At 57.5% G+C, this 60948-nt stretch overlaps 1 protein-coding gene across 1 annotated transcript; it reads right to left on the bottom strand.

Annotated features, from left to right (window-relative positions):
• Positions 1 to 6506: 6506 nt before the first annotated feature.
• WNT3A (Wnt family member 3A) lies at positions 6507 to 49910 on the bottom strand. The gene is made up of 4 exons (XM_045886106.1): positions 49840 to 49910; positions 35336 to 35577; positions 12726 to 12991; positions 6507 to 6986 (listed from the first exon to the last, which is right to left on the bottom strand). The coding sequence occupies exons 1-4, from the start codon at positions 49908 to 49910 to the stop codon at positions 6507 to 6509; spliced, it is 1059 nt and encodes a 352-aa protein (XP_045742062.1).
• Between the last annotated feature and the right edge of the window lie 11038 nt (positions 49911 to 60948).

The raw sequence follows: 60948 nt of genomic DNA, 5'->3' as shown, positions 1-60948 counted from the left end.
GTCCCCGCCAGCCAGTGCCTCCCTCCAGCCGGCATGTTTGGGTGGACGAGTCCTGGCCCTCGCACCGTAAACACCAATTTGCAGGGCCCCGAGAGGCAAATGACTGTTTACTCTGTGCTCCAGAGACTCAAATAAAAAAGGGAGAGAGAGGGAGACGTGATCGAGGTGCCGGCCTAGAGCTAAACGTCAATTAGCACCTCCGACTCGCTCCTGTCCTAGCTGCCAGGCGGGCGGTGGCGGCTCCCCGGCGGGGGCCCTCCCAGGGCTGCCCCGGTGCCCTGGGCACCCCACCTGGTCCTGGTGCTGCAGAGATGGACGCTCAGGGGCCTGGAACAGGAAGCAGGAGCCATAGAAACCACAGCCCACGGCCACCTCCTCCTGGAAGGCCTCCCGGGTGACCCAGAAGGCAGGGAAGGGGCCATCACCGCTCAACCCTCCAGGGCCAAGGTCACCAGGCGAGGTGAGGGGCAGGGCAGGTGGGAGTGTCATCTGTCATCTGCTCCCCATCCCCCCACCTTAGGGGGGGACAGGGAGGAAGGAAATGGGGTGGCCTCTCCTTCATAAACTCACACTGGGGAGAGTGGCCTCGTCCAGCACGCCTCACTTTACCCATTGCTGCCTGTGAACACAAGGGCTGGGATGGGAGGGACACCATCCCGTTCTCCCCCAGCCGTGGACAGTGCCCTCGGTTGTCAGATGCAGTCCACACTGAGCGTACCCGGTCAGGGGACAGCACCCGGGTTTGGGCAGAGGCCACGGAGCTTCCAGAGAGGAAGGTGCTGACCGCCAGGCCGAGACTCAGATTGCCCTGTCCTTGGGGTGGCATGAGGGTTTCATGAAGGGAGATGGGGTTTCAACAGTGAGACAGATGGCAAGAGGGCTGAGCAGGTCAGGGAGGGCCTCGGGCTTGGGGTGGGGGGACGAAGGTGTAGGGGAGGGCAGAGGGAGTGGGGTCACTCCAGGCTAACCCGCCAGACCCTAAAATGGACTGTTTTTCATTCCAGACCCCAGGGCAGGGCCCTGTCCCCAGACAAAACCTCAGGGCAGGGCCGTGCCCCCCAGACCAGACCCCAGAGCAGGGTCATGATCCCCCATCCAGAACCCAGGGCAGAATCATGATACCTAGTCCAGACCCCAGGGCAGAGCTATGCCTCTCAGACCAGACCCCAGGGCAGGGCCAGGGTCCCCAGACCAGACCCCAGGGCAGGGCCAGGATCCCCAGACCAGACCCCAGTACAGGGCCAGGGTCCCCAGACCAGATCCCAGGGCAGGGCCAGGATCCCCAGACCAGACCCCAGGGCAGGGTCATGATCCCCACAGCAGACCCCAGGGGAGGGTGATGATCCCCAGACCAGACCCCAGCGCAGGGCCATGCCCCCCAGACCAGACCCCAGGGCAGAGTCCTGATCCTCAGATCAGACCCCAGGGCAGGACCAGGATCCCCAGACCAGACCCCAGGGCAGGCAGGATCCCCAGACCAGACCCCAGGGCAGGGCCAGGATCCCCAGACCAGACCCAGGGCAGGGTCACAGTCCCCAGACCAGACCCCAGGGCAGGGTCACAGTCCCCAGACCAGACCCCAGCTCGGGGCCATGCCCCCCAGACAAGGGGCAAAGACCCGGCCAGTGGGGCCCTGAAGCTCATCCAGTCCAGGCTCTGATGCCGGGCTGGGCGTCATCACCATGCAGGGCCTGGGGACAGGGTATGTGGGTGGGGGGTGGGCTTAGCCCCTGGTGCCGGGCTTGGGGACCCAGAGCTGGCCCTGCACCTGCTGCCCTGGGGGTTCCAGCCCTGGGACCTTCTGGCCTAGCACAGGATGAGGAGCTGGCTGGATTGTCCCTGAAGGGAGGAGACTGAGGCCCCAGGACCCAGAAAGTGGGAGTCTGGGGGCGGGAGAGCTGGTGGGACTCAGAGGAGGGGGCCAGCCACACCCCTTCCAGGACTTCAAAGCTGCTGGCCTGGGAGTGTGAGATCTGCAGGGGGCTGAGCCAAGGGGGGCCTGGCGGGGTGAGGCCCCACGACCTCCGGGCCTTTAATATGGTTATTCCTCTCCTGTCTCAACTACCTGCGAACAGGCCCACCGGGCCCATTTCCTCCCCCTCCAGGGCAGCGGGAGGGGCTGTAAACTCCCTGGAGAGGCGGAGGGGCCAGGCCAGGCTGCCCTGCTCTGCCTTCTGAGTGGGGGGCTGGGACGGGCTGCAGAGGGGGCTCTGGATGGAATATCCCGCGGCAGCAAAAGCCAGGAGCAGAGAGGCCGTGGGGAGACCCCACTTTTGCACTGGGGGAAAACTGAGGCCAGCTAGCTGGCCCCTCATTCACTCAGGCTCTTTCCAGCCCCCCTGACCCATACGCCAGGCCTGCGCGTGGCCCCATCCTGGCCCCGTTCTGGTGGGGTTCTGCCTCTGTCCGTCCTGCAGCCATGGAGGGCTGAGACCATCTCCACGGTGGTCTTGCTCCCAAGCCCCCAGGGGGCCTCATGCCCAGCACCCAGAGGCCGGAGCCTGACATGCTGCGTGTTCTCAGGCCAGCACCTGGCCCTCTCTGGGCCCCTGTGACACAGAGGTATGGGGGCCAGGTGGGCTGAACCCACCTCTGGTGGACTCCCCAGGGTGACCCATCTGCTCCCCTTGCAGGCTCTGCCCCTGCGTCCTCCCTCCTGACCTCCCACCCCACCCACCTCTCCAGCCCTTTCATCTGTGGAGCCCCCAGCACCTGGTTCTCAGCAGGTGCCAATTACGGTGGCTGCGGCCTGGGCCCTGACTCAGACGTGCTGTAGGCTGTGCTGTGTGCCGTGGACCGAGTCCAGCGGTGGCTGGGTAGGGCGCCCACCAGCCCTACCTCCAGGGCCTGAGCCTGTTGCAGTGCGTCTGGTCCAGCTTTGCAGCCCAGGATGGCCTGAGGGCTGCGTTGCGAGCTCCCCAACCGGACTCACCGCCTGGAGGAGATTGGCTGCCCACACTCCTGCCTCGGCCTTGGCTCCGTGCACTTAATCACCGGCTCCTTCTTTATAGAGCATCTGCCCACAGCCCACCTGGTTGAGCTGACCCCCGGGGGCCCAGCAGGGAATCCCCAGGGGTCAGCTACAGCACCAGAGCAGGGGGTGACCCAGCCGGGAATGGGCCTGGTGGGAGAGCAACCCGCATGAGGCCATGGCCTTGGGGGGGATGTGGGAGAGTCAGCCATGACTTGGGGTGTGCTGGGAGGGGTACCCTTCCTGCCCTGGGTCTGCGCCCCCTTGTCCGGGACCCCCGTCCAGACCCCCCATCCAGGCAGCTGCGGCTTTCTTGTCTGCAGAGGGTGGTTCTTCCTCCCTGTGCTCTTAGGGAGACCATAGGGCCCTGACGCCCGCTGCTGAGCTGGCTGCACCGGGCTTCTCTCCCTGGTGAGGCCTCCTCCTGCCAGTCCCCGGCCCCCTCCCTTCCAGCAAATGGCCCCTGCAGGGTGGGGGCTGGACCTTCAGCCGTCAGCTTCCTGGTTATCTCCCTCCCATCCCCCATGTATCCCAGCCTGTCCCACCACCCCTGACTCCTCAGCTTCTTCCCTCCCTGTAGGTTGGTCTGGCTGGATATCAGGGCAGGGCACAGAGGTGGGGCACAGAAGGGCAGAGAGAAGGACAGGGACCCTGCACCTGGCTTGGAGAGGTGAAGGTGTGGCCTCGGCGGCCTCAGTTTCCAGAGGCTCCACTCAACCCTGTACACCCCACATACCCCGAGTTAGGGTGGATGTGGGCGATAGCCATGGAGGGGCCATGGGAGGCTCCAGCCAGCAGGATGCCTTGCCTGTCCTGGGGCTCTCCCTGCCTGGCCTGGAAATGCAGGTGGTGGGCTCCCAAAGGCAGGGCCAGCCCATCCCCAGGCGGAGGTCCTGAGCATGGTGCTGGGATGCAGCCCACCATACGCTTAGAGGCTGCCGACCCCTGCCAAGCCATGCACACTGGAGGTACATGCTACCGCAGGGTTGGCTCTGGCCCCTGGCCTGAGATGGACAAGAACAGGTAGGAGCCCCTGGGAGATCTTGGCACTCTACCAGCGAGGGATGTCCCTGTGGCCTTCATGTTGGATTCCCACCACATGCGCTGTGACTTCTAAGCTGGCCTTGGCTGGAGGCAGGAGGAGAAAAGCACCCTGATCTCCAGGCCCTGTCTGGGCTGGCGAGCCTTGGGCTGAGGGGGTGTCTCTTGCCTCCCAGCTAGGCCAGACTCTTGGAAAGCCCTGTGCTGGGCCACGATGGGGACCCCATCTCTTTTCCTTGGTGGCCCTCCCTCTTCCCCTGGACTTCCGGCCTCTGGAGGCCACAGCAGAGGCCCCGGGGGTCCTCCCGTCTTGGCCTGTGGACATCTCTGCTCCCAGAGGGCCACCACCAATCCAGGCCCTGCGCCTCACCAACCCACTGCCGAAAATCCAGTACAATCCAGTCTTGTGTCGTTGTTTCTTTTTGTTTCTTTTTTGTTTGTTTGTTCTTTACTTTCCCCCAATTGTTTGAAACTCACAAGCTATGACCAAAATAATTTCTTTCCTAGAAAGAAAAGGAAAACAACAACAGCACATTGTTTGTCTAGCTCCAGTGTATGGTGGATATAGCAGCGTTGGAAATAAAATTAAAACCACAAACGCAAAAATCAAGGCAGAGGGAGGTCACGTCCCCACAGGCGTGCAGGTCATCGTGCCGCACCGTCCCCTCCCCCTGCCTGAGTGTGGGCCCTCGGGGCCAGGGGCTGGGGGACATTTCACAGTGGCAGAGGCTGGGCAAGGAGAGGTCTCCGCGTGGCAGCATCCAGTGGGAAGTCCCTGTGGGCACTGGCCCAGGGCCCAGCAGCAACCTCGTGTTCCACGGCGGGGTGGACGAGTCAGACGGAGACGAGGAGCCGCCAGCCAGGGGCTCCAGGATGCACAGAGCGCGCAGCAGCAGGGCCTGGGGTCAGTCCTGGCCATGGGGGCTGGCAGGGAGACCACCCCTCCAGGGGCTGTGGGGCCTCTGCCCGCAGCGTGGGTGGGGACTCCCCCTCCCCAAGCCTCCCCAACAACCCAACCCAGATCAAAGTGAGCCTCCAAGGCAGGGTATGGTGCTGGGCAGGGCCCGGGCAGCAGTTCAGGCCAGTTGCTTGGGCAGCCTTGGGGTCTGAGCCCCCTTCCCGCCTTCCCCCTAGGAGGGGCTGTGGCCCAGAGGGGGACAGGCTGGGGCGGGAACTGGAGGAGGCTGGGCTCCTCTCCTGTGGATGGGAGAGGTGAGGCCAGGGAGGAGGGCAGGCCAGGGGCCAGTAGAGGTCCCTGCTGGTCAAGCCAAGAGCGGGGCCTGGCTGGGGCCTGGGCGACAGTAAGACCGGTCCCTGGGAAGATGGCCCAGGGGGTCTGAGGCCCAGGGCAGAGCCAGGCCTCAGGGTCCAGGCCCCTCTGCTGCTGGGCTCCATGTCCTCTCCCCAGGCAGAACTGGTTCCTGGGGTTCGGCAGGGTAAGGACTGGCTGTGCGGTAGGGTTCCGCGTTGGAGCTCTGGCAGATGCCAGGCTGAGGGAGGGGTGCCACCAGGCCTCCAGGCCCCTGAACTCTTCCGGAGCACTGGACTTGGAGGCTGGACCGCAGGGCCCAGGGCAAGGGGTGGGAGGAGCTGCCAGCCCGCGGGGTCTCCACGGCTAGCTCCCCCACGACTAGTTCCCCCACGACCTGCGCTCCACACAGACGAAGCGGGGCGGGGGGGAGGTAGGGAGGGCCCTTACAGATGCACTGCTGGGGAGGAGGACGGCAGCAGGGAGCCCCGCCCCCAGAGAGGACCCCTCCCCACCCGGAAGCCCCACCCACGGAACCCAGCCCATCCAGGGAGGAACCCCATCCAGGGGTCCCCGTCCTGGAGCCCCGCCCCCGCCTTTCTAGGGAGAAGTCCACCCCCATCCAGGAGCCCCACTCGGAGGCCCGCCCCCAGAGGGGAGCCCCGCCCATCCAGGCAGGAAATCAGCGCTTGTCGGGCGGACTCCGGCCCATCTGGGAGCCCCAGTTGGGGCCCCGCTCCCGTCGGGAATAGCCCCGCCCCGTCCAGGGAGGAGCCCCGCCCCTGTCAGGAGGAGCCCCGCCCCCGCCCAGGGAGGAACCCCGGCCCCGTCCAGGGAGGAGCCCCGCCCCCCAGTCCAGGGAGGAGCCCCGCCCCCGTCCAGGGAGGAGCTCCGCCCCCCCGTCCAGGGAGGAGCCCCGGCCCCGTCCAGGGAGGAGCCCCGGCCCTGTCGGGAGGAGCCCCGCTCCCCAGTCCAGGGAGGAGCCCCGCCCCCCAGTCCAAGGAGGAGCCCGCCCCCGTCCAGGGAGGAGCCCCGCCCCCCAGTCCAGGGAGGAGCCCCGCCCCCGTCCAGGGAGGAGCCTCGCCCCCGTCCAGGGAGGAGCCCCGCCCCCCGTCCAGGGAGGAGCCCCGCCCCCCGTCCAGGGAGGAGCCCCGCCCCCGTCCAGGGAGGAGCCCCGCCCCCGTCCAGGGAAGTGCCCCGGCCCCGTCCAGGGAAGTGCCCCGGCCCGGCCCGCGGCGGCGCGCGCTACTTGCAGGTGTGCACGTCGTAGACGCGCGCGCACTCCTGACAGCTCACGTAACAGCACCAGTGGAAGACGCAGTGGCACTTCTCCCGGCGCCGCTCGGTGCGCGCGTTGTGGCCGCGGCCGCAGCATAGCAGGTCGCAGCCGTCGATGCCGTGAGAACTCACGTTGCACGTGCGGTCGCGGGTGCCGAACGAGCCGGTCTCGGGGTTGGGCTCGCAGAAGTTGGGCGAGGCCTCGTAGTACACCAGGTCGCGCTCCGTGGGCACCTTGAAGTAGGTGTAGCGCGGCCGCAGGGTCTCCACCCAGCCGCGCGACTCGCGGTGCTTCTCCACCACCATCTCCGAGGCGCTGTCATACTTGTCCTTGAGCAGGTCGCCGATGGCGCGGAAGTCGGGCTGCGACCACCAGCACGTCTTCACCTCGCAGCTGCCGGACAGCCCGTGGCACTTGCACTTGAGATGCATGTGGCTGGCGATGGCCTGCAGGAGCGCGCCGAGGGGCGTCAGGGCGGGCCCTAAGCACCCCCTTCCCGGGTTTGGTTCGTCTGCGCGGGGGCCCGTGTCCCCACCCCCCCGGGGTGTGCTCCTTGCCTGCGGCCCCCAGCCCCATGAGCTCCTGGGGAGCCCAACGCAACCTGTCTCCTCCATAGAGGCCCTTCTCCGGGTTCCCGGCGCCGCCTCCGGTGCAGGGCAGGTGCCAGCGCAGGTTCGCACCCTGGCAGACCCAAGATCCCTGGAGGGCAGGGCTGGGAGCCTCACCTCTCTCCGGGCTGGGTCTATTTGTCTATTTCTACAGCCTTTATGACTGAGCGAGGGAGGGAAGGCACAGTAACAGTAACTGACGGTCTGGTCCGGGCATGCGGGAGGGAGGACATGAATGCTGACCTGGGGAGCCTAAGACGCAGCCCAGAGGACGTGTACATGGCGGCAAGTCTGGGGGCTGACCTGAGCGCACCTAATGGAGGAGGCTTGAGCAGAGCACCTTCAGGGCCCAGGAAGCTGGGTTTATGGGGCTGGAAGGCAATTCCAAGAGGAGGGAGGTAGTGTGGGGGGACAAGGCTGGGGGACTTTGGTATCCTGAAGGCCAAAAGCCACAGGGCCTGGCCGAGGAATGGGTTTTTTCCCTTCTCTCTTTGAGGGAAGGGATGGGGTTGGGGGCGAAGGGGCGTGTGTGACTCAATCCGACTGTCTATGGTTGCACTGACCACCGTGGTGGACACCTACCACCATGAGCCCTGGAGATGTGGCTGGTCCAAAGTGCACTGTGCTGAATGCTGGCTCGCACAGAGTCCCCAGACTTCATGCAAGAAGAGGGTGTAAACTATCTCCTTCACTGGTTTAGTATTGATGGTGACCATTACTGCAATGATAACATGTTGGGTGATATATCTACCTTAGTAACACTGGTAAAACTAATGTCACCTGTTTCCTTTTTAAATGTGGCTACCAGAGCATTTTCAGCTACGGACGCGAGTCCCATTATACCCCTATTGGTCAGTGTGAGGTGGGCTCTGTGTCCAGATGCTGCGTCTTCCCTGCCCCCTTCTCCTGCTGTGTCTTCTACACTTCCCTCTCACACTGGCCCTTTCCTGGGGCATCAGTAATGACTGCATCCCTCCCCCAGTTAATTTCTGTCTCATCTCCATGTTCTTCTCTTTTCCAGAGGAGAGACCTCTTCAGTGTCTTTAGGTTTGCTTTTATCAGAGATGTATCTGCATATACTTTAGAGTCTGAGAGTTCTTGAGACTCGCTCCCACACCCACACGGCACCTTCCCGACCAGCCAAGGCAACACTGTGCCTCTTGCATCTCTAACAGAATGTTTGTCTTGCTGCCTCTTGAGCGTTGGGGGCTCCAGCAATGTCTCCCCTCTCACCACGGAGGGTGGGAAATCAGCTCTTTACCATCACCCCACCACTGCAATGCACACCTGCCCAGCGCCCTCCACCCTAAAAACGGAAGCATAATCCAGTCAGATCAATATTCAGCACTGGCTGTATTGGAACTATATTAAATGTCATACCCAGCCGAGCCCTGTGATAGGGTATGATTCCTTTTCCTTTCCTACAAAACTTTGTTGTTGCTGTTTTTAGTGTACTTATTACAGATTCAGACTCAAACTTTCCCTGAATTGTCTAAATATCCTCTTTGAGATGTCCAAACACACCTCGTATTCTAAGATTTCAGCTTCTTGGAGACATCTTTTTCAGAGGGTGTCTAGAAGATTTTGTGAAATGTGCATGCCCAAAATCACATCTTCTCTACTTAGAAAGTGGACAAGATGGTTTAGCTGGGTATAAAATGCTGGGCTTAGAATCTTATTTCCCTTCAGAACTCTGATAGCGCCTCTCCATTTTTATTCCAGCTCCCATTGTTCTTCTTGGGAACTCTGATGCCATTGTGATTCCTGATCCTTTGCATGAAACCCACGGTGTGGAGGGCTCCTCCGTGTCGTAGGCTGTGAATTTCATGGTGATAGGTCTTGATATGGGTCTCCTCTCTCATGTGCTAGAGTCACTTCCTGGGTCTGTTTGGTCTGAAACTTGTGATCCTCAGTCCTGGGAACCCTCCTGCCTTCTTTGCCGATTCCTCTTCATGTTCGTCATTGTCTCTCTTGGACACATCCTCCATGTTCTCCATTCTTTTCCTATTTTCCATCTCTTTTTCTTTTTTCTTCTACTTCGTAGAAGGGTGTCTCAAGTATCTGCTAACCTTTGTGCTGGGAGTTTGGTTTCTGCTATTCTACTTTTAGTCTCTAGCAGCTTTTTTTTCCCTCTCTGAATGTTCTTTTAATTTAACATCCTATTCCGCTTTTATGGAAAGAGTATTTTATCTCTCTGGGGATAGTGGCAGGTTTTTTTCTTTGTTTTCAGTCATTTAAAATTTTTTAAAGTAATCTCTATGCCCAATGTGGGGCTTAAACTCATGACCCTCAGTCACGCACTCTACCAACTGAGCCAGCCAGGTGCCTGGAATAGTGGCAGTTTTTGAAGTTTTCATCTCTCTTTACAATGTCTCTCTCCTACCAGTTTTGTTTTTGTTTGTTTTGGTCTTCACCTTCACACCTTGGGTGTGAGAGACCTTCCTCAGGTGTCCTGTGATCCTTGGCTGTCTGCTCATATTTAAAAGGAGGACACTACACATCGTGTTGGAAGCTCATGTGCTTGGTGAGGGCTTACCAGCATGGGCCCTCACTGTACAGTGACCTGGCTCCGTTATTTCATGGGGGAACCCCAGTCCGTATGCTTGAGTCTCTTCTTGGGTTGGTCCAATCCCCAGGGGAGAATCTTCCATTCTCCTGCCTAGAGGGTCATCAAGATTCACTGTGGGATACAGAGACTAGGAAGAGAAAGGCATGTGTAGATGGAGACTACTTTCACTTGGGAAGCCTCACCTTCACCCAGACTGTCCTTGGTGTCCCTCAGTGCAGACACACTGTGCTTTGCCCTTCCTGGAGAACACACCTCCTGACTTCTGCCATGGTAAAGGGGTGGGGGTGGGGGCTTGCCTGGATGGAAGGAGTTGGACAGAAGAACTGGTGGGTTATAAACTGCTTTTAAAGTAGATTATGGGGGCACCTGGGTGGCTCAGTCATTAAGCATCTGCCTTCGGCTCAGGTCATGATCCCAGGGTCCTGGGATTGAGCCCCACATCGGGCTTCTGGCTCAGTAGGAAGCCTGCTTCTCCCTCTCGCACTCCCTCTGCTTGTGTTCCTGCTCTTGCTATCTCTCTCTCTCAGTCAAATAAATAAATAAAGTCTTAAAAAAAAACAACAACAAAGTAGATTATCAACCCGTCTTCCCATTTTTAGCCCCATTATTTATCTCTACTTTTCAAGACACCCAATACTAGTAAGTCCTGGGTTGGTTCTCAGAGTTCTCCTCTACCGGTTTAAGATTCTACTTTCTCCTAAGACCCAAGTATTCATGGATCTGCTTCTTAGTCTGAAACTTTTGCTGTTACTGTTAGCCCCTGGTTTCCATGTGGTCAGGAGTGTTCATTCATTCAACATTCATTCACTGTCATTTTAGTGAGGTTCCGGGGAGTACAGAGGGATGCTTATGTTTTGGCATTCCTCATAGACCCTTCAGTTCTATAACGGCTATGTGATTCTTTCCCAAGTATATTCTATATTTTTATAGTTTCCAGTTCCCCTCTGAGACATTCAGACTCGCGTTTTGGCTTTATAAACCTAAGTAAGCATATTTCTTTTTTCACAATCTGTGTCTCATAATTCCAGTATCTGGAGTACCTGCAGACTCGTTTCTGTGGTTTTTGCCGATGATCACTCATTGTGTCACCAGCTCATGTGACAGGTTATCCTTTGATTATGTGCTGGATGCTGTGTTTGAAAAATTATTTGTAGAAACATTTTTTGACCTTGAATAAGGTGATCATCCTCCAAAGAGGATTCGCCTGCTTTTTCCAGGTGTGTGGGAAAACCAGCAATTTGGGATCACCATAATCTGTTCTCAGATCTTGAGATTTTTCGAGCCTGCACATGTGAGCAAGGGCTGGTCTACTTCTGGTTTTCCTTTACTCCTCAGGGTCCCAGCCTAAACTGAGGAGAATTTTCTAGAGATAACACCCTTGGTGAGCCCCTTAGCTCTGGGAGGCTGCCGGAAGTGCAGCTCAGTGTATGCACTCTGTCCAGATCAGGACAAAAGCTGCCTTGGGTACTGGGCTCAGGACTCTGCCTTCTCCTGGTCCTTGAGCTGCTAATTCCTCACCAGATGAGGTTACTTCTTTTACACTTAAACTAACTTTATGGGAGCATAATATACATACAAATAGTATATATGTTATAAATGCAAAACCTGACAAAATTTCACAAATTGCCACCACTGAACACCAGCTCCCCAGAAACCCCCATTACGTTCTCTTCCAGCTGTGCAGAGTCTCCTATTCAGCCTCCTATACCCTTTGTCGGTATCTTTTTATGAACAGAAGTTCTTTACTTTAATGCAGTCCACATTATGGCTACATGTTTCTTTCATTGTAAGTGCTTTTTGGTCCTGTTTAGGAAACCTTTGCCTACTCCAAGGTCACAGAAATGTTCTATGTTTTCTTCCTAACGTGTTTCTTTGTTTGTTTAACCTTTTCCATTTGGGTTCGTAATTGACCTTATATGTGGTGTGAGGTAGGGGTCAAGGTTGGTTTGTTGTTTTCTTCCCACTATATTGTTATCCAATTGACTGGGCACCCTTTATTGAAGGGACTATTTCTTGTCTGCATTGCACTGTCCTCCCTGGGATAAGTCAGGTGGTGGTAAACAGGTGGGCACCCTATGCTTTTAACAGGACACTTCTCCCATTTCGTCCTGTATTTGTACCTGTCTCGGGCAGGAAGATGAGTCAGTCACCTTGTCTTCTGTCGTTGGCCGTCCAACGCCTCAGTCCCCTGCGATCCCCTGGTTCCAAGGCCAGGGCCACCTTTGTGCGGCTGAATCTACGGGAGCTCTCTGGGTCCCACAAGTGGTCTGTGCTCCATTGGCTCCCCATGACCTTCAGACCCAGTCCTTCCAGCTTGGTCCCCGTGTCTCTTCTTCCTCTGCCCTCCCCATGCTATTCTACTGGGTGACCTCATTGGCAGTCGTACGCTTTGGGCTCCTCCAAGGCTCCCAGCTTCCCTCCACCTAGATAACTGTGTTACTTTGCATGCGCTCCTTTCCGCACCGCTGCAGGCAGAAGGCTTTTTTTGAGATGCCAGCCCAGGGTGTGGCTTCTCCGAGGTGCCCACGTCAACTTGTGTGTGCTTTTCCTTTTCACAAAATGTCGCACGCTGTGCTGTAGGGCCTCACTGTCCTCCTCCCTGGACATGCAGGCCTTTCTGCCATCCTGCCACCCTGTAGGGATGCCCTTGACCCTTGTGCAGCCACTGGGCTGGGCTGTTTCAGACAGCCCTGGGCGGTAGGTGAGCACATACCCTCCTGGCCACCAGAGATAGCCCTCCCACGGTACTCCCGCCAAGCCACACCCTTCAGGGAACCAGGCCTCACATCCTGTTCAGAAAGCTTCTATTTGCCCAGGACCCTCAGGACTGTGGTCAGAGGGTGCACCCCCCAGGCCCCACAGGGCCGCGGTGAGATGGCCCCCCACTGCACCCGCAGGATGCAGGGGGCCTGGGTGGACGGCTCCCTGTGCACCTGAGAGCACGCAGGGCCGTGCACCCCGAGTACACTCCCCACTCCACGCACCCCAGCCAAGAGCCACCAACATACCTGGCGACCGGCCTCATTGTTGTGGCGGTTCATCGCGGAGCGGGCGTCTGGCCGGTTCTCCCGCGCGTCTGCAAACTCTCGAGACACCATGCCGCCAAACTCGATGTCCTCGCTGCAGCCACCCCACTTCCAGCCCTCGCCCGGGGAGCCCTGGTGGCGGCTGCTGCAGCCACAGATGGCCGCGGAGCCCTCGGCACACGAGCGTGTCACGGCGAAGGCCACCCCGGCAGAGGCAATGGCGTGCACAAAGGCGGACTCCCGGGTGGCTGTGGAGAGAGGCGACTGGTTTGGCAGGACCTGGCAGCGGCTGGGGTGGTGGAGCCTGGCCCGGGGCATCGCGGCCCCTGGCTGGGCTGGACCTGCGCCCCTGGGATGGGCGTGGGTCCCAAACTCAGTCCCCGGAGTGGCCAGGCAGGGCTGTGGAGGAGAGGGGTGCAGAAGACCCAAGGAGGAGGCCGAATATCAGGAGAAAGTACTTGGAGGGCCAACCAGCCCAAGGAGCAGCTCTGGACATCACTCCCCATGAGGAGCCGCAGGGACCCCTGCAATCCGAGGGTCAGATCCTAGCCAGTGCTGGCGGGATGGGCGGAATCGGACCCCCGAACGCTACTGGGGGCAAGGAAATTGGTGCTGCCCCTTGCAAAGTGGTTTGACAGCTTCTTAAAACTGGACACCCACCATGTGACCAGGCCATTCAGCTAGGTATGTGCCCGGGAGGAAACTCAGGTGCTCGCACGGACCAGGAAGCAAATGTCATGGCTACTTTATCTGTAACAGCCCCGGTCTGGAGGCTCCCAGACGTCCATGAACAGGTCAACGGATAAAAATCTGCGGCCTGAAATAAGTCAGTCCTGGGGATGTGATGCTGCTAACCCATCTGTTCTGTGTGTTTGAAAGGTTGCTAAGAGAATAGGTCTTCACAAGAAAAACAACTGTAGCTGTGAGGGTATTAACCAGACTGACTGTGGTGATCATTTTGCAATGCATACATATATTGAATCGGTATGTCGTACACCTGAAACCAATGTTATGTGTCAGCTACAGCTCACGGAAAAAGCAAAATGGAATTCTGTCTAGCAGTAACGGAATAAATGGCATGGGTGAATCTCAAATCATCTGCCGAGAAAAGGCAGACAAAAACAAAACCTCCTTCGTGGGCCCCAACAGCCCAGGGTGGAGACCCCCCTACCCAGATGTCCACGCCGAAAGCTTCCGACAGCCTAACGGCCTGTTTGGGTGGCAGCTCCTGCCCCACACACCGTCCCCCTGCGCCTCTCATTCTGCCTGCACACTTTCCCCTCCCCCGCCCCAACTCCAGGAAGGGTCACCCCTCCTGGGACCTGCCCAAGACCAGTGCACACTTTGCCCTGTGATGGACCCTGCTCTCGGGCCTGGAGACTCTGAGGGCCTCCAGCATCCAGGTTGCTGCTGACCCTGGGGGCTGGTTCGGAGGCTGCCCAGGCCCCCAAAGGCAGGGGGGGAAACTGAGTCTGGGGAAGTGGTTTTGCAGAAGGGCAGAGGAGGAGGGCTGGAGCTTGGGAAGGAGCTGGTGAGACTGACCAGGAGTGGACAGAGGCATGTGGGAGGCGTTGAGGGAGGCCCAGAAGCACAGGGCGTGAGGGGGCTTTGCAGAGGCTCGATCCCCAGCCAGGCTTCCTCAGACTACATGAGGGCACCGTGCCTCCTGGGTCTGTGCAAGCCTTGCAGTGAGGGTTGGCAGCAGTGATCCCCTGCAGTGGACGGTGAGGGCAGGGGGCCACTCTGTGTGAGCCGGTGGAACTCCCTCATTCCTCCTCAAGCGCGTACGGAGCACCTGCTCTTTGCCAGGTTCTGTGGGAGGGAGCGTGATGGCCTCATGGAGCGAATGGGCTGATTAGCAGGAATTTAAAAACTGAGGTGAAAACCATGGGCTTTGGAGCTCGGCGGGCCTGGGGCTGAACCTAGGCTGGGTGTCTGCTGTGGTTGTGAGGTGGTCCCGGCAGCTCACCTTTCCTGGGCTGGCAGGAGGGAGAAGGGAGCAGGAGAGACATGATGATGGGCCCGACCAGGCCTTCCATGCCGGGCATGGGGTGGGTGCCCTGCATGTCCCCACAGTCCTCCTGGGCAGCAGGCCTGCACAGTGCTGGGGCTCCCAATGGCTTCCATCATGAGGTGTGGCTGCCTCCCCACCCACATCAGTGCCCAGGGGGCTTTTGTCTTGGGATAGGGATGAGCGGGGGGGCTTCATCCTGGGGGGCGAGCAGAGGCCACAGGCAGAGGCTGTGGGCTGCTCCCCACGCTTCCCCAAGCTTGCATGCCCCAAAGCCCAGGCAGGTAGAGGCAAGGGAACGGCGAGACGGGTTCCAGCCAGCAGCATGCACACACTCAGACTCACTCAACACACGACAGACCTGTCACTGAAAAACGCACATTGACCATCTCATGCCTCCCCCCCAACCCCCAGGCCTTCCCGTGAGTCCAGCCCTCAGCATCTGTCACCTGCACCATCAGAGGCTCCTGGAGGGAACCCCCACCCCCAGCCTCCAGCTTCCCCTCACCCACTCACATGCACACACACACTCACAAACACACATGCACATATGTGCACACACAAACATGCATGCACACACAAACACATGTGCACATGAACACATGCACACACTCACATATGCGAACATATGCACACGTGTGTGCACACAAACATGCATGCACACACAAACACGTGCACATATGTGAACACATGCACACATGTGTGCACACAGAAACACACACGTATGCACACACAAGCATGCATGCACACACAAACACATGCGCACACGAACACATGCACACATTCACAGATGTGAACACATGCACACACAAACACATGCACACATGTGAACACACGCACACGTGTGTGCACACAAACATGCATGGCACACAAACGTGCGCACACAGAAACACACGCACACGTGTGCACACACAAACATGCATGCACACACAAACACACGCACACGTGCACACATGTGAACACATGCACACGTGTGTGCACACAAACATGCATGGCACACAAACATGTGCACACAGAAACACACGCACACGTGTGCACACACAAACATGCATGCACACACAAACGCATGTGCACACGAACACATGCACACACATATGCGAACACACGCACACGTGTGTGCACACAAACATGCATGCACACACAAACATATGTGCACACAGAAACACACGCACACGTGTGCACACACAAACACATGTGCACATGAACACATGCGCACACGAACACATGCACACACTCACATATGCGAACACATGCACACGTGTGTGCACACAAACACATGCACACACGCACACGTGTGTGCACACAAACATGCATGGCACACAAACATGTGCGCACACAGAAACACAGCACACCCACAAACATGCATGCACACACACATGCACATATGTGAACACATGCACACGTGTGTGCACACCAACACGCATGGCACACAAACGTGTGCACACAGAAACACATGCACAGATGTGCACACACAAACATGCACGTATGCAAACACATGTGCACACACAAACACAATACACTTGTGTGCACACACACAAACACACACGCAGATACATGCACACACAGGCTGAAGGCACAGCCCTTTGTTTCATGCCCTGCCTGGTCCCGGACATAACTCTTGGGGTATGTCTTGCTTGACCTGCACACAGGCCTGCCCCACCTGCTGCCCTCCCAGCTTTGGAGCTGCTCCCTGGCCTCCAGCCACACTCAGCCCTGTCCTCCCCTAGGGCGATTTCTGCTGTTCCCCTAGCATGTGCACCTGCCATTTCCCCTGTCTGCTCTTTAGGCCGGGGTCCAGGCCGCACTGTCTGGGTGTGGTCAGTGCCTGGCCTGGGAAGGCCTCGCGTCCGTCCACTCCTGATTCATTCCCTCCCCGGCCTGGAAGCTCCCTGAGGCGGGGACTGTGTCGTGTTCATCTTTCGTTTCCAGGGGCCCTGGGCTGGGACAGGGAGGCCCAGCAGGATCTGAGCCCGGGGGCTGGCGCTCCATCCCTCCCCACTCAGCAAACTTCACTGTCCCCTTTCCCAAAGGCCAGCCAGTCAGCCGCTCCCCCCAATGCTGGACGCCCTTGCCTCGCTTTGCTTCTGTAACATGATGCATCGGGCAGGCGTGGAGCTGCCTTCTGAGGGTCGAAGGCCTCCGTGAATAAATGCCAGTGTGCCCTGAACATGGACCGCTTGTCCTTCTGTCCCTCCCTCCAGCAGAGCCACGCCTTTACTTTGTCTTCCCAAGAGAATGTTCTTCTCTGAGGGTGGGCTTGGCTCCTTGCTTGCTCGCCCCGCCAGAGCCCCGGCTTGCGGCCTCCCCTGCACTCTGTATGGGGGCCTGCAGGCTCCTGGGGCAGGCCGTATGTCCTGGGCACTCCAGGAACCCAGGGCCTCTCCCCGCTGCACCCTCTGGCTGCTTCCAGCTGGCCGAGGCCCCTGGTGGCCCTTCTCCAGGCCCTGAGTGCCCGACCCTGGCCCAGAGGGCCAGAACCACTCATTGTGGAGGAGACTGAGATAAGGGGAGAGCCGGCAAGCCTAGGGCCTTGTCCCTTCCCCGAACAAGGGCTTGGCTGCTTATCAGGCTCAGGCAGACAGGCCAGGCCACCAGACACACTCAAGGGGAAGGACGTGCTCGGGGCGGGGGGGGGTCCCCCTTGAACTTGGAGGAGGAACTCAGTCCTGCCCTGCTCTGTCACCAGCTGGCTGTGTGACCCTGCCCAGGCCTTCCTCCCCGTGGGCCTCAATCTCCCTTTCTGCCCCGCGAGGAAAGGGCTCATCACACACGAAGTCCTGAAGGCTGAGGACACCTTATAGCCTGCCTTCAACTTGCTCCAAAGGAAAAGACGCCTCTGAGGAGCGTGAGGTGGTTTGCTCTGGCAAAGACCGCCTGCTTAAAATGGAAAATGCGGCCTCCACGCAGTTGCAGATGCCTGTCCCGCCCCACCTTGCCCAAGCGGTCAGGGCTGTGGGCACCCCAGTGGGCTGGCGGGGGGCACCCATGGAGGCCTTCTCACCAAAGAATCAGGAAACATCAGACAAACCCAAAAGGCCTGCTCGAGCTCCTCCTAGTCTCGAGGGCATGGAGGGCAAGGGCCAGGCAGACCTAGGATGGGATCTGGACAGGCAGAAAAACAGGTGAAATCTGGGTAAAGCCTGGAGCTAAGTTAACACTGATGGATCTTTGTTCTGATGGATGCAGCTGGATTTGTGGGTTGTCAGCCCTGGGGGAGGTCTGGGAGGGGAATATAGACTCTGGGCACCATTCCTGCGATGCTTCCGTATGTCTACAATTCTTTCTAAAGAAAACATGAAAACACATGCTGAGGCCGTGCAGAAGGAAGACTAGCAGTGTGTCCAGGTGACACCCCACAGTAGTGGGGCTTCTGATCCAGGGGTCTGTGGGCAGGCTTCACTGTGAGCAGGAATCAAGGGCATGCCGGAAAACTTGTGGGGTGTGTGTGTGTGTTTGGACAGAGAACCCACTGCTTTTATCAGATTTCCACAGGGGTTTGAAACAAGAAGGTCACGGTCTGACTAGCTGGGGCAGCCTCAGGCTTTGCAGGAGGTGGGACAGGGCTCCCCTGAGGCCGTGGGTGGGGAGGGCACAGTGAGGACTCAGACCAGGGTCTGGAGCCCTGGCAGCCGCCCCAGTCACGGCGAGGTTTTTAGGCACCGACAGCAGCTTTGTCAGAGGTTCCTGCTTCTGTTGACACAACAGAGGCAGCTAGGGTGTGGGAGGCGAGCCATCCCACCGTGGGAAGGGAATCACGTCCTTGGAATGAGATTGGAAACACCTCTGTCACCGTCACCAGCAATGGGCTCTGGCAGGTCAAGGGAGGAGGAGGGCACACGGGCCCCTGGAATAGAGTTGGCCCAAGGCTTTGGAGCTGCTCAGGCCTGCCCTGCTAGCCCCGCGGTGCTTCTTCACACCCGTGAGGTGGGCTTTGCCTCCCTGGGTCTCAGCACTCCAGAACTGGACTGATCTTGTTTCCAGACTTGGATGTCACAGGCCTGTCAAGTACCAGAGATCATTTGAGGACAGAACTAGGACTGCCAGGTGTTGTCACTTTTCCGTGAGAGGATAAGACATATGGAAAATGACTGTCACAATTTCAGAATTGAGGTCGGGGTGGGGAAAAGGAAGAAGAGAGGGAATGTAGTGACAAAGTTGTTCTGTGAGTTAAGCATCCTCCCTGGGGAAGGTCATCTTTGCTAGAAACTTGATGTTGTTTCATTACCAATTATTTATTGAGTTCTTTTTTTTTTAATTTTTTTTTAAGATTTTATTTATTTATTTATTTATTTCAGAGAGAGAGAGCACATGAGAGGGAGGAGGGTCAGAGGCAGAAGCAGGCTCCCTGCCGAGCAGGGAGCCCGATGCGGGACTCGATCCCGGGACTCCAGGATCATGACCTGAGCCGAAGGCAGTCGCTTAACCAACTGAGCCACCCAGGCGCCCTATTTATTGAGTTCTTGTGAAGTATCAATGATCTATCCCCCCTTCCATTCATCTACCATCCTTTCATTTATCCTTTTATCTGTCCATCCACCAACCATTTATCCATCTACCATCTATTTACCCATCCATTCATCCATGTCCCCACGCACCCATCCATCCATCCATCCACCATCCATTTGCCCATCCACCATCCATTTATCCATCTACCCATCCATTTATCCATCTACCCATCCATCCATCCACCATCCATTTATCCATGCACAGTCCATTTATCCATCCACCATCCATTTATCCATCTACCATCTACTTATCATTTATCCACTCACCATCCATTTATCCATCCATCCATCCACCATCCATTTGCCCATCCACCATCCATTTATCCATCTACCATCTATTTATCCATTTATCCACTCACCACCCATTTATCCATCCATCCATCCACCATCCATTTGTCCATCCACCATCCATTTATCCATCTACCCATGCATCCATCCACCACCCTTTTATCCACTCACGGTCCATTTATCCATCCATCCATCCATCCATCTATCCATCCATTCATCCAGGATCTGAGAGTCTATAAAGAGCTAAACCCTAGGCTCAGAACTAGGAATATGAGGTGAGTAAAATATAAGGTGCCCATTTTCAAGAACGAAGGTAAGAAATCTGCAAGAAAATGGATTGCCGCTCTATCTGGTGAAATTTCTAACAATCCAGGTTTTCAAAATTTGAATGAACTACCCATCCAATTGTTAATTAAGGAGACGAAAGAATCCCTGCACTGGAAAGGAGGAGGATGAACTAGGGAAATCCTGCCTTTAGTGAGAGGCTCTGCTGTTGTGGATCAAGTTCTTGGCTTTGAGCTGTGCTAAGTCACCTGCCTTACAGTTCATGAGAGATAGAATAAGGGAAATAATGACACACAATGAAGCTTGGCAACTTGAACTCTGGGGCAAGATTGGGATGGATGAATGGGTAGATGAGTGGGTGGGTGAGTTGCTGGCTGGCTGATTGGGTGGGTGGGTAGATGGATGGATCTGTAGATGGGTGGATACATGGATGGATGGATGGATGGATGCTGGGTACTGGGTAGATGGGTATGTGGATGGATGGATGGATGGATGGATGGATGGATGGATGGAGGGAGGGATGGATGGATGGAGGGATGGAGGGATGGATGGATGGGTGGGTGGGTGGATGAGTGGATGATGGATGGTGGATAGATGAATGTGTAGATGAATGGATGGATGTGTGGATGGGTGGATGGATGGGTGGATGGATGGATGGATGGATGGATGGGTAGATGGGTAGATGGACGGTAGATGGATGGGTGGATGGATTTATGGATGGGTGGATGGACAATGGATGGATGGGTGGATGGGTGGATGGATTTATGGATGGGTGCATGGACAATGGATGGATGGGTGGATGGGTGGATGGACAATGGATGGATGGGTGGATGGATGGATGGATTTATGGATGGATGGATGGTAGATGGATGGGTGGATGGATGGATGGATTTATGGATGGATGGATGGTAGATGGATGGGTGGATGGATGGATGGATGGATGGATTTATGGATGGGTGGATGGATGGACGGATGGATGGGTGGATGGATGGATGGGTGGATGGATGGGTGGATGGGTGGATGGGTGGATGGATGGGTGGATGGGTGGATGGATGGATGGGTGGATGGATGGATTTATGGATGGGTGGATGGACAGTAGACGGATGGGTGGATGGATGGATGGGTGGATGGATGGATTTATGGTTGGGTGGATGGACAGTAGATGGATGGGTGGATAGATGGATGGGTGGATGGATGGGTGGATGGATGGATTTATGGATGGATGGATGGATGGTAGATGGATGCGTGGATGGATGGATGGATTTATGGATGGGTGAATGGACAATGGATGGATTTATGGATGGGTGGATGGACGGTAGATGGATGGATGGGTGGATAGACAACGGATGGGTGGATGGATGGATGGATGGATGGATGGGTGGATGGGTAGATGGATGGTAGATGGATGGGTGGATGGATGGGTGGATGGATTTATGGATGGGTGGATGGACAATGGATGGATGGGTGGATGGGTGGATGGATTTATGGATGGGTGGATGGATGGATGGATGGTAGATGGATGCGTGGATGGATGGATGGATTTATGGATGGGTGAATGGACGATGGATGGATTTATGGATGGGTGGATGGACGGTAGATGGATGGATGGGTGGATAGACAATGGATGGGTGGATGGATGGATGGATGGATGGGTGGATGGGTAGATGGACGGTAGATGGATGGGTGGATGGATGGGTGGATGGATTTTTGGATGGGTGGATGGACAATGGATGGATGGGTGGATGGGTGGATGGATTTATGGATGGGTGGATGGACGATGGATGGATTTATGGATGAGTGGATGGACGGTAGATGGATGGGTGGATGGATGGATGGGTGGACGGATGGATGGATGGTGGATGGATGGATGAGTAACGTCTGGGGCAGCTGAGGGAGTCCTGTGTGGTGAGAGCTGGGTGTCTGGCATAGGGCAGGGAGAGCAGCCCCACAGTGTCCCTCAGAGCTAGGCTAGTGGAACCTAATGTGTCACCCATGAGATGGGCTTTGCAGTAACTTTGCCTCCTTGGGTTTCAGAACTTTAAAATTAGAGGGATCTTAACAAATTCTTGTTTCCAGATTCGAATTTCACAGGCTTGTGAAGTACCAGAGATCATTTGAGGACCGAATTAGGATCGCCAAGTGTGGTTACTTTTACTTTTTTTGTGGGAGAGTAAGACATATAAAAAATAACTATCATAATTTCAGGAAAAAACATTTTAACAAACAAAAAGGTTATGTTTCTAGGGTACTTTGTGCTGAAGAAAGTTCATCTTTCACATTTCACCATGAAGTTGGCAATTGGCAACCGTTAATTGAGCACTGACTGTGTTCTTAGCAGACAAGAAGGCTGCAGCCTCTGTTCTGGAGCTAACCTTCCTGCAGAGAGGTCACCCAGGAGGCTGTTTCAGCACGGACCAACAGGTCACCCTGCCTTGGGTCTGGCAGATCTTTGTATCACTGTTGAGAGAACTGGCCCAGACAGGACGAGGGGCACTCCTCTCTGCCTACAAGTGCCATGGGTCCTGCAGGCCCCCTCAGCCCCAGCATGCTCAGAGCGGGTCAGTGGCTGACCCACTGCTCACCCACAGCAGTGAATGCTGAGCCCAGACAGGGCCCGGGGAGAGGCTCCTGCACCCCCAACAAGGAGTCCTGAGACCCCACCAGGTATTTCTGGTGGCTGCATCCTTGAGGTAGCTGGCCCACCTGTCCTCTCCTGGGGGAAGACTGTGGGGGCACACACTGATGAGAAGGAGAGGGACATATGCTCCTAGGATGAGACTAAGGGGGTGCTGGAGGGGCCTTTCTGAGAAACACGTGTGATCTCCGGCAGCAGAAGCTCCTGGAAGGGGGCTGTGGTTCAGGTGTGACTCCTGATCAATGAAATGGAGTTCCTGGGACGTTCTGCCTGCCTAGGTGGACCCCTCTGGACACCCTGCAGGGAGGGGGGCTAGGGGCTGCCCCAGCAGCAGCCTCCCCGGGCAGCGTATCACGGCATGCACATGTTGGGTCCCAGGCCATGTTCTTGGAGGGACACCTATTTCTCTAAAGGGTCCCCAGGTGATTCTGATGCAACCCTGGGCTGAACCCCTAGGCTCTATTATAGCCCAGGGCACCATGACTCACAGACCCACCGCCCCTCCTCCAGATGGTGGCCAGACCCAGCAGGCCTGTGGAAGGGGGCCCCCAAATGGTACCTGGGCAGGAGAGAGGAGGGAGCATGGGGAGGGGGAGGGGAGTCTCCGATACCACGTCCTTAAGATGGATGTATGGGGGTGGTAGCATGGAGGGCTTTGATAAATCCCCCATCCGAGGGACATCAGGGGATTAATATGGGGGGCCCTGACACCGCTTTCTTCAGAGGTACTCCGAGAGCTAATATGGGGGTTCAGATTCCTCTCCCCATCAGGAGGACACAGAGAAGCTAATATGGGGGGCTCTGAAATCTCCACACCAGAGGCACATGGGGGACTATCTTGGGGGATCTCTGACATCCCCTCCTTCCTGCAATGGGCTGCAGACTTTCTGTCTGGCCCCTACACGAAGGCTGGCCCCTGGTCATCAGCGTTCGGGACTTAGGGGCCTGTCTCCAGTCGGCTAGTGGGAGGCAGAGACTTAGGCCCAGGGCAGGGTAGGGGGCGAGCTCCCCTGAGAGTTGCAGGTCCTGCCTATCAGAACCTTCTCTTGGCTGACCCATGGCAGAGGAAGGGCTCTCCCTCAGCTGAGGCACCCTGCGACCCCAAGCTGTCTCACCTCTGGGCAGTGCTGACCTTGGGGCAAGACCTCCATGGCATTGAGGTTGGTGCAGCCCACAGGTCTGCAGAAGGGGGTGCAGGGGGTGGAGGGCATGCTCTCCTGCATCATGGAGCCCCCCGTGGCATTGCCTGCAACCACAGTGCCCTGGCCAGGGCAGGGGTTCTCAGTCTCAGCCCAGTTGCCCCACCACCCCAGCACCTTGCAAGGAGGCTCGCTGAGCATGCCCTGCTGCGGCTTCCCTTCTGCCAGGTGTGTGGGGGCGCATCCCCCCTCCTACAGGCCAGCCCTGTCAGCCTGGACCCTTGCCAAGTCCTCCTGGTGCTCTGAGCAAACAGCATGCTCCTTTCGGCAGCTGCAGTGCCCACGGCTGGATGGGCCTCCGGGGGCCTGGGCTCCTGGAGGTGCCAAGCCCCCAGGCTTCTCTCCGCTCCCAGCCGCTGCTCCTGGAGCATCACTACGAGCTCTCAGCGTGTGGCACCCCCGGCATACACCAGACCCAGACGACAAGGTGGCATCGCCCTCTGGGGCCTCCCAGGGCACTGCCCTCCTGGCAGGTGAGGGCCGGAGGGAGGGGGACACAGACGAGCAGGTCCCGCCCCACCTGGGCAGGTGCAGAGGCCGGCAGATGCTCCCACCTCCCTCCCTCTGGCCAGTAAGAACAGGCGGTAAGTTGGCGCCTCCTCCACCCCCCGAGGCCCCAGGACGCAGCGGCCAGACGGCCAGACGGCCAGGAGGACGGCCAGAGCCCCGGGCCAGCTGGTTCGGCCCCTCCGCCGACGCCCACCTTCCTCGGTCTGCAGCGGCAGCGTCCGGGAGGGGCCGATGCGGCGGCATTCGTTAACCCCCGGCCGCGTCCCGCACAAAGGAGGAGCCACCTGAGAGCGGAATGCGGCCCGCGCCCCACTGCGGCCGCGGCCCCTGACACCGCCCGGCCGGCGGCGCGGCCGGCGTCCTGATTACCTGCTGGGGCTAATGAATCTGGCTTTGTGAGGCACTGTCACGCCGCGTTAGGCCCACAATGGCCCGCGATATTTTATATGAATTTCCCCCTCGTCGGCGATTAGGCCATAGCAAGCCCGTCCTAGCAACCGGGAGGTATGCGCGGCCCAGGGGCCGCCGGCGCGAGAGGGGCGCGCTATTCACACGCCGCAGCGCAGCTCTCCCGAGGGCGTGTGAATCGCCCCCAGCATTTCACTTTCCCTTGTGCTTAATCTTGTCCTCGTCGTGGGGACATTGTGTTCCGAGCCGGGCGCGGCGGGGTGTCGCCGGGGTCTCTCCTGGCCCCTCTACACCCCCCCGCTGGGCAGAGTTAATGATATACAGGGGAGGCCGTGGAGACCGGCCGAGCCCCCCAGCCACCGCGAACCGAAACACTTTCCGATGGGGGTCAGGGGTCGCAACCTGGATTCGGGACGCCGCTTCCCCCCCGGGCCTGCATCCCCTCCCCGGCCCCTCCTGAGCCCTGCGGCTTGAGGCTTGGGCCGTCCTGGCCGGCCTGCCCCAGCCCCGAGCTTCTGCGCCGGCCGGGACACACAGGGCGGCCGACAGACCACCCCCTGGAGCCCGGCCGCGGGGAGGGGCTCCTCCGGGAGGTGCCCGGGGGGGGGGGGGGGGGGGGGAGAGATGTCTCCACCACCTCCTCCCCAGCGCAGGCCCTCAAGGAGACTGACCAAGGACAGCGGCAGGGGGCTGCGAAGGAAGGTCACCGTCTGGGGGAGGGCACACCCTTGCTGAAAACGTGATTGACACCTGTGGACCTCGCCCCAGAGGCTCAGAGAGTCCTGCAGTATGGACCAGGACTGATGCTGAGAGGGTCAGCCCCGGCCCCCATCTCAGCTGCCTAGCGGCTGAGGTCCAGGTGTAGACCCCCAGGCAAGGGCCAGCCCATCTCTCTGCATGGGCAGTGAAGCCCCCTCCCCATATACTGCCGGGGACACCTGCTCCCTGATTCAGAGGGGCAGGCCCAGCGTCCCCCTGGCCCTGAGACCCCAGGGTAGCCACTCTGACTGAGTGGACAGTGCAGGCTGGGGTGCTGGGGGGAGAGGCACGCTCCCCTCTTCCTGCAGTTACGTGCTGCCCAAAAGCCCACTGGCCTGGACCTGGGCCACGGTGACCACTGAGCTCCCTCAGGGGCACGTCCTGGCCGGACCTCCTCCAGGCTGGCAGTGGGCTTCAGTGGGCCTGTCTGCTGGGGCACTGAGCCCTGGGACCAGCCTTGCCTGCCCTGTGTCTTCCCCACCCCCTCCCTCACCTCCCTGGCGGTCAAGAGGAGGTGTTGGCCAGCTCTCGGGAAAGCAGGCCCTTCAGGTGCCTGGGGGCCTGCCTGGAGGGACAGATAGCTGCCACACACTCAAAATTCTTCAAATGCTTTCTGCCCCACGACGCAAGTTACACGGGGTCTGCTGCCTTCTGGAGCAAGGGCAAAGGGCAGTTCTTCCCAGCCTGGGCTCACTCCTAGCGCCCAACCCCACGCTCCGCTCCGGCGGCTTCCAGAGGTCCAGCTGCACGACCCAGCCCCCCACACACGTGCTCACACACACATGCACACGCTCGCACACGTCCACATGGGGCTGGGCCCCTCTCCTCAGCTGGCTGGGCGGCATTAAGCTCTGTTCAAGAGGCCGCCTCAGCAGGGGTGGCCAGGCGCCCCGTGGACCCTGCCACAAAGCCCGGGTGACCTCTGACACGATTAGGGTCGCCCTGACCCTAATCCAATCAGATTGATTACCACAGGCGCGGCCAGGCGGGCAGGCTGGGGCCTCCACAATGGCCTCCCAGAGCTGGCTTCTCTCTGGGGTACCTGGCGGGCTCCTTCCTCGAGGGCCATTCAGCTCTTTGGCCACAATGAATTCCGCCATTTCTCAGCCCTGCAGCAGGCAAGGGGGAGAGGGGGATTTCTCCTTCCATTAAAGCCAAGTGGTGAGGGCCTGGGGGCTGAGACCATTTTCATCCAGCAGAAATGGGAGAAGGGTGGGGGGAGAGGGGACAGATAGGAGGGGGCAGAGGGAGTGAAGGGCAGAGAAAGGAGTGTGGGCATGGGGAGGCGACATGGGGGTCATGGAGGAGTGGATGTGGGGAGTTGGACTTGGGGGAGGAGACACAGGGGAGTGGACGCGGGGAGGGTCTTGGGAGGGGACATGGAGGACATAGGTATAAGTGGATATTTTGCAGGAGAGGGGCCAGGGCACAGGCTTTCAAGGAACAAGGGGGTGCAGGGGAGGGTGGGAGCTCTCTGGGACCACAGCCCAGAAGCCAGGGGCTTGTCTGCTCCTTGGGTGCCTACCCCCTGGGCACAGGAGGGCCTGCTGTCCCAGCAGAGAGCTCTGCTCTCCTCCCAGAGCCCTGTCAGGTATTCCAGCACCCCACAGACCCCCACACAGGAGTCCCGGCCTGACCCCTGCACTGCTCCTCGGCGTCCTCACTTGCAACCCTAGCAGCAGTTGGTTGGATGGGGGTTAGGACTCAAGTTCCTGCCGTGTTAAAACACTTAGCACAGCCCCAGAAAGCACCGTAAACATGTTTTAAAGAGAGAGAGAAAAACTTTTGAGATCCAGCTCAGGTGCCACCTCCCCTGGGAAGCCCAGCCATCTGCTCAGCACCTCCTTCTGAAACACCAGCTCTGTGCCAAGCACTCCTCGGCACTCCCCTAGCAGCTGCCTTCCGTTTGTGCTGCAGGAACACCTGCTGGGTGTGACAGGGGACCCCAACAGACCTGAGGGTACCCTGCAGGGCCTGGTGCTTGTCCCGGGAGAGTGGTGGTGGGGACGGGGTCAGGAAACATGGGGCAGCTCTGGGGGCCTGGGCAGAGGGCTGAAAGATAAGATGGAGCTGGAGAGAATGAAGATTGCAGGGATGGAGCCAGTTTCAGACTGTGGGGAGCAGTGAGGACGGGGTGCAGAGGCAGGTCGCCCTGGATGGGCAGGGAAGTCTGTACGCAGCAGCGATGTCTGAAGCAGGTGGGGAGTGGATAAGGCCCCAGGAGAGGGCCCAGGGAGGGGCTGGTGGTAATGCAGAAGGGCAGAGCGGCAGAGAGTGGGTGCAGAGGCCAAAGGCCCTTGGGGCCACCCCGACTGAGGAGCTTGCAGGCATGTCTGAGCATAACTGGAGAGTTGTGGGTTTGGCTCTGAGATGATGCAGCCCAGTGTATGAACATATAGGGAAAGGATGGAACTTGTGGCCAGGGAGGGTGATGCTGCATCCCAGTGGGAATGATGGCTTACCCCAGAGGACTCCAAGGCAGGTCTGTGTATCCCAGGGGGGTGCATGGAAATGGGCCAGGATCCTTGGACAGCATGGGTGGTTCCAAGGCATCCTCCCTTCCTCTCTGCCTGCACCCCTACAACCACCATCTCCCACTTGTCCCAGGAGGGGACCGCAGGCTTCCAGGCCATGTTGATAACAACTGGGCCATGGAGCTCTGTGCAAATCAGGTCATCATCCAACTCCTTGTTTTCCACAGAGTGAAAGGAGGACCCAACCGGGCCACGAGCTGACAGATTTTTAAAATTTTTGATAATAGATCATTATGTGATTTTTGTCACATATAACTCAGAAAAAAAACTCAAAGAATTGAGAGCCACGTTATATCAAAACTCTCTCATGTCACCAATTGATTGATATGAATGAAGATCCTCACACCTGGATCTTTAAAACTTAAGAACTGTATACCCAGTGGTGAAAGACTGAAAGCCATTTTTCAGATTAGGAGGAAATCAGGGGTGCTCATTCTGCTCACTGCCACCCAACATTGTCCCAGAGGCTCCAGCCAGGGCAAGGAGCAAGAAAAAAAAAGGGTATCCAGATTTGAGGGAAGAAGGAAAACTGTTCCTGTTAGCCAATGATATGAAAATCCCACGGAATGCACAAAACATCTCTCAGAACTGATAAACCTTCAGCAACATTACAGAGCATGAGCTTGATATTAGAAACCAATCATGCTTTTCTATGCACCAGCAATGAACAATCCAAAAGTGAGATTAAGGAAACAATTTCACTTACAACAGCATCAAGAAGAGTAAAATACTTTGGAATTGACTTAGCAAAGCAAGTGCAAGGTTTGTATGCTGAAAAGTGCCTGATGTCATTGAAATAAACTGAAGAAAGCCTAAATTCATGGAAAGACATCCCATGTTCATGGATTGGGTGGCTTAATATCAAGATGGCAATATTCCCCAAGGTGATCTGCAGATTCAACACACTCCCTAAAAATGTGAGCTTCTGTTTTTGCAGAAACTGACAAGCTGATCCTAAAATCCATACAGAATGGCAAGGGGTCCTGGATAGTGAAGACAGTCTCGAAAAAACAGAACAAAGTTGGAGGATTCACACTTCCTGATTTCCAGCTGTACTGCAGAACAGGCAGAGAACAGACATGTGGACCATGGGGTAGAATAGAGCCCAGAAGTAAGCCCATGCCTCCTTTCCTGGCTTCCAGGTGGGGTCTGACCCCACCCGACATTGCCTCCCTCCACCACCCAGTTGGCAGCTGCTTCAGGTAGGTCAGGCTTCCGTCTCCTTCCTGAAATCCCTGACATTTCTTCTCACCTGGGGGGGGCAGGAAGCATTCAGGGGTGTCTAGGGGCCAGCTGAATATGTCTCCTCAGGCCACAACACCTCTGGCACAGCAGAGGACCCGTGTGGGTGGCAACCTCACCATACTGGTGTGTGCACATGTGCACACACCTGCATGCACATGAATGTGTACGTTCGTTCACACACATGTGTGCTCACAGATGCATACACACACACACACCACACACATGCATGCACACACTCACGCACACATATGCATATACCATACATGTACACCCACCCACCACATAAATGCACACATACATGCAAGCACACCACACCACACCACGCACACTTACAAATACACACACACACACAGGCCCTCACACAGCTGATGTACCACAGCATCCTGTGACCCTAACTCCTCCCACACACGACAGCAGCTGTCCCCGTGGGGACTACCATGTAATTAGCCTTACCAGCAGCTCTGTGAAGTCAGCTGAGTGGCAGTTAGTCTCCCATTTTATAGACAGGGACGCTGACACTCCAGGAAGCCAACTGACTCACCAGTCAAGGTCACATGGTGTGCTCCCCCTCCCTTCCCTACATGGCCTGTGGGCCTGAAGTAGGGGAGCCTCAGGCCCTTGCACAAAGGCAATCTGGCACCACCAACCCTCCCTGCAATGCTTGGTTGCACTCTCGGGACCCTCCTCAGCTGTCTTCCCCTCCATGCACACTAGCGGTCTGGGGGCCCACTGTATCTTCCTCCCAGACATCTCTTGTCCTTCCTTCCTCCGCATTCCAGAGGTAGCTGCACCGGTGCATGTTCCATCCTTCATGCTTGTCTCCCTTGGGGACCTCGATATGCCACTGAGGGGTGCAGTCTGGGTCCCCTACCTTAGAACCCAAGTGAGCCTTTGTAACTGCCTCCACTAACAGAATGTGGCTCTGTCTGGCCTCTAAGGCCAGTTTGGGCAAGATGGTATGGAGTGGCATCAGCAGAATGGCAGAGTGAGGAGCTCCAAGGGCCCATCCCTCCACAGAAACGTGGAAAGAATGGGGCAGAAACTGTCAGAGCCAATGCTATCAGAGCCCTGGAAGGGAGTTCAAGGTTTTTAGCAACCAAGCAAATGCTGAATCAAGGAAAAGGTGTCTCTGACAAGTTAGCAGAGCTTTGAGGCATTTTTACTTGGTCACAGCACCACCCTGCCTGGCACAGTGAAGTCTTGAGGTGGCAATGTGAATTGTTCCCATGTGGGTGGATGGTTCCAGAAGGAGCAGAGTGGAGGCTGCTCCTCAAGAATTTGTGTGTTTTGACCTGAAAAACTGATGCCTACCTCAGAACTCTCTCAGGGTAGAACAGTGGCTAAGCAGAGGATATTCCTGGAAAACACTGAAAATCAAATGAACAAGTGTTGTCGTATGGAGCAAAAAATTATAGTTGGGGCCAACAATAGACATAGTAATCATCTGGGGGAAAAAGGTTGGGGAGACTTGCTTTGGGGAATGAAGGGTTTGAAAAGCTGCTGTGTGTACCAGGAGAGTTAAAGCCATGTGCACACCAAGGGCAGAGAGCATGCTCAGGAGAGATTGTGGACTTCCATCCACAGCTGATCTTCAGGCTCAGTGCAGGCAGGAACCAAAGGCTAAGGCAGGGCTGTGAGCAGACAAGCTAATGTTGAAAGCCTGCACAACACAGACAATCTGCAAAGACCAGAGAAGTCTTCTTTCTTTGCTTTGTTTTCTTTTTTTTTTTTTCACCTCCAAGACATTAAGGAAATTTTTGCCAAACCGCTAGCTGACCACAAGCTAAAGACAAGTCATTAAACAAACAAGCAACTACAACCCACAGCAAGCACACCGAACTCTGAGGAGTGGAAAGAATTTGATTTCCTCAGTGACCATCTCATAATGATCAAAAGGCACAGATTTCAACAAAAAATTACAAGGCATGCAAAGACACAAGGAAGTACAAGCCATTCACAGAAAATGGAAATTACCAGAAAGTATCCCAAGGAAGCACAAATATTGGATGTACCAGGCAAAGACTCTGAATCAACTGTCCTAAATATGCTCAAAGGGATAAAAGAAACCAAGAGAACAAAGTCTCAACAAAGACAGAATATCAGTGAAGAGATAGAAATTACAAAAAGCAACCAAATAGAAATTGTGGTGCTGACAAGTACGATAACTGAAACAGAATATTTGTTAGAGGTTTTCAACAGCACAGCTGAGCAGCGGAAGAAAGAATCAGTGACCCTGAAGATAGTGTAATTGCAATTATGCAGTCTGAGGAGCAGAAAGAAAAAAGAATGAAGAAAAATGAACAGACCTGTGGGACACCATCAAATGTAGCAACAAACACCACATTGTAGGAGAGGATAGAGAGAAATAGGCAGAAAGAATATTTGAAGAAATAATGGCCCAAAAGTTTCAAATTTGATAAAGGACTTGAATTAATATTTCCAGGCAGCTCAACAAACTTCAAGTTGTATAAATATAGAGAGATCCACACTGAGACATATTTTAATTACCCATCTAAAGACAGAGACAAAGAGAATCTTTAAAACAGCGAGAGGCATCTTGTCAGGTACAAAGGGTTCTGCATGAGACTAACACACAATTTCTCATCAGAAACCAGAGTCAGAAGGCAGTGGTGATATATATCAGGTACTGAAGGAAAACACTGTCAACTAAGAATTCTACATTTGGCAAGGCTATTCTTCCAAATGAAACACTGACCTAGATGAAATGAATACATTCCTAGACACACACAAATACCAGAACTGACTTAAGAAGAAATAGAACATCTGAACAGACCTATAACAAGTAATGAGATTGAACCAGTAACTTAAAACCTCCCAAGAAAGCAAAGCTTCACCAGTGGATCCTACCAAACAATTAAAGAAGAATCAACACCGATCCTCCTCAAGCTCTTACAAAAAGCAGAAGAGCAGGAAACATTTGCTAACTCATTCTCTGAGGCCAGTGTTGCCCTGATATCAAAGTCAGACAAAGACACTAAAGGGAAAGAGAACTACAGACCAATGTCCCTTGTAAATATTGATGCAGAAATCCTCAACAAAATGCTTGCAAACCAAATCCTCCAGCATGTTAAAGGGATTATTGACCATGACCAATGGGGATTTATCCCAAGAATGCAAGGGTGCTTCAGTGTAGAAAAATCAACCAATAATAACACATCATGTTAAGAGAATGAAGGAATAAAACCACATGGGCATCTTAATTGGAGCAGAAAAAGCATTTGATATAATCCAACATCCTTTCATGATACAAAAATTCAACAGATGAGGAATAGAAATGAATTTCCTCAACCTGATAAAGGGCTGTTATGGATAACCCACAGCAAACCTCTTACTCGATGGTGAAAGACTGAAATGTTTCTCCTTAAGATCAGGAAAAAGACAAGGGTGGCCACTCTCACCACTGCTACTCAACACAGAGCAATTAGGCAAGAAGAAGACATCAAAGGTATACAAATTGGACAGGAAGAATTAAAACTGTTACCATTCAGAGGTGACATGATCCTATACATAGAAAGTCCTAGGGAACCTACAAAAAACTTCTCAAAGCTACCAAAAAATTAAGCAAAGTTGCAGGATACAGGATCAAAACAAAAATTATTTGTATTTTATATAGTAGCAACGAATAGTCCAAAAAGGAAAATAAGAGAACAATTCCATTTACAATAACATCAAAAAGGAAAAAAAAATACTTAGAAATGCATTACTGAGGGAGGTACAAGACTTATACGCTGAAAACTACAAAATGTTGCTGGAGGAAACCAAGGAGAACCTAAATAAACAGAAAGTCATCCCATGTTCATAGATTAGAAGGCTTATTATTGTTAATATGGCAATACTCCACTAAATAATCTACAGACTGAATGTAATGCCCATGAAAATCCCAAAAGCCTTTTTCACAGGCATGGAGAAGTTGATCCTAAAATTCATAATGGAATTACAAGGGACCCAAATTGTCAAAATAATCTTGTAAAAGAAAAACAGAATGGAGGATTTGATTGGCACTTCCTGACTTCAAAACATTCTACAGAGCTATAGCCATCAAAATAGTGTGGAATTGGCAAGAGGATAGTCATATAGAGCAAAGGAATGGAATTGAGTCAGAAATAAATCCATACATCCATGGCCAATTGATTTTTGACAATGGGACCAGGACCATTCAATGGGGAAAAAATAATCTGTTCAACAACAGATGGTGCTAGAATAACTGGATTTCCACATACAAAAGAATAAAGTTGGACCCCGACCTCACACCATACACAAAAATTTACTCCCTATAAATCAAAGATTAAATGTAAAAGATCAAACTATAAAACTCTTAGAAGAAAACATAAGTGTAAGTCTTTGTAACCTTAGATTAGGCAATGCTTACTTTGATATGACATTTCAATATATAAATTGGACTTCACCAAAATTTAAAACTTTTGTGCATTCTAGGACACTGTCACAACAATGAAAAGGCCACCTATACAATGGGAGAAATTATTCGCAGATCATGGATCTGATAAAAATTCAGTGTCTAGAATATATAAACAGCTCTGACAACTCAACAACAAAAAGACAAGCAAGCACCCCAATTAAAAAACTGGGCAGGGGGGCGCCTGGGTGGCTCAGTCATTAAGCGTCTGCCTTCGGCTCAGGTCATGGTCCCAGGGTCCTGGGATCGAGCCCCGCATCGGGCTCCCTGCTCCGCGGGAAGCCTGCCTCTCCCTCTCCCACTCCCCCTGCTTGTATCTCTTCTCTCGCTGTGTCTCTCTCTGTCAATAAATAAATAAAATCTTAAAAAAAAAAAAAAACTGGGCAGGGGTACCTGGGTAGCACAGTAAACTGGGCATCCGACTCTTGGTTTTGGCTCAGGTCATGATCTCAGGGTCGTGGGATCGAGCCCAAGTTGGGCTCTGTGCTTGAGATTCTCTCTCTCCCTCTGCCTCTCCCCTCCTTGTGCTCTCTCTCTCAAATAAATAAGTAAATCTTTTAAAAAATTGGGCAAAGAATTTGAATAGATGCTTCTCCAAAGAAGATACAGATGACCAACAAGCCCATGAAAAGATGCTCAACATCATCAGCCATCAGAGACACGCAAATAAAAACCACAATGCGATACCCCTTCGCACCCCCTGGGCTGGATAAGGAAAGAGGCAGAAATAACGTGGTGGTGAGGATGTGGAGAAACTGGAACCCTCGCGCATTGCTCATGGGAATGTAAGATGGTGCAGCCCCTGTGGAAAACAGTGTGGTGTTTCCCCCAAATCGTATACAGAACAACCCCACTCCTAGGAATATATCCCAAAGATTTGAAAACAGGTATTCCAACAGATACTTGTACAAAAATGTCCATAGCAGCTCCGTTCACAATAGCCACAAGGTGGAAATAACCCAAATGACCATCAACGATGAATGCATAATAAAATGCAGCCGATCCACACAGTGGAATACCATTCACCCATGGGAAGGAAGGAAGTGCTGACCCATGGGGCATGTGGACCAATCCTGAAAACATCATGCTGAGTGAAAGGAGCCTTTCTGCCTCCCCAGCCATCATATTGCAGAGGCCACTTTCAGGTGATCCTGCTGAGTGCAGCTTCGGCTGCCAGACGTGGGAAAGTGCGGGGACCAGCTGAGGCGCAGCCCTGCTGCCCTCTGATTCGCAGACGTTGGGACGCTCATCACATGGTTATTACTGTGCAAACCACTATCTTTGGTGGAAATTTGCTCTTCACCAAGAGTTAACCAATGCCCAACCCTCATCTTTTACCTCTTCCTAAAACAACTCCCTGGCCTCAGCACCCTGGATAACTCCTGAAGTGTGGCTCTGTCCGCGCCCACCCCTCCTCCCTTCCTTCTGTTAAAAAAAAAAATTGTGTTTTCTCTCCAAGACCCCCCTGAAGGCCTGGTTCCTGTGGGAAGCCTTCTCCTTGGGGAAGGGGAAACGGGAGGAATCTCTGCGAGAAACTACCTCACTCCAAGCTCCAGGAAACCCCCAGAACAGGTGACATTGGGAGATGTGCAGAGAAATGAGGTCTGCACGGCAGGTCAACCTGCTGGAGATGCCGTTCCCAGGCGGAGCACAGGGGAGACACGGAGGCAGATCAAGACAGAGCGGCTCCTGCCCGTGAAGGGGGCTGCTTGGCCCTGTGGCACCACCCGCCTGGCTTGCCGCCTCCACCCGAAGGCCGTGAAGGGCGCCCCACGTACCTTTGTCCAGCACAGGGCCGAAGATGGCCAGGCTGTTGTTGACAGTGGTACAGTTCCAGCGGCGCCCGCGGAACTGATGCTGGCACTCCTGGATGCTGATCTTGATGCCCTCCGCCACGCTGGGCATGATCTCCACGTAGTTTCGGCAGAAGCGCAGCTGCTTGGGGACCAGGCCGGGGATGCTGGCGCACAGGATGGGCTGAGTGCCCAGGGAAGAGTACTGGGGCCCGACGGCCAGGGACCTGGGGAGGAGGAGACCGGTCAGCTGCGGGGGCGGTGCTCAGAGGAGGGAGTGACCCCGGCCAGACGGGGCACAGCAGCGGCCAAAACCCCCGGGGACATTAGCAGCACTGGGACCAGCCCGGAGCCAGCCAAGTCCGCACCCACAGGAGCAAGGGTGGACAGCTACTGTTTGCCCCGCCCCGGCCAGAAACTGAGCACAGTGCGCTGCTGATGGGGGCCGGCGCAGTCGCGGATGGGGGCCCAAACCAGGGCGCAGGGTCCTCCTGAGCTCAGGTTGGAGGACCGGCCCGAGTGGAAGGCGCGGGAGGGAACCTCGCCCCTCACGCCTCCCACTCACCGCGCGCACCGGTGACACTTAAAGTAAGTGAAACCACAAACGAGGAGAGAGGTTTGGTTTCTCAGTCCCACCAGCCAACGTGGCCGTGGCTACCAAGGTGGTTGGTTAGAAATGGGACCTTCCGGTCCCTGTGGAGAGTTCTACTGGAGCGCACCGGGCTGGGTGATGGGAGCGCTCTGTGATGGACGGGAGTGTTGGTTACACACGTGTTTGTGTGTCAAGACCCACCAAACCGTGTCCATTTTACTGTATGTAATTACACCTTGATTTCAAAGAAAAAGTGCCAGGTCCTTTTGCGGACATATAGGAAAGAGCTTCTACAATCAGATGGGTGACAAGTTGTAACACTTGCCCGCTCCCCCGGGTGACCCCGGATCCCGCCGCCCCTGCACGCCCCCGCCCGCTCCCCCGGCGACCCTGGATCCCGCTGCCCCTGCAGGCCGCAGGCCGCTCCCGGGCACGCCCCCGCCCAGTGCCACCCGGGTTGGGTCTCGCACGCGCTCTCCCATCGCTCTCCTTCCTCTGGGCTGCTGGGTGCGCTGCGTCCCAGGCCCGGAGCGGAGATGCAGAGAAGCCCCCCAGCCTGGCAGGAAGGTCCCTGCGTATTTGGTGGCTTGATCTGGGTGTCTCCAGGCGGGAGGGCCTGGGTCTCCTTTGGGGAAGAAGCTGAGTCAATGATGGCTTCATTAGCCTCAGCTGAACCCCAGAGGCTCTTCTTGTGCCCTGGGAGGTTGACCACCCAGACAGGAGGGACAGAGGCTTCTGGGTCCCTCAGCGGCCCACACAGCTGCGTTATGGCCGTGACCTCAGCTAAGTCCTACCTTGGGTCTAACCCAGTTCCATCCAGCTGTGGTCAGAGCCACGACAAGCTGGGAAGCACTGTCTGTCAGAGAAACAAACCTACCCTCGGGAGATACACAGGCGATGCTTTGACCCTTCGCTCCTCCTCCTTCCAAATCTTCAAGGCTGCCTTTCCTTGAGGCTCGAAGCCCATGCCCTTCAGCACCAGAGCTTCCTCACTGCGGTCCTGCTGGAGTCCGCTCTGTGGGCTCTCCCCGCATGCCCTGCAGGCCCTGCGCTGTCTGCGGTCCCTCCAGCGACCCAGGCTTTGTCCCCCTGGTCCCTGTGGCCACGCCTAGTGCCCTGTTCCCCTGGTCCCATGCAGGTCACCCTCCTGGCCTTCCCTCTGCGGCAGCTCTGCCTTACTTGGGAAGCCAGCTGGGGAGTGGGCAGTTTTCCCACCTCTGCCGTGCTCTCCTGGGCAAACCCACCAATGGCGTGTGTTTCCCCACATTCCTGGGCATGCCCTCACGTCCACTGTGTCCTCGCCTTCCCCTCCTCCTGCTCAAGAACATCCCTTAACAGTTAAAACCTGTCTCTCCCCAGGAGAGCGCAGCATCTTGCAACTGGGTGCCTGAGTCAAGCCTCCTTCCCGTGGGCAGTGGGCCCGTGTCCCGGATGGTCCGCACCTTCAGATGACGCTCCTGGCAGCGTGGGTCTCTCCCACATTCAAGCCCCAATATCTGACACCCCCTCCCCCGGCACAGTCCCCCCCACAGGTCCCGTCTGTCCTGACTCCAGTGCCTTGATGAGCCACACAAACCAGACATGACCTCGTGCAGACGCCGCAGGCCTCCCGGCCCCTGAGTGTGCCGCCCAGTATGGCCTGGGATGGGGGGGCTGGCTCATCCATGATGGGCTTGTTCCCTGGCTGGTTCCTTCACTACTTGCAGACCATGCTGAGTGCCAGGTGCTGAGCCAGACCCGACTCTCCCCACACTTCCTCCACACCTGCCCCCACAGTGCCGTGAACCCCGCAGTTTCCAGAAAGACCAGCTCTCTGCCTCACCTACTGGTGTGGTCTTGCTTCTCTAGAAGGTGTGCTGTGGTCTGGGCCTTGCTCTCCTACCCTGGCCTGCAGGGACAGCTCTGAGTGGAGACCGCAGGGGCTGCCCCCGTGGGGAACCCCGCATTTCCCAGTGGACCAGCCGAGCAGGTGGGTGGCAGGATGGGAGGGAAGCTGGGCACGTGGGCTACGCAAGGGCCGAGAGGCGGCATGCGGCCGACATCAGGGTTCTCTGACCTCGGGGGCCAGTGGTGGAAGTGAGGCATCCAGCCTGAGAAGATGGGCCTGGCTGGGTCAGAGCACAGGGTGGGGGCAGAGAGGACAGGGGAGGCCATGGGGTGATGTGGGGAGACAGGCCGCATCTGTGGCTCTGGCTGGAGCCCCCCCACAGAACCTGTACTCAGCCCCATTCTCCGTCAGAACATCCTTGCATGTGCTGCCAGGGCCAACGCCCCCACCCACCAGCGGCCCCTGTCACGGCCCCAGGGGCCACGGCCCGAGTCCGTGCGCGGCCTGCCCGCACCAGGCTCACGTCAGGCTCTCTCTGGGAGTAACCCTGGTAACCCCACCTCGCACATCCGCCCGGCATGAAGCCATGCTGTGGGCTTCTCACCAAGTGCTCTGGGAGCATACGCCATCCCAGGCCGCGGGCCCCCTCCCCACTCTGCATTCCCGGCTCTCACCCGAGACTGTCAGCAGGAGGGGTTGGTGACAGCCCCGCCCGTGAGTGGAGGGACCCAGGGGGAGGGTCCCCGAGAAGCAAGTGGCCAGGCGGCCTTGTGAGGGCAGGTGCTGGGGTGGGGTGGGTGGACTCTGGTTCAGGATCCTTCTGCAATCTACGGCCTTTGCATACAGGAGTCCACCCCTGCCTCCCTCCCGGTGGCCTGGCTGGTCACTCGCCAGGCTCCTTTCTGCCTCCGACTGAGAAGGGGCTGCTATGGCCAGTCCTGGAGGCCACACCAGGCCAGGGAGGTGACCATGGGACCCAGGCTGATGGGTTTTCAATCTGTGCACCTCCGAGCATCCAGGAGCCCCAGGAGTGGTGCCTTGGAGGCCAGCTGGTGGGGCGAGGCTGGGGACCACCTGTCCCAGTTTGTGCAGGACTGTGAGCTGGATGAGCTGGTCACCCCAGGTGAGGCTGCCCTGGCCGCTCTGGCTCCTCCACTCCGCGAACCGGGAGGCCTCACTGACGAGCCGGCCCGAGTGCTCAGGGGCATGAGCCTGGGAGATGAACAGATGGGTGGTTGGAGGGGGTGCTTAGCTGTGGGGTAACCAGGCAGAGGAGTTGTGGGCACACGGGTGCTCCTGCCGGGGCCCTGCATCTGGTCTGACTGCAGGACGCTCTCGTTGGAGCGCTGGGGGGTCTCCCGTCACGGCTCCCATGGCAGAATGCTTCCCTGGGGCCTGCTCTTCTGTTGCTCCGCCTTGCCCCAGCCCAGGAGGGGGCGGAGAGTCCGCCCAGAAGGAAACCCACGCACTCGATCATCTCTCTCTTGCTTGAATGTGCTGGTTTGCCTGGAGACTCAGAAGGAGTGGGGAAAAAGACCAACTCTGTCAGTCCTGAGGTGCTGGCTCCCTGGCCAGATGCCAGAGCCACGACTCATTCTGGGTGGGGGCTGGGAGGGGGGCAAAGTGCACCCTGGAGCCCCACACCTGCAGCACAGAGCACAGAGCCTGCCTCCTGGGGCCTCCCACCTCCCAGGTCGGAGCAGGGAAGAGCATCTCCTGCTGCCTGCCATCAGGCCTCCTTCACGCCCCCCAGCCACCCTCCAGGGGAAGCAGAGCGGGGACTTCCAAGCTCCCTGCTGCTGGCAGCAGCCCGGTTCCGGGGTGCTGAGTCAGCTCCTGCCCGCCCCACCCCCAGCACCTCCACCTGACCGGCCCTCCTCCTGGGCAGGCCCCGGCTCGCCACGTCCCGGAGCCGGGGAGCGAGGCCAGGGTGCCAGCCCAGATGCTGCCCCAGCTGTTCCAGCCTCCACCAACCCTGGCCGGGTTCTTCTCCCACCCACTCCAGACCCAATGCCTGATCCTCCTTGAATTCTTCCAGAGAAGTGTTCCAGAGCCAGGTGGCCAAGGGGGCCTGGGCGCTGCGGACCCTGCCTGAGGAGGGTGGAGAGCTACAGACGAGGGGGCCGGTGTCGTGGGTGAGGAGAGGTCACCAGATTTGGCTTGGCCTCAAAGGCAAGATGGAGCCGTTAAAAAAAACATTAAAGGTTCAACTGGCGCTCCCTACCCTTATCGTGGTGATCGTTTCGTAATATATACACATATCAAATCATCACCATGTACACCTTAACCTCTCGCCATACGTGTCAGTAATATCTCAATAAAGCGGGAGAAAAAGCCCAAACTGGACGTGCACTATTCCCCCACACGCCCAGGATCCAAATTCCGAAAGAGAAGGTAGATACCCCGATCCATCAGCGCTGGGAAAACCACAATCTGTAACTCCCTCCTCCCACACCCTTCTGGGAGGAAGTGGGAGCGCTCAGGGTGAGGCCAGGGGCAGGGCAGGAGGGTGGGGAGAGGCTCCATCCAAGCAGAAGAGCAGGGGCTGCAAGGGGCCTGTGGCCACCTCTGGGGAATGGTGATGCACTGGCCTGTCCAGGGGTCTCACCAGGGACTGGAGGCACTGAGTAGGAGAGGGGCGCCATTGTCCCTGTGCCCTACGTCTCCCCAAGTTCTCCGAGCCTGGAGCAGGCAACAGCACTGAGCGCTCGCTGGCTCCTGAGTCATATCCGGGAACAAAGGCCATCCGCGGAAAGACAGCCTGTGGCCTACAGCAAGTCACCGGGGTGGTCTCCCCACCCCAAGATGTGAGCGTGATGGGGTGGGTGCAGTGGGACCAGGGGCAAGCCCTCCCCAACCAAGCAGAGAAGAAAGACACAGGACTGACACAGGGTTGCAGCAAAGCGCGAACGCGTGAGGCCACGCTATGGCTAATCAGTGTCCCCGCTGTCTCCTGAGATGACCGTTCTGTGCTCTCTGCTGCTGACCACCCTCGTCCCCTCCGCCCTGGCAAGCAAGGATGGCATGTCCCGGTCCTGGGCTCGTGCCCCACCTTCGGAGCGCCGAGGCTGCTCGGGAGCTTCCCGGAGGGGACACAGGGCTCTGAACCCTGGGAAGCAGGCACCCCCAGACTGGCCCCGGGAGGCCCCACCCGGCCGCGGGCACCAGACAACAGGCCACGCTTGCTCGCGGTGTGGCAGATGTGAATCAGGGTCTCCGTAGCCCCCGTGCGCTCTCCAAGCACAGCCTCTGCTGGGAGCAGAAGTTGGAGACCCAGGGCCCTGTGATGGGGAGGCCGCGTCCCCGGACCAGAGAGCGTCCCCGCAGCGCGCAGCCGCAAGGCCCCCCAGTGCAAGCTGCCAAGGGTGACAGCGGGCGAGGTCGGGAGCACGCTCTTCCCCCAGGCTGGCTAACACTTGGACACCCGAGTGGGGACCCCAGACGAGCCAGCCAGACTGCCACCTGCAGAGCGCGAGCGGGCGGGTGAGCGTGAGCCGCTGGAAGCCCTGCACGGTGGCCCCGGGTGCGCAGCGAAGACCCGCGTCCCGTCGGCTACTCGCCCTGCGAGCGGCTTAGACCCGGGACCGGCCCCCGCTGTGCAGTTCCAGCGGTGGACACGGCGCCCCCATCGCCAGCCGCCTTGGCCTTTGTGCTCGACTCCCGAGCTCCTCCTGCGGGCCGTGCCGCGCCCCCCCTGCCCCGCTACGTGCCGCCCCTCCCCTGCCCCCCCACGTGCCTCCTCCCCTCCCCTGCCGCCCCTCCCCTGCCCCCCTACGTGCCGCCCCTCCCCTGCCGCGCCCCCCCTGCCCCGCTACGTGCCGCCCCTCCCCCGTGCCGCCCCTCCCCTGCCCCCATACCACCCCTCCCCTGCCCCCCTTACCGCCCTTCCCCCCTACCACCCCTCCCCTGTCCCCCGGTGCCACCCCTCCCCTGTCTGCTGCCTATCCCTGTGCAGGCTGGCTACTTCTCCCATCTAGGCTCCTGGCATCCCTCCTGCCTCTGCCTACCATTAGCCACTACCAGCCTCCCAGCTGCCCCACCTGCCCTGCCAGGTCACCTGTGTGGCTGCGGGCTCAGCTGGCCCGCTCTACCTGACTCCCTCTGACCCACACGGCCTTGTGGATGGCGCCCTGGGACCTCCTGGACCAGGAATCTCGGCCCGTGTCCATGTGTTCATGTGGCAGGATGGCCTCCCAAGGGCCCCCTTCTCCGTATACTCTGCCGCCCTTAAGATGTATGGCATACTCTGCGGACCAAATAGCACTTAGGGACAAATGTCTCAGAAGCGTGGGCCGCTCAGCAAACGCCACAGGCTGGGCGGCATTTAGTTCTCCTGATCTGGATGTTGGACGTCCAGGATCCAGCTGCCGGCAGATTTGGGGTCCAGCGAGGACCTCCTTCCTGGCTTGCAGACAGCCGCCTCCTTGAGATCCTCACGTATCGGTGTCACCCCTGGTCTCTCGTTCTTCTGATAGGGACACCACTCCCACTGTGGGGGCCCCCCTCCTAACACTGTCACCGTGGGGGTCAGGACTCCATACATGAGTCTGGGGGAACACACATCAGCCTGTGACAAGCCCGATATGTGACATATCTATCAACAAAACTCAAGTGGCCAGCACTAACGACCCTGAGCACCACGAGCCTCCTGGGCCCCGTGTAGCCCCATGTCCACTGCTGACTGGTCACTGAGGGTCAGTGTGAGTGACGGCCTGTGCCTGCCCCCGCCCGGCTGCGATAGAGCACTTTGTGCCCCGGTTTCGCCCGCTGACGCCCCAGGTGTCTCTCCGGAGGTGGCCAGAGGGTGTTGCTGCTCGCTCCCAGGCCCCGCGGAGGTGACCTGGGGTTTCCCGCCCCGCACTGTGAGGGGGGCCACCGGACACAGCATGGACCAGGCCTCACAAACCCTCAGGAGCCCACACTGAGCTTTGGGTTAATCCCCCAGTTGCCCCCTCAGCCTCACAGGGTTTACAGGTGTGCCAACGGTTCCAGACAGGGAAGGGAGGCGCCTAACTTAGGGCCGCTCCCTCGAGGGCTGGTGGCGTCCAGGTGACATGGGCTTGTAGCCCTTTGTCCCTCCGTCTGGGTCACGGTGAGGTCCCGACCCTTCTCACGGGCAGTGGGATGGGGTGTACCATAGTCCCCAGAGCGGTGGTCCGCGGGTCTGGGGGGGCAGGGGCTGCCCCCACCCTTGCTGTGCCCACTTCCTTCACCCTGCACCTGGCGCCGTGATTCGGCCCGTGAGGAATTCGGTGCACTTCCCTGCAGAGCAGGGTGCCGTCCCAGAAGGCACCCACCCTTGCACTGGCCGCCAACACCCGGCTGCCTGGCTGGACGTCTCGCCCAATACCCGAAGGCCCCTCGAAGCCAGAGCGCCCCACACTGAAGGCACCCACCCCTAGACACGGCACCCCTTCCCCTCTGAGCGACCTTCTGCAGGGCTGTCCACACCGCAGAGGGGCCGACGCCCGAGACCCAGTGTCAGCGGTCTCCCCCGGGGCCTGGGAGGAGGCCCCCGACACGCGGACCACGTGCAGCGCAGAGGCGAAGCGCAAGCGGGACCTGACAGCTCTGCTCAGCGCTGCTGTCACCCGGGACATGTGTGGGTGACGCGAGTCCTGGAAGATGGCGGGCTCAGTGTGCCTTCCAGGTGCCGGGGAAGGCTACTGCTTCTCGGGAAGGGGGTGTGCCCTGCACCCAGAGCACACGTGTGCAGTCTGGACAGAGCCCCTCGACTGCAGTCCCAGCCCGTGGCTGGGGCCACGTGAACCACACCCGCCGCCCGCCAGCGCTAATGGTTTTCTCCCTCCCGGGGAGGCAGCGCTGTCGAAGGCCGGGCGCCCTGCCAGGCCATCTTGCTCAGGGTGGAGCAGAGGTGCCGGCCAGAACACGCAGGGGAAGGAGGCGCCCAGGACCCAGCCTGGGCTGGTGGCCGTCACCCTCCGGGTTCCGCCGTGCCTGCGCCGCAGCCAGGGCGGGGGGCTGGGGCGGCCCCTCCCGGCCCCTCTGGGTACAGAGCCCCAGACGGAGGAGACACCTGTGTGCTGGGCCCCGCAGGTGTCAGCAGGGCGGCCGGCTCTTGGCTGTCTTTGGACCTGTTTGGTTTCCCTTGGGCAGCACATCGCAGCAGGCGTGGCGCGCCCGTGGGCTGTGGGCACCGCTGTGCCCTTGCCTGTGGCCATGAGTGTCCCGGGGCCAGTGGCGGCTTCAGGCAGTTCTCAAGGACAGAGGGGCGCTGTGCGCGGGGCCTCGGCTGGGCCTGGGCAGGGGGCAGGACGAGGGCCCCAGCTCGTGGGTCACTCGCTTCCCCTCCCGGCCTCAGTCTCCCCAGCTCTCCAGGGAGTGGGGGGGCCACACTCTACCCGAGGCTCCCTGACGGGAGCTGAGCCGTGGCATGGCGGGTCCATCTGCACCTTGGTGTTGGCTGGGCCACTTCTCCAGGAAAGGCTCTGTGCCCCCAGCCCCGCTAGCCGCCTTCTCTAGGCCCCACGGAAGCTTGCCGCCTCTTCTGGCGTGGCCTTTTACTCCTAGGCCGCAAGGTGCTGCTCCCCCATCTTGTCCTTCGAGGGCACAGAGTTCCACGCAGGCCCCTGGGGGTCTCTGCAGATGAGGGCCCCGGGCTGGTCCCATGGGTCAACCCTTTGGGGACAATGTGTGAGGTCTCACGGAGACATGGGGTTCCCGTCCCCAGACCAGAGCCCTGAGTGTGGGGCTGGTCGGTGGCCTGTGGGCTCAGGCTGCCCAGCAAGATGGGTGGGCTCTGTCCTCTCTGGACGCAGCTGGCCGTGTGGGAGCCCCACAGGGCCGAGGGCTCTAAGGGTGCCGACCTGCCTGGGTCCCCCCGGGGCTGCTTTCTCTCTCCGCCCTCCGGGGGGTGGGATCCGAGGGGCCCGTGCCTCCATGCTCCTGCCCCTGGTGCCTGGAAGATCCCTCGCGGAGCTCATGCACCCTGGGCCCCGGGAGGGCACGTGGAGGGGGAGCTGCAGGACCCTGGTCGTGCTGGGCCACCCCTCCCTGCCTGCAGCCCCCCAGCACCCCCGCGGCCCCGCCGGCTGAGCTGGGATTACTGACACATACTTTGAGCAAGTCCTGGCAGGCGGGCAGAGGCTCCTGTGCCCGCGGCCATGCATTTGCCCGCTTCCCTGGGCGGCAGCGGCACGTTTCTTGGGGAAGGAATGTGGAAGCACCAAAGCGCGAGGCACCTCCCGGGTGTCACCTGGGAAGGCCGGGAGGGAGACTGAGGCAGCGCTGCCCAGTGTGTGCTGGGGACCCGGCCCCAGAGCTGGGAACTCAGCCAGGGCGTGCGGGAACGCTCAGCCGTGTCCTCCCATCCCGGGCACAGCCCACCCGGTAGCTTTCCGTGTTTCCCAGGAGAGGCTCCATCATTCATTCCCTGGGTCCACAGGGTCTCGCTGGGAAGCTGCAGGGCCGAAGGGTGGAGAGCGGGAAGGACAGACCCCTCGTGGGATTTCACAGCTGGGGACGCAGCTAGCTCCGCAAAGGGGCGGTCAGGGTGCCGGGGCCTCTGCAGGCTGTGCCTTCTCGGGCCTCTTCTCCTGCCCCCATGACGGGCAGCTCACCACCTCTCGGCACCGTATGGGCATGACTGTCATCCTCAGGAAGCCGGCCCAGAGCCCACATCCGCCTCCTGAGGCTTCTCGATCCTTCAACCAGGCTTAGAAGGGGCAGATGTGAAGTCTCCATGTGGCCATGTGTGGAGAGACGGTGGTGCCCGGCGGGGAGCCCCCACTCAGGCTTGCCAGCCGATGTGAAGGTGCTTCTCGACCTAACAACTTGGGCTCGGGGGTTTTTTACATTTCCAGTCCCTTATTACGAAGTACATAAAGATGCTGCATGAAAGAAGTACATGACGCCATGTCATCCCCAAGCGTCCCCTGTCTTCAGCTTCTGTCCCTGTTTCTTCGTGGACAACTGTGCCAGGACGGCTCTGGCCTGGGGGCCACTTCCAGTGTGACAGGTCCTGTCATTGCCAGTGGGGTTTCCAGGCTCTGCTTTCCCCTGCTGGGACGATGGCAGCCGCCTGGGGGACAGGGCCCCTCCAGCCCTGCAGCTGGAGACCTGCAGGAGGACCCACCGCGGGAGGTGTGGCTTTACAGACCATTTCCTCCCTAATTGTGCTCCCCGTCTGGTCCTCCTGCCACAAAGCATTCTAGCAGGTTTATGCAAACGCCGCAGAAAGTCATCTTATAGAAGAGCGAGCCCAGTGAGGTGCAGGGAGGGGGCCTGGGAGAGACAGTCTTGAGTGGGCAGCCAGGCCGGGGGAGCAGAGGTGGGGGGAGGCAGGTGCGCTGTGCTCTGGAGGGATGGAGGGGGTGCCTGCCTGGTTGTTCTATAGAACCAGTCTCTGACCATGTCCTTGAGACAAGGGTGGCCACTGGTGGCTCTGTTGGGGGGGGACCCTGCTCCCAGCACCCTGAGGTCCTACACCACCAGAGGGGTTCACCTGCGGTCTGGATTCCTCTGATCGTATGGCCTAGCGACTGTCCTCACCAGCCTCTGGCAAAGAGAAGCAGAGAGACAGACAGACGCAGACACAGACAGGCAGACAGAGGGAGCAGGGAGGTTGGAGCAGTGAGGGGCAGGGCTGCCCTGGGGAGGGGCGCAGGGGTGCAGACTCACCAGGGGCAGGGCAACTCAGGAGGGAAGTCTTGTGCGTGGGCCCTGCTCTCTGAGAAGCTCAGCCCTCAGGTCAGAGTCACGTGACAGGTAACCCCACAGCTCTCCCCTCCTCCTCACCCCACAAGGGCACCCCCTCCCTGGAATGCTCCTCGCTGGCCACGCCCTCTGAACTTGAGGCGCACCTGCACCCCAGAAGCAGTGGACACGTGCGGGGACCCATGTGGGGCCCGGAGGGGCAGCCGGGGGAGGACCATGCAGAGAGGAGGCTCTGGAGGGGGGGGACACTTGCGGCCGAGCTGGCCTTCCTGGGGGCAAGCAGGGCTTAGGGGCTCTTAGCTGGGAGTCCCCTGGCAGCGAGGATGTGTGTGGGGAGGCGGCTGGGGAGGGCCAGAACCAGGGAGCACTGCACTGGGAGCAGGTTCCAGGCTGTGCACCGGACCCAGGGGTGGCCTCGCAGGGGTATGTCCTGGGCCAGCCCAGGTACCGTCTGCGCCAGGGCACAGCCTCTGTGCTGGGGACCCCGGGTCCGGCGGCCACTGGTGAAGGGCCAGGCAGCTGCCGGCCACTGGGGCTGTAACCCCAGGGCAGTGAGGGTGTGGGGCGGATGGCTGTGGGCAGGCTGCCCAGAACGGGCAGGAACAGGTGGGAATGGGGCAGAGCAGCCTGGTGGGGGGGGGGGGGCGCGAGGGGCCTGGTCTCCTGCTGGAGGCGGGGCAGGACAGCACCCAGGCTGGCCTGCAGGGCCCAGGCGAGGCCTCCAGGGTTACAAGATGCCCTCAGCCCAGCCTCAGATGCAGGAGGAGGGGGCCCAGAGCGCGCCTGGGAGCACCAGAGCCTCCTGGGTTCTGGTCCCAGTGTTCGGTGTGTCCTCTTGACCCTCTGCCATCCTGTGTTCACAGGGGCCCTTCTGCGTTGCTGGAGCTCCTGAGAGTCCTGCCTTCCCAGGGGACAGGGGAGGGACCTGCCGCCACAGGAGGGGCCCCCAAGGCGCACGCTCAACATGTGGGTCTTGGGACCGTGTGTCTCTGCCGCTCGGCTGGAACCTGCCCTGGCGCCCCGGGTGAGGGACGTTTCCACAGGCACAGAGGAGCGGGTGGCCCTTGGAATTCCCGCCGCCGCCCGCTCTCCTCTCCCTCCCCCCTCCCACCGGGAGCCACACCAACTTCAAAAGCCTGATTACTGCCGATCTGGGCTGTTTCCTCGCGTTCCCGTCTTCCCGCAGGTGAGAAAGCCCCCTTACTTTCACTTTTATATGCACGGGGTGGGGAGAAGGGGGGGCAGCAGCTTCATCTGGGGCAGGGAGGATGAAACAGAACGACCAATTAGGGAGGCTGGGCGTGAAGGGGAGAAGTTATAAAGAGAGGGTCCCTCAGCCCCACTGGGGGGAGGGAGGGCAGGGAAAGGAGGGGCCACTGGGCGAGGCTCCGCCAGGTAGGGCGTGAACACGGAAAGGCTTTCCCCTGCTATGAAACCCGGAGGCTTTCTCTGTGAGCCCTCCTCTCTGCTCTGACCTGGCTCCCTTCCCTGTCCAGCTGGTCTGCGGGCAAACCAGCCGTCCCCAGGGAGCCCTGAGGTTGGGTCTGCGGGAGACGCTTCTCCTCAGGAAACAGAATCACGGAGTGGGGGTTCCATGGCACCCCTTCTCTCTGCGGCCAAAGGGCTGCTCTAGACTCTTCTTGGCTGGATTGCTGAGCGGAAGGGCCCCTCCCCACGGACCTGGAAAGTGCAGGGTTGCATCGGAGCATGTGCGGGTCCATTCAGAGGCAACACATGTGGCCCAGGTGCAAAGGGGGGGGGTGCATACCTGTGTGTGTTTGTGGAGGGGGGAGTAGGTCAAGGCCAGGGAGCCTCAGGGCCAACAGGACAGAGATCCCAAGGTGTGGGGTAGCCAGGAGGCTGGTGGCAGGGCCCTTCCTTTCCGGAGTAGCGCGGGGGCGAAGGGCGCTTCCTCCTGCGCCCAGGAACGTGGCGGCGGTGGGTTCTAATTAGAAGCCTGCGCGGGAGCCGCGGGCCACGGGGCTCTCTCGGACGTGCCCCCACCCCCGGCTCCCCGCGGCCGGCGGGGCGGGCGTCAGTGTCCCCGCGGCCGCAGGCGCTGCGGCCCCAGCCCGCGCTTCAAGGCGACAGGGCGCTGCAGGTTGGCGCGCGCTGGTGTGGGCCGCCCGGGCCCCAGAATTGCGGCCCGACCACATCTCACAGGTCCCTGGACGGGCCCGGGGCCTCCCATCCCCCTCCCCGCCCCGCCCCGCCTGGCTGCGCCTGGACCCGCGTCCCCACCCGGGCGCCCCTGCTCCTGGACCATCTCGAAGAGAAAAATTATTATCGGATTAGATGTACTTCGGCTCGCTCGGTTCCCCCCTTCCCCTCGGCGTAATTATTATAATTCCAGGCAAGCCGTCGGAGAAGTTTCCTGTGTGTGCGTGCGTGTGTGTGCGCGCGCGCGCGGCCGCAGGCATGCGTGTGGGGCGCCTTCTCTCCAACTCCGGGTCTTCTGGCCGCATCCCCCCAACTATGTTGGTCGGATCTTGGGCTTCTCAGAGCGCAACCCCGCACACCGCCTCCTCCCCTTCCCCTTCCCCCGAGCTGGGTGACCTCCGCGGATGGGGGCTCTGACAAATTAGGTACCCAGAGGGAGGGTAACCCTGACTCCCCCCACTCCCCCCAGGCCCCGATACGTGTGCGGTGGACCCTCGGACCCTTCCTTTGGTTCATCTGCGTTCACATCGTCAGATTTCCAAGGTTCTCACTGAAATGTGCCTCCTCTGGGTGGAGGATGCAAGCCCCAGCCTTCTCAAACGTGGGGCCTCACTCAAGAGCCTTCACACTGGATGCCTTCTCGCTCTCCCACGGCAGCCCCCTTTCCCTCCCGCTCCAGACCGGGGCTGACGGAGAGGGCCCTCGGACACCCCCCTACACACACACACACACACGGAGCCAGCCCGAGAGGCGGCCGGGACTCCCGGCGGGTCCCGCTGTCTTTACGTAACTGCGCCGCTCCAAGCTGTTCGGTCTTGTCCCATCGACTTTGTTTTAAGGTGTGCGTGCGTGTAAGACACGGTCCTCAAGGAACGTCTCCCTCTCCCCCGCGCTGCACCCGCTCGCCCTCCCGGCTTCCTTTGGCCGCAGGCTGCCTGGCTCTTGGTGCCCTCTGTGCGGACCGTGTTCCCGCCTCTCCCCAGCCGCTGCGCCCCTTCCGACGCCGGGGGCCCCTCTAGGCCCGGGACGCCGATGTCCCCGGAAGCTCCGACACCCGCGTCCCAGCCCCGGCCCGAACAGGTCGAAAGTGGCCGCCAAGGAAAACAACCCGCCCTCGCCCGCGAAGCCGGAGGGGCAGGGCGCGGGCTCCGGGCCACGGCGGGGCCCTGCCCGAGGGGACGGCGGCTCGCGGCCGCTCCGAGGGAGACCAAGGCGGACGCGAGGGAGACTCACCACCAGATCGGGTAGCTGCCCAGCGCCTGCTTCAGGCCGTAGAGGAATAAGAAGTATCCTAGCAGGGCCATCGCCGGGCGGGAGAGCGCGGAGGGCCGGGAGTCCGCCCCGAGAGCACGGGCGCCGGGGCGGGCCGGGCCCGGGGAGCTGGCGGGCGGCGGCGCTGGGCCCTCCTGCGGCCGCGAGGTGCGCGGGGTGCGCGGGTGTGCGCGGGTGCGCGCGGGTGCGCGGGCTCCGAGGGCGGCGCTGCGCCAGGTGGGCCGGCGGCCGGGCGGCGGGCCGGGGCCCGGGGCGGCGCGGGCCGGCGGGGGCGGGGCAGCGCCGCGGGGGGCGCCCGCCGGGGCCGGGGCCGGGGCCGGGGCGGGGCGGGCAGGGGGCGGGCGGGGCCCTGGAGCTGGGGCGGCGGCGGCCGGCCCCTCCCGTGGCTGCGGGGTGCGCGGGGCGCGCGGCGATGCGCCAGCTCTGAGAGCCGCGCTGGGCCCGGCGGGCCGCTGGTCGGGCGGCCGGCTGGGGCTCGGGACAGCGTGGTCCGCAGGCGCCCCCTCCGAGTTGCCGGGCCGCGCCCGCTCGGAAGTCCTGGGCGGCGCGGTGGTGTGGAGCCCCGCGCGCGCTGCGCTCGCGGTGGGACGCAGTGCCCGGCTCCCGCTCCTGCGGCGGCTCGGTAGTGCGCTCCGTCTCGTGCTCTCAAGGTGGCGGGGCTGCTCTCCCTTTCTTCCATCTCCTTGCCAGGGGCGTCCGTTCGCCGAGGCCAGTCCCTCGAGCCGCTCCTCGCTGGTCCGCTGGGAACGGAGCTGCCCGCTCGGCTCCTCCTCGGCCGGCGGCGGCGGTGAAGGCGGCCTGCCGTGGGGAAGGTGGCTGGGTGGGCGGCCAGGCTGCGGCCCCTCAGCTGAGGGTCAGGACTGGGACACGGGCGGTCGGGAGCGCAGGTGCGCACGCCTCGGCGTTCTCCCCCACACCCCACCAGGAAAGAGGACGCCCAGTGCCTGGTGCTTCCCAGCCAAGGCAGTGCAGCCCGGCATCCCTCGCTCTGGGACCTCCACCCTCGGGGTCTGCCCAGCGCTGCTAGTCTCTTCAGCCAGAAGGGATTTCTCACAATTTAGGTAAGCCTTATGATTTAGTTGATGGCAGAAGGGCAGACCAGAGAAGGACGGTGGCTCAGCCAGCGTCTCAAGGACAGCTAGTCAGCACCCACCCTGCGGTCCGCCTCGAAGCCCCCTTGCACCTTCTGGGGTAGGCAAGAGGGACACCAGGGCAGTTGTACCGGGGAAGGGAAGACCAAATCCTGAACTCTCCCCAGCTTCCTCTGGGCACATGATAACAGGGGAGAGGGTCTGCGCGCCTTGAGGGCTGGGAGACCAGTCAGTCTCAACCGGCTGTGTGGTAAACACAGCAGGAATTCCTGTCACCGCTTTGGAGTTGAGGGGAGCAGAACTGCAGCTAGAAATCCCAACTCCGGGCTCTTCCATGATGTGTCTTTTCTTGTGGACCACCTGCTCCCCCCACGAGTCCCCTCAGGCCGTGCCTCGCTACCTGGTCTGCAGCGTGGGGCCCCCATGGAGAGGTCGTGGGGTAGGCATGTGGCCCCTTCTCTGGGCAGGGGTGGCTATGCGAGCCTCCAGGTTTGGTGCTGAGAACCAGAGGCAGGCCGCACCCATGGCATGCTGCCCCCACCCACCATGGTTTCCCCATCTGCGAAGTAGGCTAGCCTCAGGGGAGGGTCACCTGGGTCACCCGTCAGGAGTCTCTTCCTGGGTAGGGAACGAGAGCCCTTCTCTTTCAAGGAAACTTTCCTCCACACCGCCTTTGGGATCCAGTTAAGTCTATGCATGCCCGGACCCTCTACCCGCCCCCCTCCCCCAGTCGCTGCAAGCCCCCCACCTGCAGCTGGAAGGAGGGAAGATTCTGGAATGAAGTGGGGTGGGCGGGAGGGGAGCTGGCTCACCCTCCTCTGGACTTCCCCTCTCTCTCAGCGAAAATCCCACCCAATTATCGCATTACCGGGGACCTGGGCTGTGTGAGTGGGGTGGGGGCCCAAGCTGAGGCAGCAGGCTCCCGCCCTCACCTCCCCAGCTATGGGGCCAGGGGATTAGAGCCTTTATGGGGAGCCCCCAGAGGCTGCTGACTCTGTGCACACAAAGGGGTTAGCAACCCAGCCAGGGCAGGCTCTATGCAGAATGGAGCTGGTGGGCACAGTCTCCTCACCTGCCAGGCCCCTCTGGGCTCCCTGCCCCCCTGCCTCTGCTGCGCAGGTGATGGGGAGGGCAGAGTGAGCTGGGCAGCCCCCTGCAGTGCAGGGGAGAGAGTGGGAGAGCTCCCTGAGGATGTGCATCTCCGCATGTCTTTGGTGGTGGCCCTTCCTCCCCTCCCCCCCACCCCCCGCAGTCTTGGTGAGTCTTGGCCTCTCTCTTTGAATGCAGAGACCAGGGGAGCAGGACCTTGGAGGGAAGGCTGGCCTGGTGGAGCATCCTGGGTCTGGATGGCGGGGACCACCAGCCCTCCAGGGATCCTGGGAGGCTCACATAGAGGGGCAGTGGGGACCTGCCCTATTTCCGGGGCATCATCGAAGCTCCGGAGTCTGTTTGCTGAGACCCCAGAAGCATGGGGGTGGGGTGGTGTTCTTTCCATCTCCCTGATCTTCAGCCGGAAATTCTGCAACCTGGCATGAGGGTAGAGGGCAGCCTGGCAAGTCTCTGCTCAATGCCGCCGCTCGGCGCCTGCCACGGGGTCCGGGCCTGGCTCCCTGGCTCCTGGCTGCGCCCCCTGCTGTCGCACAGGGGGCGCTTCCTTGGTGGACTGCGCCACAGATCTGCCAAAGTACTCCCCCTTTATGGATGACCTGGGGGTAGGGTCCCACAGTGGGCTCCCAAAGGCCCCGGAATAGGCCTCCGGGGGAAGAAGGCACAGGCCCAGGAGCTCCTGGAGGCCAGATGGGAGGGCAGTTTGCTTTGTGAGGTAGTGAGCTCCCTGTCTGTGTCAGGTATCAGGGGTCAGTCTTTACTGTCCTGGGGAGGGGGAGCCAGGACTTCAGACCCTCCCTGTCTACTCGCTTGCTTCCTGGCAGGGGAGGGTCTGGGCAGCCAGAGGGCTGGAGGCTTGGAGCCCGTGGCTTTGAGCTCAGAGGGGCCGCAGGTGGGGCAGGATCCACCCAGGGGTCACCCAAGGACAGCCGCTTGCACTCAGAGCTGGACCTTCGGTCCCTCATCAGCTTTCACAGAACCCAGGCCCAGAGAAACGCCTCACTGCTGGGCTTAGCAAGCGACTCGGTCCGAACAATGGGCAATCATCAGGAAGTCTCTGGAGAAAGTAGGATTCGGAATTCATTCTCCCGTGACTTCCATAGCGCCGGTCACTGCAGCAGCTGGGAGCCCAGCGGGGACCGTCGGTGTCTCTCCCGCAGGTGATGCTACTGCTGTGTGTCCTGAGCACGGGAAATATCCCCCGGCACCCTGGGAATTTGCTGGGGCACCCCAGGGTGCCGTGGCACACAGTGTGGGAACCATGGCTCTAAGGATAGCGGTGGGGGCTGGGGGAGGTTGAGGTCTGCCATCACCATGGACTCGCAGTTTCCCTCTCGTGTTGTGCTATAAGCGCCTCCTCTCCAGCCCAGATCTGCGTCAAATTTTCACCCCGTCTTGGTTTCCAGAAGATTCTCCACATAAACTTAGGCTATCCCCTCGGACGCCGTCTCTGAGGCCCTTTGAGTGTAGTGACGATGCCCCACGCTCTGGAGCCCTGGTTCCACCCAGCGCCCCAGGGCCACATGCAAGGGAGCTCTGAGCGGCTCACCGCCAACTTTCCCCACGCCCTAGGGGGACTCCAGGCAGGACGGGGTCTCTGTGGATTACATGGGCCACAAAAGTAAGTGTCTCCAGATCTGAGTGGGGGGCTCGGGGCCTCAAGGTGGGGCAGAGAGGGGATGCATGGGGGGTGTTCCCGCGGGGAGCATGCGTGGCGCGCGTGGTTCGTCTCTGTGTGCCGGGGTTCTCTGGGATAGGGAGCTTGCCCAAGTTTGGGGCAGTCCTTCGGAGAACCAACCTACCCACCTCCAGTTATCCTCCACAGTGGGTGCTCTCCCCACCTCTGGCTGAGACTGGAGCCCTCTGCACAGAGGAACCAGGTGCAGGGTGGTGACAGGGACTCAGGAGCGTCTGGACCCCTCCTCCAGGGACCTCCATGCCTCTCCGCTGGGGGCTCACCAGCCCTGCAGCTTGCACCTTGGGCTGTCCTGTGGGAGGCTGCCATCAAAGGTCTGGAGAGGGAACGTCCCCCACAACCCAGACCCCTGGGTGCATTCTGGGGGTGCAGCCCTTGCTCATGTGTCTCACTGCCTGGGCACCCCAACCTCCTGCCCCTGGCTCCAGTTAGGACATGGCCACCTAGCAGGTGTGGCCGACCCCATGCCGCTCGCAGCTTGCACTATTCTTGAGTCAGTCGGATGGGCGGAAGTGGCCTGCTGATGTGGGACTTTGGGGGAGAAATGTGGAACCCCAGAGTCACAGAGGGGGGCACCAGGTTCTAGCTCCCCTAGTAACCATGCTGTGCGTTGTCCTTGAAGGAGCGAGCTGGCCTCACCCAGCCACAGAGTCATGGGACCCAGAGCAGCTGGGAAGAGCGTTGGATCTCGGCATCGTCTGATTCCCAACGCAGGAAGCCACGGACGGAGAGTCTTAGAACCATAAAGAAGCAGAATGTGGGGGTAAAAATAAGCACAGTGGAGTTGCCAGCCGGTCATCACCGCCGCGGGCACTGCACGTTAGCTGTCCTGGAGTCTTGGCTTCCTGCGGGGGGCCACTGGGGCCTCACTCACCTGCAAAATGAGGGCAGCCTTTCTGCCCCACGGGCTTTGTCTTCTGGGCCGACGGCGCCACCACGTGGAGATGCTGAGTGAGGTGTTGCGGGCCAGGACCTGGGGTCACTTCTAGGTCCCCCACCTGCAGGTGTCTGGGCTCAGCTGTGGGTGGAGCAGGCCCAGCCCCTCCTCAGCCCTTGGCATGCCTGACCCCCAAATTTGGATGACTCTCCTCCTGGTAGCAGTGGTGCCCACAGCCCCGGCCTGTCTGCATTAGGTGCAGAAGGCAACCTGCTTGATCCTGAGATGACTCGAGATGGTGGTGTCACTACCCTGAGGGCATGAATCACAGCTCAGGCCCCCTGGGAGCCAAGATTGAGGTTCATGGGGTAGCAGTTTAGAGCATCCAATTAGGACATGGCCTGGGTGGTGGCATCCTTCCTGTGCTGCCCATGACCTGCCCACAATCTCCGACTCCCTCCACACCAAGACCCTCACTCCTTCTGTGCACCCCCAGGGCCACCTCTGGGCTCCCTAAGTAAAGGCAGAGGAAGTATGCATCCCTCGGCCACCCCTCCCCAGGATGAGGAAGCGGGGTGTCACCTCCCCATACCTCCTGCCCAGCTTCCCCATCAGCTTCTCTCCTGCCCAAGAGGAGAGTGTTTCCAGCCAGTCCAGAAGACTCAGGAAAGCATGTGTTCCCATGTCCCAACTCAGCAGCCATCCCCTGTCTCTGAATCTTCCACTTGCTCTACAGTCAAGCGCCTTCCTCTTAGTCTAGAAGCCAGATGCTACTTTAAATGGTATTATTTCTTCTCATTTCCAGTTCCATTACTTGTTGCTACTATGTAGAAATACCACTGATTTTAGTACATTGAACGTGTAGCCTTCCTAAACTCACTTGTTAGTTCTAGTGGTCTTTTTTCCATAGATTCTGTATGATTTTCTACACAGACATGGTGTCAACTGTGAGTAAAGACAGTTTACATTTCACTTCAATTCTGGATACCTTTCATTTCTTTTTCTTGCCTTATTACACTGGCTAGGAATGCCAGGACAGTGCTGAATAAAAATGGTGAGGGTCAATAACCTGGTTCTCTTCTCGATTTGGACAAGCATGCACTGTTTCATTTAGTGTGATGTCAGTGGCAGGTTTTTTATAGATGCCCTTTATCAGGTTGAGGAAGTTCTCTTGTATTCCTAATGAGCTGAGTTTTTATCCAAATTTCAGAATTTGCCCATTGATTTTCTTCATGTATTGAGACAATTGATGGTTTTGATTTTTTTAGTCTGTTAATATATCTAATTGTATTAACTGATATTCAAATATCAAACCAACCTTGCATTCTTGGGATAAATCCCATTTGGTCATGATGCACTGTCCTCTTTTTTTTTAATTAAAGATTTCATTTATTTATTTGAGGGAGAGAGAGAGAGCATGAGTGGGGGAGGGTCAGAGGGAGAAGCAGACTCTCCCTGAGCAGGGAGCCCGATGCAGGACTTGATCCTGGGACTCCAGGATCATGACCTGAGCTGAAGGCAGACGTTTAACCAACTGAGCCACCCAGGCACCCCACTGTCCTCTTTATATATTGTTCAATTGGATATGCTAAAACTTAGTTAAGAATTTCTGCATCTGTGTTCATGAGAGATATTGTTCTGGTATTTTCTTTTCTTATAATATCTGTCTGATTTTGGCATCAGGATAATTCCGGCCACATGGACTACTTAGGAATATTACAACCTCTTTAATGTTCTAGAAGAGTTTGTGGAGAATTGTTAGTATTTTTCCTGAATGATTAGTAGAACATGTGCTGGTCAGCACTCAGGGATGACTTGAGGGAGCACTCTGCAGATCTCGGGAGTGCTGTTCATGCAGTTCTGTCCTCTCTGGTGCTCAGTCTTGTGAGCTCCAGCCAACCTGGATTCCTAGGCTCCCAGTTCTGTCTCCTTAGCTCCAGGAAGGCTGCAGCTCCCACTGGGTCCTCCTCCCTGTTGCAGCAGGCACTCTCCCCCGTTGGCCTGGCAATTGTAGGGCTTATCTCTTTTAGGGATCACTGTCCTGCATTGTTTGACATTCACTCTCTGTGGTTTCATATATTTTCCCCATTACTTTTATTTCTTTGTTGTTGTTTGGTATAAGAAGGTAAATCCATTCCCTATTACTCTGCCTCGGATGGAAGCAGTAGTCTTGATGTCAGCATTGATTTTAGTTCTGCTAGTGGATGTGAAGTGGTAGCTCATTGTGGTTTTCATTTGGATTTTTTCTTTTTTTTTTAGATTTTATTTATTTATTTGACAGAGAGAGACCCAGCGAGAGAGGGAACACAAGCAGGGGGAGTGGGAGAGGGAGAAGCAGGCTTCCCGCGGAGCAGGGAGCCCGATGTGGGGCTCGATCCTAGGACCCTGGGACCATGACCTGAGCCGAAGGCAGACGCTTAATGACTGAGCTACCCAGGCACCCCCATTTGCATTTTTTCTAATGACATTTGTGTATTTTCTTACTTTGAAGAATCTGTTTGAATGTTTTACATATTGTTTTATTGAGATTTTAGCCTATTTTTTATTTGTAAGAATTCTTTATACATCCTGGATGCAAGTCGTTTGTGTGTGTGTGTGGTTTCATGAAATTTTACCGCGTGTGTAGAACCACCACTTACAAAACTACTCCATCACCTCGAAAAACTCCCTTTGTGGCTCTACCACTGATGTGTTCTCCATTCTCAGTAATGTCCTTTTAAGAATGTCATGATACCGTATGTGACCCATTGAGGCTGTCTTCTTTCCCGCAGCATAAGGCCTTTGATCTTCATTCACATTATTGTATTTATCAATAGTTCATTCCTTTTTGTTGCTGGGGAGTATTCCACCATATGGAGGCACCATGTTTATTTACCCATTTGCCCATTCTCCTGTTGAAGGACATTTGGGTTTTTACCAGTGTTTGGTAATCACGAATAGAGCTGCTATAAACTTTAGTGTACATGTTTTTTTGTGTGAACAAAAGTTCTATTTCTCCCAGGAATAAATACCTAGGAGTGGGATTGATGGATCACATGGTAAGTGTGTATTTAACTTTATAAGAGACTGCCAAACTGTTTTCCAGAGTGGCCGCACCATTTTGCATTCCCACCAGCACATACAAGTTCCAGTTGCTCCACATTCTTGGTAACACTTTGCATTTTATTGTCAGGGTTTTTTGTTTGTATCTTCACTCTTTCAATAGGTGTGTAGTCATTGCTTGTTGTGGTCTTCATGTACATTTCCCAATGGCTAATGCTGGTGCGCATCTTTTCATGGACCAATTGCCTTCTGGGTATCCTGTTTGGTGATGTATCTTTTCAAATCTCTTACGCACTAAAAAACACTTTTTATTTAAAAATAACCATAGATCTGGGGTGCCTGGGTGGCTCACTCAGTTAAATGTTCAACACTTGGTTTCAGCTCAGGTCCTGATCTCAGGGTCTTGGGATCTAGCCCAGCATCAGGCTCCGCACTCGGCGGGCAGTTGGCTTCTGCTCTCCCTCTGCCTCTCCCCCAGTCATACACACACACACACACACACACACACACACACACATTTTCTCTCTCTCTCTCTCAAATATATAAACACCTCTTTAAAAGTAAATAAATAAATAAAATAACCATAGATCCATAAAAAATAGTACATAAGGTTTCCATGTACCCTTCATTTACTTTCCCTCCATGGCTACATTTTACATAATTACAGTACAGTGTCAAAATCAGGGAATTGGCATTGGTATGATGTCTGTTAGCTTTTCTCATTTCACCTGCGTTTCATCACCACCACCACAGCCAAGATATGGAACTCTTCCATCACCACGCAACTCCCCTTCGGGTTATTCATTTATAGACCCACCCGCACCTCCCCTCAAATCCCTACCTTGGCACCACAAATCTGTTTTTCATCTCTATAATTTCGTCATTTCACAAAAGTTGTGCGCATGGAATCATACAGCATATGGCTAGTTCAGATTGGCTTTTGCACTCAGCATAATGTTCTTGAGATTGATTTAAGCTGTCGTGTGAATCAATAGTTATTTTTTTATATTGGTAAGTACTACATTGAATGGGTATACTAGAGTTGGATTAACCATTTACCTACTTAGGGATATTTTGGTTGTTTGTGTTGTTTTAGCTATTACAAATAAAGTAGGCCATTTACTTTTAATGTAATTGTTGATATGTGTGGCTTCTGTCTGCCACTGTATTTTCTTTTCTGTTTGTTCCCTCTGTTTCTGTTTTCTTTTTCATACATTCCTGTGGATTACTTGAACACTTTTTAAAATTCCATTTTAGTTTATCTGCTGTGCTCTTTAGTGCATGACTTTGTAAAGCTTTTTTACTGGTTGGTCTAGGTATCTCATTTTGTGTATATAACATCACAGTCTATTGGAGTAGACACCTTGCCAGTTTGAGTACAGTGTAGAAATTTTACATTCCTTTCCCAGACATTGTACTGGTTCAAGAACATCCTTTTGCCATCCCTCATTTATGATATAATCGTCTTAAACATTTCCTCTTCAAACTTTGAGAACCATACTACACAATCTTCTAACTTTTGCTCAAACCATCAAACACATTTTAGAAAACTCAAGAGGGGGAAATCCTATTGTATTTACCAAATTTTTACTCTTTCTTCTTTCATAATACTCCTTGATTCCGTCCATCATTTCCTTTGTGTTCCATGACCTTCTTTTAACCATCTTTTCTGAGTGGGTCAACTGGGGACCCATTCTTTTCATTTTCCTTTCTCAGCAATGTCTTCATTTCCTCTTCATTGCAGAAGGATTTTTTGGCTGACTATAGAATTCTAGGTTGACAATTCTTTTCTCTCAGTCCTTGAAAAATGTGCCACTTCCTTTGGCTTCTGTGGTTTCTAATGAGAAATACACCACAATTTGAATGGTTTTTCCTGGTTGGTAAGGTGTCTCTTTCCTCTTGATGCTTTCAAGATTTTTTCTTTGCCTGTAGCTTTCCAAGTTTGACTTTGATGGGTCCTGGTTAGCATTCTTTCCATTGATCTGGTCAGGATTTGCTCAGCTTCTCAAATCTGTAGGTTTATGTCTTTTGCCAACTTTCTCAGCCTGGCCCTCTTTCTCCTGTCTTTGCAGGATCCCAGTGACACAGGAGACCTTCTGTTGTCCATGGGTCCCTTAGGGGCTCTGCTCTTTTCTTTTCTGTCTGTTTTCTTTCTGCTGTTCAGATTGGATGCTTTCCATTGTTCTGTCTTCACATTCCCTGATTCTTTTCTCTGTCCTCTCTGTTCAGCTGTCAAGCCCATGCTTTGAGATTTTTATTTAGTTGCATTTTTTTTTCAGTTCTAAAATTTCTGTTTGGTTCTTGTTTATATCTCCTATTTCTTGGCTGACAAATTTCCCCCCATTTATTTCTGGTACATTTGTAATTGCTTGTGAAGCACTTTTCTGATGGCTTTGTTAAATTCCTTGTCAGATAAGTTCAATGTCTGTGTCATTTTGGCATCTGCTGATTGCCATTCAGGTTGAGGATTTCCTGGTTCTTGGCAGCATGAGTGTAGTGTGTTACGTTCAAGTCTGTTGGCCCATTGTGACACCAGCCAGTGGGAATGGGGAGGCACTGCTCACTGCTGCCGGGGGGAGATGTGGCTCCTCACCACACCCCCCTGCTCCCCACATGGCCTCTGCCTGTGCCAAAAGGATGAGGTGGGGGCTCATAACCCCTGGGCACTGCTCTCTTGTTCATGTTCTATATCACCTCCTTAAGCAGTGTGTCATGCTCCTTCTGCATCAGATGGCAATGGTGTCCAGGGGCTTCTGTTCAGAGATGGCTGGCATTTCAGGTCTGAGGGCTCCCGCCCCCCGTCAGGTAGTGTGAGCTGGGAAGGCCAGAGCCAGCCCTGGTCTGGGTCAATCCATGAGTCTAAGAGGATGGCCCAGGTTGAGCTCCAGAGCAACAGGCCCAAGGCGGTCTCAGTGCCCGCTGCCTCTCCACACTCTGGTGTGGGAGGAACTGACACTCAAGGAAACACAAGATCAGGAGCATCTGTCTCCACCTGCCGAGGGCCCCAGGTGGCCCACACCTGTTTGTGTCCTCTCCACCCAGAGCCCTCAGTGGCCCTGAGATTAGTTCATCTAAGTACACGAAACGCAGGGGTCAGGAGCCACACCGGTGTCTGTGCTCAAGGGGCAGATTTAGACAATGGAAAGAGCAGAGGGGAGACACTGCAGCTGTTCCTCCTGATGGTGAAGCCCATGGAGAAGACTGCCAAGGGCACCTCATAGCAAAACCTCCTTGAGGTCACTGGCTCACTGCTGCAG

This window comes from Mirounga angustirostris, unplaced genomic scaffold, assembly GCF_029215605.1.
Source record: "Mirounga angustirostris isolate CCGP_5_RB_7025 unplaced genomic scaffold, mMirAng1.0.hap1 SCAF_7, whole genome shotgun sequence".
NCBI classification, from domain to species: domain Eukaryota; kingdom Metazoa; phylum Chordata; class Mammalia; order Carnivora; family Phocidae; genus Mirounga; species Mirounga angustirostris.
The sequence above is the reverse complement of the archived record's forward strand: the minus strand, read 5'-3'. Positions and strand labels throughout refer to the sequence as shown.

Coding starts and splice junctions, on each gene's coding strand:
- WNT3A (XM_045886106.1), bottom strand. CDS start 49,910: ATGGCCCTGCTAGGATACTTCTTATTCCTCTACGGCCTGAAGCAGGCG. Junction 35,578..49,839: donor GGCAGCTACCCGATCTGGTG/GTGAGTCTCCCT, acceptor CCTCCTCCCCAG/GTCCCTGGCCGTCGGGCCCC. Junction 6,987..12,725: donor ACAATGAGGCCGGTCGCCAG/GTATGTTGGTGG, acceptor GCGCTCCTGCAG/GCCATCGCCAGCCACATGCA.